Genomic DNA, 72089 nt, shown 5'->3' on the forward strand with positions numbered 1-72089 from the left:
GACCTCATCAAATAACAGACATAATGGCACTTGCCATAGAAGGAATTATACATTATACGTTCTATTACTGCCCATGTCCCACTTTTGAAAAGCCAATGCTGCAAAGAAATAAAAAGCAGCTATGGGAGGCCAGTCTCTGGAGTAGGTTCCTAACAGCTTTCCAGAAAGGGCACAGAGCTATGAACGTTGCAAATATTTTTCATGAGATTGATCAGGTGGAGCTGTTTCAGCTTGCTCAGTCTACTAGCAGCTCTGGGAATTCCTGGATTTTTCCTTCAGGCTTGTAGTTCATCCTCAATCAGCTTGGGAGAAGTTTTGATTGTGCAGGTGCATGGCCAGGTAGATACAAGCATGTGCTGCAACTGTTTGCACAACATACTGCTGGTCTGCAGGGTCTTCTTCGCAGGTGTGAACACCCTCCAGTCTGCAGGCAGAGCGGTCACATACAGCATCCTTATCAGGCAACATTCACATGTCTGGGCCTACAGCACGTAGTGCATGTAGTGACTTTGGCTGTTTTCAGCTTTGGACCACCCAGGCAGCTGGGACACAAGTTCAGGTTAAAGTTTCCTGTTTCTATTAACATCGGGCAACCTGGCAATAACTCAGTTGGTATCACCCCAGGAATTATCAGGACACTGTTATTTTGCTGTTTCTCAGCACTTTTGGCTTCTACAGCCACTGTCATTTTTTTCTGAGCACCAAATCCATATGAAACTCTGGCTTCTCTGACACAAGATTGACTGTTATGCTAAACTTTTGTGATCCTTTCTCATTTCATTATGAAATGGGATGGGTTGATTGTAAGGTGCAGGGGAATAGCATACAGCAACAATACGTTCTGCAGATTCACCTTCTCTTGTAAGCAGGATCTCAGGCGAGGATAACAAGATTCAGCCAGCTGGGGTGTTACATGATTTTCATTCTTCAATTATCCATTTAAAGAACAGCACAAAGTATCTCCAGACTCTGGAAGAGTACTGCTACAGGAGTGAGTCAATCTGCCTCTCTCCTTGGCTTGTTTTCAGGCCTGATGCTGGTGGGATGTTTGAATTTTGTATTTCAGCTTGTCTGGTCACGAGCAGTTTTGGCAGTAAATGGAGCTGGTGGGCAGAAACCCTGCAGCTTTAAGTGTTATTATGCACCTGGTTTTCTTCACAGAGCCAGTACATCTGCCAAAAGCATGTAGCCTTATTTGTGCTCAGTTCCCCACTTAGTGCTCAGTTACTAGTAGTGTTTTATCCAAGCTGGAAAGCTGAAAAGAGGAATGCACTGTTGCCCTTAGCAATAATTCATATTACGAAGATGGTTTAATATATGCCTTTACCCTCACTTCATGAAGTGCATTCTGTTCACAAGTGCAGGGTCCGTATGACAGTTCAACATGTGTATAGAATATCTTAAAAAGCATTATTAAGGCAGTTGTAAAAGACAGCAATGGACTGCAAGTGACCTGACAATGATGGAAAACGTCCTTCCTACTTAACAAATAAGAGCCACTGACTTTAATAGATGATACATCACATCCTATCCTCAGTAGGAAATAAATACTGCAGATGCTAAGAGCTCTTCAAGACCAGATGCTGTGAAATGTTTGCATTTCCCATCAGTGCCTCTTTTCTCATTCAATTCCCCAAGAGTTTGCTCAGGTTTCTGGCCGAGATTACACAATTTGAATTTTTTTTCTTTCTTTTTGTTTTCTTTTTTGAGTGGTTTTGTCCTCAAAGAAACCAGACAGGCTAGCCAAACCCAGCATGACAATCAGTGCTGAAAGGCATGTGATCACCATCCAAAAAGTGCCTTTAATGCATCACAATCTCCTTCACACTGGGTGAGGAGTTCAATGAAACCACACCACATGACAGTAAAACTGAGGTAAGAATGAAAGATTTCCACTAGATTGGCCGTACTTCCAGAAGAACAAGAAAAGGCATGCAGATTATAAGCAAGAATATTTGTGAAACCCAACTGCTTTTGGAAAAAATAATGAAATGGAAATAGATATTCCACACCCAGGAACAGACTGGACCAGAGATTTTAAGAAAACCGCGAGGGGTGTGTTTTCTGCATTAGATTCATGGAAGTTAAGATATTAATCTGGCCAGACTTCTGTATTGCCTAAAACATTCAACTTCACACAGTAGTGCCTGCAAGTGGAATAGATAATTTTAATGTGAATAAAAAATATCTTCCAGAGACATGATGGTGATGAAAAAAACTGATACTGACTTGGAAACAAGATACAGAGAATTTCTGTCAGGCTTTATTAATCTCACTCGCTCAGGGAGTGTACCTCAATTCTGTTTTTAATTTCTCCAGTTTCAGCTTTCAGATACAGGCTGTTGTTACGTCTTAGAATAAGGAGCTGTATCAAACATAACAGTATCATTTTGCTTTGTGTCTGCAGTGAAGGCAAGATGACTACGCTGTGTTCAGCTTCCTTCTCAGTCTTCGTTTCTATACACAACTCGAGGTATGTATGCCCCTCACTGAGAGACATTTTTTCATCCCTCAGAAAATTTGTGCAGATCTTCAACAAATCTTCTCTTGATGCTGTACAAGATGTGCAGCGGTTCTATATTCTGCATCCAGCATCCTTAAAACCATAAAGATACCCTACTCCTCTTAACACCCTCAAGAATCACGTTAGCCCTGTTTGTCACACTGTTAGACTGGTGTTAACACTTTGTGGTTTGGTCAAAAACCTCGACAAATTTACCATTTTCCAGTATCCCATTTTATATGCATACTGTAACATACTGGTTTTTACCAAGTCCAGTTCATGCTGCATTACCAGCCCTTAAGCTGTCGTAATTTAGCATTCTGCTGGTCTTTGTGTCATCCACAGGTTTTATTGGCAGGGATTTTATATCTATTACCATCTTTAATAAAGGTATTAGATTGAGCCAATGCTGACCTCTGCCCACCGGTTTTTCACAAAACCTATTAAGCTAATGATCTGCAGCACGAAACCCCAGGAGAGCATATGGGCATTTCTGAGTGTTGAATAATCACTCCCTGATTCTGCAAGACCAAAATCTGTTCAGGCAGGAGGTTTCATTTTAAGATAGTAATTTCTCTCTGTAGCCACTGGGAATAGAAATTCACTTCCAGGTGCATCCTGCAATGAAATATACACTGTTAATATGTGGCCTGGATCTGCCTCTCTCACTGCACCTTGTCTGTAGCTGGAGCTTAGTGGACTTAGCTTAGCTAAGTTGACTAATAAATTATCGAATGGCTGAAATTAAGTGATACGAACCCAAACCTGTATGTTTCTGTAGTTACAGCAGAACAGAAACACCATCCTAAGGAGCGAACTGAAATACCACTGTAATCTCAAGTAGAACTGTAGCATGAACAGGAGGCTCATGATTATCTTTGCATTTCCTCAGAGCATTGTGTCTGTGGATAGCAGGTCACTGAATCAGGTCCAGAAATGGGACAGGACAGAGTACATAATCAAGAGACAAGGAATGGAGGGGGAAATGGTGGTAGCAAGCCTATTCTCAGTGTCCAGTCCAGTGAGGGAGTGGCTCAGTGTGTGTCTTGACATGTTCCATCTTCTCTGCGTAGTCAGGTCACACACTGGGATCCACTAACGGGCAAGTTTGGGGTAAATTAACGGACTTTATGAAAATTACATGTACATTATGAACAACAGCTTCTGATTTATAGCCAAGACTAAAATAGCTGAAATAATCTTTACTGGAGCTGTTGCATATCCTTCCCTCTTGGGTGAAAAAAATTCAAAGGAAGCCACAAGCAGAGTATCAATCACATCAAGATCTGCAGTAGGAAGAGAGTACTTGAGTTGTCTGGAACAGACACTGCCTGGAAGTCTAGAAAAATCAGGGGTTTTGATGTGACTGCTTTCACCCTCTTCGACTGCCTGTACAGCTGACTGGGTGGCTGAGGGCTAGGATGCTGTCCTTGGTCAGTCATTAGGCACCAGGTTTCTTAAATACTGCAGCACTTGCCCAAAATTGTGGAGGTTATGTGCCATATTGTGGTGGGTTGACCTGGGCCGGACACCAGGTGCCCACCAAACTGCTCTGTCACTCCCTCTCTTCAACTGGACAGGGGAGAGAAAATATAACAAAAAGCTCATGGGTCAAGATAAAGACAGGGAGAGATCACTCACCAATTACCATCATGGGCAAAACAGACTTGACTCAGGGAAATTAATTTAATTTATTACCAATCAAATCAGAGTAGGGTAATGAGAAAATAAAACCAAATCTTGAAACACCTTCCCCCCACCCCTCCCTTCTTCCTGGGCTCAGTTTCACTCCCGATTTTCTCTACCTCCTCCTGCCAAGCAGTGCAGGTGGACAGGAATGGGGGTTGCAGACAGTTCATTACTCATTGTTTCTGCCACTCCTTCCTCCTCAGGGGGAGGACTCCTCACACTCTTCCCCTGCTCCAGCGTGGGGTCCCTCCCATGGGGTGCAGTCCTCCACAAACTTCTCCAACGTGGGTCCTTCCCACAGGCTGCAGTTCTTCATGAACTGCTCCAGCGTGGGTCCCTTCCACAAGGTACAATCCTTCAGGAACAGACTGGTCCAGCGTGGGTCCCCCACGGGGTCACAGGTCCTGCCAGGAGCCTGCTCCAGCGTGGGCTTCCCACAGGATCACAGCCTCCTTCAGGCATCCACCTGCTCCAGTGTGGGGTCCTCCCCGGGCTGCAGGTGGATATCTGCTCCACTGTGGACCTCCATGGGCTGCATGGGCACAACCTGCCTCACCATGGTCTTCACCACGGGCCGCTCCAGTGCCTGGAGTGCCTCCTCCCCCTAATTCTTCACTGACCTTGGTGTCTGCAGAGTTGTTGTTCTCACATAGTCTCACTCCTCTCTCCGCTGCTGTTGTTCTGCCACATTTCCCCCCGGCTTCTTAAATCTGTTCTCCCAGAGGCACTACCACCGTCGCTGATGGGCTCAGCCTTGGCCAGCAGTAGGTCCGTCTTGGAGCCGGCTGGCATTGGCTCTATCGACATAGGGGAAGTTTCTAGCAGCTTCTCACAGAAGCCACCCCTGTGGCCCCCCCACTACCAGAACCTTGCCTTGCAAACCCAATATGCATATTTAAGGTGCTGGTATGGGTACATGATACCTGCTCCGTGCTGTTAAGCTATGCAGAGAACTAAGATCTAATGGCACTGGACTGTAGACAGCCTGGAGTACTCTCTGCTCTCTTGAATCTGGACACCTTTGTAGCTGTCTACTCATATCCTCTTTGGGAGGCTAAGATTTCTCATCCTTCACAAAGGTCTGTGGAGAGCTGCTGACTGCACTTTCCATTTCTTCTTGGCACATTACTGATAACTAAAGAAATGCTCTGAATTCAGTGAACCTGGATGAGCTAATGGGCTCCGAAGTTGAAACAGCTGTGCAGAGCAACGTGTTTTAAATTGGAAGATCACAAAGGGAAAGTTGGTCCAAGTACATGTGACAAATGACAAATTTTTAGAATGAAAGCTGGTGGCAACACCCTGGGAAGTAAATAATGCTTTGTTCCTTTCTCCTTCCTTTTCCTGCTTTGCACTGTGATCCCATTGGATCTGGAAGTGTGACTGAAGATAAGGAGGTGCCTCAGACTGCTGACAAAACTTCCTTGTCTTGTTTTATTTTTTCTTCATGAACATTAATGGCTGGAGGGTAAGGAGAAATGAATTTTTAAAAAAAGAAGTAAAAAAAATCCCCAAATGTAACAAGGGATGAAAGGCACTTAAAACACATTTCACAGGAAATTAATTTAAGAAAACACTTAACATTTTTTCTGATTCAGGTATGTGAAATCAGATAACTAAAGATTAGGATTATATGTACAGAAATAATTTAGGACATGAGAGGAAAAAAGATTCTGCTACCTTGAATTTAGTTTCAGTCAGAAGAAGGCCTGGTAGTAGGACAGAAGCTTTCTTACCATCCCAGACAAGAGCCGTATTAACACTTCTTGCTGCAGAGGGACAAGGAGCACAACAAGAAGTCACAGGTAGTTATTTGAAGAAAGAAAATCTGACCAAGTCTTTCAGCTGAGTGAAACATCTAGTCTACCCTTTTTAGTTTGTTAACATAATGTGACAGATACATCATGAAATCAGTTGAGATTGGTAGATAAAAACAATTAGTGAGAAACTGAATTAATTTTGCACAGATCTGCCTATCAGGCAGGGAAAATAAATTGCTATTAAGCAAGGTCACTTTTTAATAGCATTTTATTATTTGCTGTCTGGAAAATTTAGCCAAGGATTTAGGCACTACAATGCTAGCCTTCGCATTATCAAGTATGCAGTCATCCAGATAAATTTACATGTGTTGGTCTGTGGCGGGTTGGCATCAGCCAGCAATGAAGCACCATACAGGCTGCTACAAAAATTAAATCCATCCCAGCCAGACCCAGCCAGACCCAGTACAACAGACCTCTATACATTTCATGGAAGGAGTTAGGTACTTAGGAAAAAAAATCCCAAATATTAAACCTCCTACTCTCACCAAAGGAAGCGGGCAGCATATTTTCTGCCAATTTGAAGGCTATTTTTCATCTCAGCAGAAGAACAGTATCAGTTATTGTTAAGAAATAAAATTAAGGCAGGAGAATTTTAAAAACAGTCTTCTATCTAGGGATATTTCTTCTTTCCCAAAATGATATAAAATTATTACAATCAGGATTTACAGTCTTTGCAGCATAGATTTTTTTTAAAAAGGAAGAGAGAATGTCAAATTGTTAATTAAAAAATTACGTTACTGAGATTATTTCATCTACTGTACTTTTTTAGCTCCCTAATCATTACAGGGATACAAAGCATCAGTTACTTAGGGCCAAGATGTCGCCTGGATATTAGAACTACAAAGACAAAGATTACTTTGAAGGTCAAGGAAATGGTGCATGGCTTTGTGTCTTAGACATGGAAGATTGAATGCTGACTGGTGTTTCAAGGCATGGTTGGAAAATTACACTTGATGGTCTACAAAACATCTAGATTCTAATTCAAGAGAAAAGCACTAATTACTAGAGACAGGGACAACCATAATTTTATAATTCCTCAACTGCTCAAGTTAATGCAAATGGATGAAAGCCTTGAGTGTGTACTACTCTCATCATTGTTGTCATCATGTAGAATGTATCTCATCTAAGTTTTGACATGAAGATGCAGAGCTTCATGTAGGAGCACTCTTGCTCATTTTTACAAGATATTAATACAATTTACAAAATTATTCTTCTAGCATAGGCAATGACCTTAAAATGAGAGCATTTGTACTCTGTAATCCACCATTGGACCTCTGTTGAGTATAAAGGGGAATCCAAGGTGACTTGCTTTGAGATAGATACCCATTTTCTAGACATCCACATTTATTCAGGACAGTCCAATCCAGGATATCAGCCAAGCCACAGTAGCCAGAAAATATGAAATGATTCAGCTTGCCTTAACCAACAGCTTGAGAGTTAAACCCTGTATTTCAAATAGGCTGGGGCCACAAGGACATAGTCCAAGTACAGATTGCTCTCTTGGTGGCCACAGAACAGCTGGTGAATTGCCCTTACTTCAGCTCAGCAAACTACAACCTTATGACTGAATTAAAGTTATCTGCCTTTAATTATCACAACTGAGGTTGAAGATCCAAGCCAACAACACCGTCTGGTTTACAGGTACACGCTACTACTCTGAGACCGGGACATGCAGAAATAGATGACTTACTGTGACATTTATTTCAGTGTTTCGAAAAATGGATTACTTAAAAAGTCCAGATGCTCTTAGGGATTGAGTTTGGAGTTTAATTTGTGATAATGACAATCTTTTATATATGCTGGTTTACTGCAGCAGTATCATAACACAGAGTTTCCAGTAAGAATGTTAAATACATGCAAATAGCTCACCTCTTCCAGATGCCAGAAACTAAACACTGCTTTGAAGTAAATCCCTAGATAATCCCTGAAAAATGTTGCATTATAAAATGTAAGGAGGAAGAAATTTCTTCCTTGTGCTTTAGGAATAGCTCTTTCAGGGAACAGAAAAAGGGATGGGCAATTTTCTTGGTCCCTATAGCTATAAACACTTACTTTCCACCACATACCTGCCCATCCGTTACTGTGCTGGACAAGTCTGGGACCTTCCTTTTACTCTCATGGCCCCAAAAACCTAACCTGATTTTCAGGTTTTCCTGAGAAGGGAAGTTGCTGCTTCCTCACTGATACTAAAAGAATGCTATATAAGTCAGGAAAAGGAATAAAGCTATTTGATTTTAAAGGAAATTTTATATCAAATTAGTAAAAGGCTTAACTTTACCATCATGTTAAGGAAAAAAAAATGTTCTTGAGCTTTTCCTTACCTTTTTCCACCTTTACGTGCTCACCAAAGTAAGTTCCTCATTTGGTAGGCATGTAGAGGGAGAAAAAAAGGACACAGTATTTGAAAGGGAGATTTGAAGAGCTGGGTCTCAGGAGGGGCAGCGAAGACAAAGGCTCCCAAAGTGCAAGGACTTGAGTTTGGAGAGTAGGAAGTATAAGCAACTTTATAGCATGAAGAGTTACTAATATACAGAGAGAGGAATAAATAGAGCAATGATTCTCCTCTGGCTTGCCTTTGCCTTTTCACAAACTTGAATGACAGAGGATTTAGCTCAGTTTTCAGCGGTCTCACTGAAGTGGCTATTTGGAGTCAGTGCCTGCCTTTCCATTCATCTTGACGGCAGTAACAAGCCCTCATTTAAGAGAGAGAGAGACACTTTCCTCCCCAAGCAACGGCACTCTGGTTCTTGACAGCGCTGGCCCTCTTGTTCACATGGTAAAGCAGGTTGCAGAAGGTCACAGAAAGACACATCTCAAGCTCACCGACTGCTTTTTTTTTCAAAAGTGAAAGGTTTTGTCTGTCTGCTTGGTGGGGAATGGGAAAGAAAAGGAGAAGAGAGATCATCTTGTGTATTTTCTTCTTTCCAAAGAGGTTCATTACTAGTGTAGGTTGACATGCAGCAGAAACTAAGCAAGTTTCAAAGTGTGAGGGACATGCTTTCTACAGAAGTTGTATTAGGTATTAATTTAGCCCAGGTTGCCTAAGCACAGACCACCTCTTGCCTAAAAGCAGATTGAGAATTTGGCCATCCATCCAATAAGCTAAAACCACAGAGATTGAAGTTATTGTGACTTTGGATAGTAGTAATCCAAATAATACAACTAACAAACAGATTTAGTTAAAGCATCAGAATTAATGATTTCTCTCAATGTGCAATACAGCTTTTCCTCTTCAGAGATGTTACTTTTAACAATACAAATTTGAAGATAAAAGGAAAGGTGAGGCAGGAGGCAGATCAGCTTGCCTCTGACATTCACAAGAGAGAAATCTGGGATTGAAGTATTCCAGTTGCACTTGACACTCTCCCAGCATTAGAGGGAAAGTTACCATTTCAGTATGAAGACTATATTATGTAATTGGTATTAGCTCTTGGTTGTTGTTATGCCAGAGCACTCAGTAAGGTGTTTCCACAGATTATTTGGGTCATTCAAGAAATACTCAATTTTCAGACTCCAGCTGGCTGACATCACTGCAGCCTCAAGCAACTAAAAGTCATTATTTCTCCTTACATGTAAAGCAGACCTTTAACCTCAGCTCCTGGAATTATCCTGGTGTGTGTGCTTGCAGACCTGAACTTCATTTATCTCCAAGATATGAAGTTAATTGACCTTTTTAGAATTAAATTGTTCTTTTAGTATGCAATGTTAATAATCTTGCATTTATCTTCATAATAGAAATATGAGTACAAGTAGAAACTAATCAGGATGTTGTTAATTATACAACTTTAAAATAATGCTCTGCTAACCTAAAGTATTGATATATTTAGCACACTGATTTTTTTCATGTACACCAGAAGGTGAGGGATCTTCCAAAATGCTATGTAAGTAGATGTGAATCCAAAGGCACACCACTTCTGACTTATTCAGATTGATTATGAATGTAGAAATTTTAATCTAGATTCCACACTAGCCCGAGTGTGTATGAAAGATACAGGTCCCCTTTGGACAAGACTTATCTTACAGCTTTTATACTCATCCCAATAACTTTGAGACACGATAGACACAACTTCCAAAAAATGCTGAATAGCAGTTTCATCAAGTGCCAGTGAGGATACTGGGTTAAGCCTGTTCTGCTTTGATCCTAGAACATGCTACATTATTGGCTACCAGACAGAAATATTTTTTTTAAAGAGCTACCATACTCAGGTTCTGTACCAGCAAATGTTCAAGAAACACATGGGTAATTTGCACTACCAGTTGAGAAAGCAGTCTCCAATATTTTCTGCTTCACAGAGCAGAAGATGCTATGCAGCTAGATTAGATCATATTAGGCACATAGTGTTTTGTGGCCCCAACAGACTCCATGAGTTGTTTGCTTATAGAGAGCCATGCTCACCCAAGAATGAGCCAATATGTTGTCCTGAACTAGTTTAGATTTAGTTGTAGCTAAGCACTTCCAAGCACTTGCCGGATGTGTCTTACTGCTTAACCTACGGAGTCAGAGAGATTGTAGGAGTTTTGCTAGTCGTGTCAGTATGCTCTGGGAGATCCAGTAGCTTCAGTACTGTCCCAGACTGCACAATTCTCTAGCAGCAGGTGGTGTAAATGCAATCATTATCCTACTAGAGTTACTTGCAGGAACTGGCAAATAAGCCTCTCTGCCCCAAAGAAAGCCTGATTCTCCAGCATTGTGTTTGCAGCCAAGTTCTTTTATGGCTAATGGGGACCAATGCTTAACACCGTGATGCATCTGAGAAGTTAGCTGCTAGGCAAGACAAGAAGGATGTCAGGTTGTTTCTACTTAAGAAAATGTCTATTTCTCTAGGGGATGAGATAGGAAAAATGATCTCTCAGCTTTTCCAAAGATAAAGAGAGTTCAGCCTAAGCAGACACCATGGTAATCAAGGAACCAAATTATATAGCTAATAGGTTTAATGCTACAAGTTAAGAGTCTCAGACTACCTCTATAGCTCCAGATAGTTCCTTTGGCAGCAAATTCAGCTGCCAAATTAATTGCTTTGTATGTTTGTAAGTTTTTGTAACTGTAACAACAGTGCAACACAAACAGTAAACTATTTTCTTCTACCAAGCCCATTTCTGTACAACAGAACTGCACTAGATGTTCATGAAACAACTGATATCCGTGGCTCAGGCTCTGTGACCCGGGGAGTCATTTTCAACAGTCAAAAGCAGCATTTCTGCCATTCACTTCTTCTGCTCTTGATGCTGATGATTGTATTTGTGCCACTTACATAGGCAGAGGAAGCTTTCACAGAAGCTTTATATACACCAAGGAGGGCACAGTCATGCCTTAATTGTGGTGAGCAGTTTGAAGGAGCAAAAAACCAGGCAGTAAATTACAAATGACAGAAGGGATTTTCAAATACTTCAATATAATTCCAGCAAGTTAATATTGGATTACCAGAAGTTCATGTTAACAAAACTAATGCAGAAAGTACTGTTGGAACAGGGATGTGTACAACCTAAAGCCATATCAGATCATAAAAGCAATTAAGTTATGTTCAGCTTAAATAATTTGGCAGCAAGACTAAAATGATATGAGAGAATGAGAAAGCCATACCCGCAGGGGCTGAGGAAAAAACGACGTCTGTTAAAAAAGAGCATGTGTCTAGCCTCATGCCATGCTTGCTGTCTGGTTCCTTCAGTTCTTGCCTGGGAAGATGTGCTGCGGTCCCCTTGCGTGCATGGCATTGGCGATTCCACCAGGCATTTCATGCTACCAAAAGCATGTACAAGGAGCCCCTGTTAAGGCAGCATAAACTGCTGTACTCTCATGACGGAGCAAACACCCCACCAAGTGTTTGCAACAACCCACACAAGGAGGAATGACAGGACTCAGCGTAGTTTAAAGAAACATCAGAAGCTCTGAAACAAATAAATGCGACCAAGATAGCGGGCCCTTGCTGTAGGGGAAAGGAGGCAGCAACACTTCTGCAAATGGCCTGGAGTGCTTCAGGCCTTCAGTCAGCAGCTCAGAGGGACGCTGCAGCTCTAACTCCTGCATGGTGCTTCCACGAAGCAATGCCACACCGACATTACAATAGCTAGCATGCAAGTACAAAAAGCTGACGTTAGTGTGGGACAAGGCTTTGATGTTAGTGTAGAACAAGGTCTGTTTCTTTCTTCATAATGTTCTAAAAGTTCAAAAACAGCAGTTTGAGCAGTTACAAGCTGAAGCAGCACTTTAGCCTTTAATACTTGGAGGAGTTTGGGAAGATGTTGAGATAAGTAGAAACCTCTTTTAAAGCACAAGGAAGGTAAGCCAATGAAATGGCTGCCAGTACTGAGAAGGACAGCTGAAGATGTTAATTTTTCCTGAAAGATCATGTCTCCACTAGAGATGCACAACTTCCCATGCCTGCCAGCTGTGATGAGATCCTCCAGAGGGGAAAAAGTAGAAAGCAGGTTTAGAAAGCAGCTTTTTGGGCTGCAGGGTCCATTTTAGTGTTCAACTAGGTGTCATTATTGTCACTAGCAGCTTTAGAGGCTCTGTGTATGCCAAAACTAAGGCTTGGCTGCGGTTAGGGATTTGGGCACCAAGAGCCATAGGGACATACCTTGCCCACGTCTGCTGAAGGTGCCTGCTGGGAGGGATGCAGCACATGTGATGGCAAACTCTGTCCTCCCTGTGCAAGCTGCCCTGTGCCTCCAGCCCCTCTGCAGCATCCTGAGCGAGGAGCTAGTTTACTACCTGACATTAAGCAATGCATTTTATAGACACTCCCTGATTGGAGATGTGAGTTTTTACATGCCGAACATAAGCAATGTTGACTTGTTTCTGGCAAGACAGCTCTCCAAACGCTTTGCATTTCTTTCCTCAGAGATCCTTTTGATTCCTAACCTACTTTATCTGGTACAAGACGAGATGAAGCGAGGTGGCTGTGACAGTGAAGTTCAGCGGTGATGCTGCAGAGGAGGCAGCTGTAAGAGGCCACTGGCCCAGGTAAGGTGCGTGGCTGGGCAGCGGCTGGTGGCCTCTGCAAACCGCTCCTTCTCCTTCCCTCCAGCTCCCAGCGCCCGGGGGCAGCAGTCAGCTGCAGAGCACTGCAGGGAGAGCTCTACCAGCTTTCACACCCACCGCTACTCGCCACACGTAGAGGGAGAGTGCTGTTTTCGGTAAGGCTTCGTCTCTGAACTCAGGGCATTTCATACCCAGGTTCTTTCTTTTCCTTTACGTGGAGCAATAGGTCTTTGGATGCGGTCCAAATGCATCTGTAATAACAGAGAGCTTTCTGGCAAGTACAAGAGGAGATCTCCGAAAGTTTCAGAGCAAGCTGTCAGATTAAAGCATCGCTAGCAATAAACTGCGACATGCAGACTGAAGCAATGCAGAAACAAGGCTGGAAAAAAGCATGTATATTTACTCAAAGTGCAGGTTCAGCAAAGCTTAAATGTTCTGCTGGGTCTTTTTAGTCTTGTTGAAATATTGCTCTTACACTTTGTTCTTTCTTTCACTTTCTTAGAAAGAGAAGTGAAATCCTGGGAATGTTCTCGCCTCACAAGAGGGTAACTATTAAGAGAAAGACAATCACTGGTAGGAATAGTTTAAACTTACAAGGTATTACATGTTACCAAAATGCACTAATCTGTCATCTTTATTTGAAATTTTTTTTCTCAGCTTGCTAAAAAGTATCTAGCAAGAAACAAACAAAAAGGAAAACAGTGGAAGGATTCTAAATGCAGATCCACGTGGAAATAAGATGCAAGTCTGGCTCTGTGCAGGCTGTATTGTATGAGCTGCAGTAATAAGGCAGAACTGGAAAGGAGTCCTGTGGGGCAGTCCCAAAGCAGATGTAACCAACCGTCTTATCGCTTTGATCAGATGGATGCTTCAAGAGATGGTTTCAGCTGGATGACCTGGGATAATTCAGAAGAGCATCTGGGGAAAGACTGCAAAGGGATTTTTCAGAATGTAATTAGAAAGTCTTCAAATTGCTAGAAGAAACCCAAAAGTGCTTCAGGAAACACTACTTTCTTCATTTGCAAGTCTTCTGCAATACTTAAATCTAGAGACAAGTTTAGGGATAAAAAAATAAGAAAAGAAAAACACCTTTTCTCTTTTTTGGGGGGAGGGAGGGAGGTGGGGGAGAAGAACAGGCAGGATTTATGTGCTCTGAGGCAAGTCCAGGGAAATGAAGTCCACAGATGAGACAAAATGGGACTCAGAAAAAGGCTGACTTTCATTGTACACTTTCAAGAGGAAGTGCCCTGATGTTAGGTGCAAGACTTGAAAAAAGTTGAACCAATTAGAGCAGCAGAAACTTCAGACATCTTTAAACTTATTCTTTAGACAAGGGAGGTTGGTGGGTAGTTAGAAACATGAAACATCTGCAGTGCCTATGTTTTAGCCAGCAAAACAAGATCTCTCATACAAACCTTAAGATAAAGGTTAAGTTAGATTAAGTTAAGTTAGATTTATCATTAATCTCGCTATGGCATTTGCTGAATACAGCGTATCTGAGGTAGAGCTCTGACATTCTGAATATTCTTATACAGAAATGCCCACATTATGTTCTGAAAGCCTATCACCTGCATGCCTGTAGGAGCTAGCATACCTGCATTTCTTCCCATTGCAATGAAAAGAAAACTGATTTGCAAATACTCCTCCTTCCGTACTTTTCTGATATTCCTTCTAACTCACTCCCTGCAATTCATAGTGTTGCTTGATGTGATTCACACTGTCAGCTGACTTGCTCCAGGAGTGAGGGAACACATACACGTTAGAGCAGTGTACGAGAAGTCAGTGTTTTCCTCAGGAATAGCAGTCACCTGGCATGAGCTACAAATGTTTGAGAGCATAGATTACTGCCATGCCATCTGCTGAGAAAAGTCAGAACCTCATCTGTCAACACTACTCTCACGAGAACCCAGCAACGGCAAGGGTCCAGAGGCTTGCCATTCACTCCAGCTTTACCTGCATTTTTTCTTCATCTTTAAAGCAAGTTCAGAAAATGTAATCATGTGTATTTTAATTGCAAGTTAATGGTGTCAACCACCAGGTTGTGTTTTGGGCTTGGTCTTACTACGCTTCGAAGTTACGAGATTTCATTTCTGTTCGTAGCGTTACCACAAACTTAGCTTAGTGTTTCAGAAACACCTTTTAGATGTTTCAATTTTCACAGTCCTGCTTTCAGATCCTGGAAACCTATTTAAGCATGTGGAGTATTCACTGGTTGGGCTAAAGTCCAGGAGGAAATGCAAGAACCCAGAATCACTAAAACTAAAAGTCAAGCGCTGGGGCCCACCAGCCTGAGGTCTCCAAATGTCACAGCCCAGCAATGTAACTGGGTAGAGTGGTGCCGGTAGCCACTCAAGGAAACAACAGATTTGTTGTTGCTGCTGGCAAAATTTGACTCCTTCAGCAAAGTGACCATTTGCAGTTGTACCCTCAGTCCTGAGCAAGGCCTAAAGCCACAGCAATGAGTGGGGGGAGCATCAGTTTGCTGCTGGGGACCGCTCTACTGAGCATAGGAAAACAGGACCTGCTCGTGTCTCCTGCTCACCTCTTTCCTCAGAAGAGAGAAAAAAAAACCACTGAAAACCAATTGGCCTCTTGAACTTTCAAACCAACTGAAGCCAGTATTTTGTAAAGTCAGTGCCTTACATCATGAATACTGAAGCTTTAGTTATAGCTTTTCCTGGCTAAGCAGAAGTCTAAGGCAATTCACCTGTCTCAAACGTTAATCAGAAATGACAGTAGCAAGCTGGTGAGCAGAGGTGGGCATCCTTTTACCCGTTCCTGGCTGCTCTCTGACATTAGCTCACCTTTCTTGAAGTTGCCCTGGGGCCTTAGAACAGATTCTCACTCTGGTATCTAGCCAGAGAAGTATTAAGAAAACTTATTGCTTGGTCTAGGTTGCAGCAGTACCAGACAGTGTGACATGGTCCCTCCTTCCTGGCACGAGAGCTGTTATAGCCCATCTTCTCGATAGGTATTACTGTGCCTGAACAGGAAGCTTGCAGCAAAGCCACAGTTCCTTCCCTGCTTAAGGGGAAATCACTGTTTTTAACAACTTTTTCAAGAAGACGTATTTTTTCTTACTATGCACATTGTGATCTGTGCCACCAATAACCCCACAGAGAGGCCACGTTCCTTCTAAGAAAGTTTTCAACAGAAATCATCGTCAACAGGCAAGAGTCTGCTATAGCATCAGGTGTGGAACTGAGCACAGATGTCTTTTCACCTTTTCATCCCAGTTTTTGATTCAAAGAGTAGCAGAACTATGGAGACAACTGTGTAAGCCTAATACACTGCTGCTCATTGGTAGTCACCAGTTCAATAGCTATAGCAGTCAAAGGAGTTGTACGCTGTTGCCCTTCTGGGACAAGGAGGAACTAGAGAAAGAAGCCTTTATTTAAGCAGAGTGTTGCTAGTAGTCATAACTGTGATTTGGTAATTCATGTTTTCACATTCGAGAGTAAGCTGTATTTTTATTTGACAAATCCATATATACCTACAGTACCAGGAAAGTTTTGGCACAGTCCTCAGTTAAAAAGTTGTCCTAAGTGACAGATCTCGACTATGGGAATAAGTATGCTCTTTCTCACATATTATAGTGGAAGCAGCATCATTCCTCCTGCATGCCCACAAGAGCCAAAGGCAGGTTACTACTGTGCTCATTTTTGTAAAAAGCTGTTTATCTCAAGTAGATCTCCACTGATGGTCTGACTCAGAGAGCAAGAGTTAACCCACCATCATCACCTTCCCATCCACTGGTCTCTCCTGCACAGCTGCTGCTTTGCTATTCCACTTCTGCACCTCCTGCATCAGGAACCATCCTGAATGGTCACAGCACCCCAAAACCCTGTTGTAGATGGTGTATCAGTGTTGTTCGCAGACTTCAGCCACGTCAGTTCATATCAGGATTAAGAGACAGGGTTTCCCTCTGTGACGAATTTACTTTGCCAGCATTTCCTCACTGTGATGGACCCTCACCAGCTTCCCTTCCTTGGTTTACCTCTTACCTGCTGTGGTTTCTTCAAAATTCCCTCTTATTTTGCAGGAGGTTTCTACACTTTTGAAGACGCCCTTGCTTTTGGTGGTATTACATCCCATCAGTGCTGATGACCACAGGGCTGTTTAGCCAGGTTGCCCAGCTCTTGCTGGCAAGACACTTCTGCAAGTGACACGAATCCCAGGTTTGCCTAAGCTTCCAGGCTGAGAAGCCCCACTGATTTCTTCATGACCATTAAGCACTTCAGTCTTTATCAGCAGGGGTGTATGACTTGAGGCCTTTGCCCCAGAGAGCAGGCAGGGTTTGTATTAGATGACATCAATGCCACAAGCTTATCTCTTGTCACTGGAAGTCTCTCCCAAAGGAAAGGAGACCATCAGTAGGATACTTCCCAAGTGAGAGCCATGAGGCTGCTCCCAGACAGCTGCTTGCTTTGAAGTAAACAAGCAAGTCAACCCACAAGCTGGCTTTCTTCTTGCATTTTTGAGTCATCGTGTTTGCAAGACATCTACAAATAGCTCAGATTCACTTTAAATAGGTGCAAGTGATTGACTGCCTAGGGAGGGTGAGCTTGTCTGCTCCAAAATGATTTGCATGGTACAGGTGCTTCACCTCTCTCCCAAAAAACTCTTCCAGCAGCACAAGCATTGCAGGCAGCTGTTAACACCAAAGGAAGGCCAATCCCCTCTCTCAGGCTATAGTTTTGAATATAAAAGCCCTATTTCCCCTCCAAAGAAATGAATGCTAATTGTAGTAAGCCACACACAGAACAGTTCCCAAAAGGCAAGAAAAGTAAGCGCAGGAACTGAGTTCAGCCAGATCTCATCCTTTCTATCCAGGGCACTGCAGCTATCCTCACCTGATACTTCCAAGTACTCATTATGAAATTACTGGATTTGAGTTTTCAGGTTCCTACAAACTGCTCACACATGGTGCAGTGTTTCTCAAGCCAATAATCCTAAGTGAAAAACCCCAAGATAATGACACAAGCTTCAGGGCCCCTCAGAGTTTCCTTTTAAAGAGAACCTGAGCATGTGATACTCTTGAGAAAACCTATCAGGAAAGGCATTGGCGACTTCAATAATTAGAATATTATTTTATTTATTTTGGGATTAGACCAAAGTTAGTAAATATGCAAAAACTCAAAAAAGGTTAGAGCAAACCTAAGATTAGCTATTCTAGGGGGAAAAAAAAAAAGGTAAAAAAGAATAATTTTTCCCACAGTCTGCAGTCTTAAAGGCACAAGACGGTAACTAACGATACATGTACAAACATATTCAGCCCTCACAGCAATGCAGGCTGGGGACAGACTGGCAAGGGAGAAGCTCTGCAGAAAAGGCCCGCAGGGTCCTGGTGGGCAGTGAGCTGAGCCCTGACAGCAGAAAGGCCAAAAACATCCTGGGCTGTGTGAACAGGAGCACAGCCAGTAGGTTGATGGCAGTGATTATTCCCCTTTCCTCAGCACCCATTACGCTGTATCCAGAGAACTGCACCCAGTTTTGGAGTGAGTTCAGCAGAGGGCCCCCAGGATGCTCAGGGGGCTGGAGCACTTGCCCTGTGAGGAGAGGCTGTCAGACTGGGGTGCTTCATCCTGGTTAAGAGATGGCTTTGGGAGTGCTTACAGCACCCGCAGACACCTATGTGGAAGTGACCGAGGAGTTGGAGCCAGGCTTTTCACAGCAGTGAATGGGGGGAGGATGAGAGACTATGAGTAAAAGCTGAAAGAAGAGGGGTTCAGGCAGGAGATAAGGAGACCCTTTCCCCTTGGGGGACAGCTGGGCAGGGGTGCAGGTTGCCCAGGGAGGCTGTGCTGGCTCCGTCCTTGGAGGTTTCCAAGCCCCAACAGGGCACAGTCTTGAGCAGCCCGGTCTGAGCTCAGAGGTGGCCTTGCCTGAGTGGGAGGCTGTGCTGGAGACCTCCTGACCTCCCTTCCCTTCCGAACTTCCCTATGATCTTACACTCCTATATAAATAATTTTTCTACAACGTTGTTACTTACAAAGTCAACAAGTACAAAGATCTGTGGACCAACATACTTGATGCCTAACAACCAGCAGAGTATTTCCTGGAAATCCACCTAAAGAGAATTGCAGGCGCTGGAGTCTGCACTTATTATCTGCTTTTTGCCATTGGAAGAGCATGTTACAGCCAAAAGGAAAGTCTAAGAAATTGATTGACTGCTTTCTGATACAGTTTTTTGTGATCTGAGCTATGACAGGGCTTAGGGGATCAGTCAAGGTGGACCTCATTATGGCAGGCCTGTACACATGTTGCCTCAAACAGATTACTACCTGAACAGAGCAAACAGAAAACAAATGAAGTGTCCAGGGACCTTTGGTGGGTCCATATCAGAGCCTAGCTTTATGCCATAACTACTCATAATGTAGTCATTGGGATATAAGTCTTCAGAAAGCACAGGAACAAAAGGGAGAAAAATCATCTGTTTTGTTACTTAGTTTTTCACAGAGCCCTATATCCCGTCTCCATCACATAAAAGCAGAATACAGACCTTGATTCAGGTGGTGCAATGATAAGGAGATCCCAATCAAGGAAGCCATTTTATTACCTTACCCTTCTACAGCCACGACCACTCTCTCTTTCTGCTCCAAATCCACTTCTTTGTGTAATTCGGTGCCTCTCTGGAGAAAATCTCTGACTGCAGGGGTTCAGAAAGCAAACTAAATTATCCCAACAAGCCTTTCAGATCTTACAGTGTAGGAATTTAGCTGCGCCCATTTGATATGGTGGACTGAAATGAAAGAAAAGAGTATGGAAGAGAACATAACCCTCTGTGGGTTGAGCCTACCTTTTTCTTCTGAAAGGCAATATGATTTAATTATTTGCCTCTAAGGTGGAGTGTTCTTGAATGACAAAAATAATTAAATAAAAACAAGACAGTGATCTTTGTGCTAGTAAGGGCATATGAATAATAACACTATGACCTACTGGCAAAGGAGGGGTAGGGGAGGAAGGAAAACACTGGGCACTGGGACTCCCTCTTCATTGGTCATCCTAGAGCATCATGTGGCCAAGGCTCCTTTTTAAAGATAACTCCTGATCTCCTGGAGCTCATACTATCCTCCTGTCCTGCATTTCTGCTTGATCCTGTGGAAGACTTCTCTCTAGCCTGACAAAATGTGTGACCAGTTTGTGGGCACCTGGAAGCTCCTTTCTAGTGAAAACTTTGAGGACTATATGAAAGAGCTGGGTGAGAATTGTTATTTGGAGTCGTTGTATCTGGGACAGGGAAGGAATGCTGATTTTGAACTTTATTCCTTACTTGCTTCTTCTGGCTATGCTGTTTACCAAGGGGGTTTTAGTTCAACTGTTTTGATCAGATGGTCTTAAACTGGAGAACTTGGCTGTTTGAATTAGTGGTGTCAAATTCCTATAACGTAGAAAAACCTTGATTGGGAGGAATGTTTCAGGTAAGCCAAGTCTATGTATGCCTACTTAGTAGTGTTAGCAAGTAAAACACGTCACTTCAATATTTTGTGTGGATTAGCTTTTATCCTTGGACATACAAAGTGGTGTAATGCTAGAATGCAACAAGCTTCTCTATGTCTAAAAGCAACACACCTGAACTTCTTTATATTGCTACTGGAGTAGGAGAACAATTAATTGTCATGGCTATTATAGTGAATGAAACTCTGTAGCTGCCTCCAGTGAATATTAACAAAGAAAATTGCATGGATTCATGCAGATACTTGCAAAAGATTTGAGGGATAACACTCTTCTCTAAAGGTGTAGACTTCTTGCTTAGAATTAAAACTGAGCTTTAAAAGGTTTCCACATTCTTTTAGTGTGGGGGAAGTATGGAGTAACTTGCACCGATTGGATCAGTACAGGAGTTATTCAGAGATTAGGGGTAAAATACTTACTGAGACTTATGCAGCATTCAGACAGCTTTCAGTGAGACTTCTGCACTCTTAATCTTTACCCCATATTTTACTCAGGACGTAACCATTGCCAGCTATTTCTTAATCATTTCCTTTTATTCAGCCTAGCCACTGATAAATATAAAAAGTGCTTCTTTTTTTTCTTTCTTGTTTGTTTGTTTGTTTTTGTGGCTTAGAAACTGTCATATATTTCTGCTTATTTACTTTTAGATACAGTTAGCATACAAGTTAGTGTACAAACCACTGCAGTTGTTTCAACCAAGTGTACGTACAAGTATCTGGCATTAAAATCTTGTCTCAGTCTTCAAAATATTGCTTTTACCATTCTGACAACAACAGAGCAGAGAATTTCCCTACATCATTCCACCTGGCTTAGTCTATAACCATACCAAGCTAGTGAGATGTTACAAAGGAACCTCTGCAACATAGAATTAATAACAAATTCAGAAAGTATCAGGGTAATCAGCACAGAAGTCTTTTCTTTCCCAATAATAAGAGAAAACATTGAATAAAGATAAAAATTTCATAGTGCCCCGTCTTATTTACAGGTGTGGGGTTTGCTACCAGGAAAATGGCTGGTGTGGCCAAGCCCAATGTAACTATTAGCATCAGTGGTGATGTGGTAACCATCAAAACAGAAAGTACCTTCAAAAATACAGAGGTGTCTTTCAAGCTGGGTGAAGAGTTTGATGAGACTACAGCAGATGACAGAAAAACAAAGGTGAGTCCAAAAACGACACTTTCCAAATACATCTCTCAGAAGGGATGTGGGAGCAGGAGGACAGAGTTGTGATTTTTGACATCCAGTGTAGAAATGCTGCCTTCAAAGGTAAGAGTGCTATGGATGCTTAGTGCTTCAGTGCTGTTTGGACATGGAGACAGTCTTCTCTTCAGCCCAGAGCACCCTGATGAAACAGCCACGCTTTGCTTTTTTTTCCTTTGGTAGAATGTCATAACCCTAGACAACGGCATACTGAACCAGGTGCAGAAGTGGGATGGAAAAGAGACTATCATAAAGAGAAAAGTGGTGGATGGGAACCTGGTGGTGGTGAGTTCATTTTTGTTACTTAATCACTGAATTCATTGTGCAGATATACTGGCAGATGTATTACACTGGATTCAAACACAGGGAGTGAAAGCATCTGAAAGGGCTCTGTGCACTTGGTGAGAAGTCTCTCTGGAGTATATATTAAAACTGAAATGCTGTTAAACTTATGGAATGGTATGGAGGTGCCTGTTCTCCATTCATAGCAAGACATGGTTAGGAAAGAGTAGGGAGAAAAAAACAACATCCCCGTGAGGGAAATTTTTACATACCAGAATTTTTAAGTCCTGGGCAGTATAGAGGAAGCATTAGCAAAGTCCATGTTAAGTGCGTCCACTCTGTGCTGCTGCAAAATACTCCTGTTCATCTCCAGTAGAGACTCAACAGCCATCTGTTGGAACCATACCATGGATCACCAACAACTGTGTCAATAATATGATGTTATAGCAAAAAAAAAGAAACATGTATCCGAGCTCTGTTAGTTGGTGTTATCTGGTCAGAGGGTATTGTGCTTGAGTTAGTGCCAGCGAGGCCCACCTGCAGTTCAGGACTTCCCAGCACTGCTCTCCAGTTTTGGGAAAGACACTTTGAGGAATCTGGGAGGGGACTAAAACAGTGTTCATAAGAGGCATCTGGGATTCCTACATGCTACAAAACAATATGCATACACGAAATTCCTGTAGAGTTCTGCTCTCCCCTAGAGAAAAATAGTATGTCCATAAATTTAATATGCAAATTTTTTTGGACAGAGACTAGAGGAGAACAAATAGAAATAATTTTTAATAACAACGTCATTAAGAAAGATCGAACAAAACAGAGTTTGATCTAACAGAAAAATAGATGAGGACAGAGCCTAACATGCAGAGGCTGACACCAGCAGCTGCCAAGTCTGAAAGCTGTGTAGGACTCTCTGTGTGTATGTGTGGGTATGTGTTGTGCACATGTGTGTGAAGAAGACAAGCCACAGCTGCAAAAGGTGAAAGGAAAAAAGATTAATGCCCAGCTCCAGAGGCCAACCACCCTCCATAGAAGTCCTAGGAGCCTTCTTTAGGGGTTTTTAAGACGAGATTGGAAATCTCCTGGGGGTCACTGGAGCAGTTCTTCCAGTCCTGTGCTTGTATTTCAGACTTCTGTTTCTGAAGCTCTCAAACTTGACTTTCACTGTTTTGGCAATTGGTTTTAGAGGAGGAGAAATGCAAATTTTTTGTTATACTGGCTCCAAATGGATAAGTAATTCTTTACCTTCTGACCAACAAACATTTAGTGAGAGTTAAAACCTGATTAAATTTGCCTTTCTTTCCAGGAATGCACCATGAATAATGTTACCTGCAAAAGAGTTTATGAAAAAGCATGAAGAAGCTGCCTTCACACAGGACTAATGCTTAAAGCTGGAGACAAACAACTTAACCAAAGGAGAAAAACTCCACAAATCCATTTTAAAGAGAACTGTACTTTTTACAGATATATCCCAAAACAGTTACGTGCAGCTAGTCTAACTTGTTGTGGCTATTCAATAAAATGTTCAGCTTTCTACAACCTGTGCTTGTGCTGGAGTTTGTCAGAAAGGGGTTTTGGGGGATGCAACACTGGAAGGGGTGCCATGAGGGAAAGCATCAAGTGAGAGCTAGTACCACACTTGGTACTGTGACCCATCTCACTGCAGAATGAGGATTGGAGACTATCCAGTGAGTGGCACTTGTTGTGTGACAGTGATAGATGTAGACCTGGACACAAAAACATCCTCCGGTGAGCACTGCATGTGGGCTGCCCACTGCAAGGAATCTGTGCACAGCAAGGGGAATAATAGGGCTGCTTTTCTTGGCTTCGAGTGAAGGGTGTTGTTTCTGGGGCAGGGAAGAGGGTGATTACTGTGGATGCCCAGCATTGGCTTCCAATGTGAGCAGGGAGCCAGGCACCTCCTCCTTGCACAAATGCTGACAATTTTAAACCCAGGGATCATCTGAAGTGCCTTGGTCTTGTCCCCTTCCACCTGAAGTGTGAAATTATAGTTGCTGTAGCTCTCAGCTGTGATTATTTTGTTAACGTCCCTTTCCTTAACATCTTTTTTTGTCCTAGATTAGACAAAAAACCCTGAATTAAGAATCATAGCTTAAAAAGTACTCTCAGGCTTACTAAAAGCCTGTAAAAGTTTGCTAGCTATACAAACTCCTTTATTTCCTATATGCATTTTCTACTAGCTCATTAGGTTAGATCAGTCTTGGGAACACAAGGCTCTCTAGATGCAAAGCCCTTTGGACACCATGTTTTTCAACTCTTCTTACTCTTGAACTACCTTCTTCTACTGCCCTTAGGCCTGGCCTCCTATTTCAAAACTTCATGTCCAGAGAAGACCTGATTTCTCCACCTGGGAGGACTCAAACTGAGGACAAAAAAAAGAGAAGTTTAGGGAAAGCCTTGACAAGAAGAGTCTGAAAATGTGTGCAGTAACCAAAAAATGGGGAAATGAGCATATCTCAAGCTTTGCGATTAAGATCTGTGAACCAAATTCCATATGTTCCTGACATTCCTGAGGTCAGCTCTCAGAAGCGATGGTGCTGAGTCCCTACTGCCAGCAGCAGAGACCTCATAAACTTGAACTTTCCTCTGCATGACTCAGACCGTTCCCAAGTTTCTGCACTATTAATACAACTGGAGAGGGGAAAAGAAAAAGAAGGACTTCTACACTCTGGAGGAGCTAAGGAGTCATTTAAGAGCAGTTCCAAAATACTGTCAGTAAATTCTGGAGAAGATGTTTAAAAAACCATAAACAAACAGCTCCCCTGTTTTTACCTTGGCTTCATCGGTTGTAAAATCTCGTCAGCTTAAAGAACAGCAGTTGCATAGGGGAAGGAAGTATTCTTCAGAGTACCCCATACACATAATACTAAATCTACTTAGCACTTAACAAGAACCAAAATTATTTACAAAACCCAGGATAAAACTACAGTTTAGTGGCAGAAAACCTACGTGGAAGAGATGATCATAAGAAGCAGCAACATTGACTTTAAGCTATATACGGACATTAAAGATCAGCCCATAGTTAAATATACCCCACAGATATGGAAATACTGTATTTTAGAGGTCAAATTTCCGATATTCCAATATTCATATAGCAGCCTTTCTTTTCCAGAAATCTTACATTCTTAATAAAGCCTGCAGTTACAATTGTGACACTCGCAGCCTGATTTTTCAGAGGCAGGTAATCTCTTCTGAAAGCATCACCATTTATTTTAGTACCTCATGAATGGATTCAGATTTTGTGAATGAACCAAGCCACTTAAAACTTCAACTTTTGGAAATTTCAATAAAGTGACGTTCTGGGACAGCACCATAGGAAGTATTAGTGATGCTTTTCTTAGAATATGAACATGTCTGAAATTTATTCTCTGAAGAAGGCCAAAATTTATTCTCTGAAAAAGGCAGCAGCCTAGTGACTTCTTGAATAAATGGAGATAATTCCTCTCTGGCAAACAAAGGTGTGTGCTCTCAGACCTCGATGGAGGTGACAGCATACATTTCTAAGGGGTAAAGGCAGATCAGTGTCTTGTCCTTGCCTGCAGAGCAGCACAGGTCCCCCTCTCTTTTCTGTCATGCTGAACTATTCTCCAAAAATCAGAAACCATCCCATAGCGTTCCTCTCTGAAAAAGGAGGATCTCACCAAACCCCTACAAACCCCATGGGTGACGCGCTTATCAGAGCAGGCACCCTCAAATGTTGAGAGGAGGACATCTTTGCCTGCTAGCATATTCGCTTACTACTCTTTTACAGGTTTCTTGGAAAACAGGAGGGAAAGGGGACTCACACCCACAGATTTTTAGCAGCTCAGGAGAAAGATGAAGCAAGGCTTATTCTGAGTGTTGACCTTTCTGTTATTTTTCTGTTTTTCTTTTAACTCTTTGTTTCCACTGGAAGGAACTCAGAGTACTTTTGCATCCTGGCCAGTCAAGCTCCATGTGTGCCCAGCTCTGCAGCCTGCCCCAAGCTGCCACCCGATCCCTTGGCCCCAGCAGTCTTGGTATGGTCTCATGGGATGCCCCGGCTAAGGAGAGAAGTGGCTATTTGCACCCTCCGATGTAGCTATTGGGAAGAGGCAAACTGCTGGCCTCGTGTTCAGGGTCGATCCCTCAGCTCCATAGAGTCAGTGTTAAAACATCCTTGGTGTCCTCACAGTGAGGCAGGCATTTGGCCTCTGTTCTCCGCTTTATTTCTGTTTTCTTCATTACTCTCCTAGGAATTTAATTTAGACTTTTTTTGGCACTGAATTTGCCAAGATCGTATTTCCTTTAAAGAAATGGACATAAATTTACTTTCCATATTTCTTTAAATAGTCTTTTCACATTTTTAGCTCACTATTTTTATAAATTTTTAGTTATCTCTAGTGCTGCTTCACAATCTTCAAGTGTATTGATTTAAAATCCTGTTCTACTCCAACCATAAGCAAAAAAAGGAATCAAAGCTTCATCTTATCATGTGTACTCACAATCCTTAACACTTTTTTTTCCTTTAAACTTGAAGAAAAGATTGGTTTCCACAAATATTATTTCTACTGAGACATAATTCCCTGCTCTTCTTCTTTCTAGACTGTAAGTCCTTTAAATGAAAGTGCTGATTTTTCTTTGTGACAAAGAGATAGATGGTAGCAATGTCAACATTGTTTGAGACTGCTTAAGACTGGGGTTTTGTCTGTATAAATAAATCTCTGTCACTTTTGTTCTTAAGGTTACTGGTACTGCAGTATAGCTGTTCTATTCCGACTAATTTGCTCCTCTTGAATTTCTTTGGGCCTGATTTTACAACATCCCAATCATCTTTTATTTCCCAAAGGCACCAGCCTTGTCTTGTTAAAGTGCCTTTATGTGGATAAGACAATTAAATGAAAGAACAAAGAATGCCTGAGGAGCAACGGTAGAATATTTTCATATTATTCCTTGAGAAATAATGGATAGTTCATTTAGGAGGAGCTTTCTCATTCCCAGAGATTGGATAAAAGAGCTAGCTATTCTTTACACAAAATGTGACATAATGCATCTCTGCTTTAGAAGAGCTTTGTGTGGAAAATACCTTAAAAGGCTGACATTTATTTACATATTAGAGATATAGCATCTGCTTCCTACTGTGGGGGAGAAAGAGTTCTTGTTTACTTTGTTTTTATTTTCAATCACTCTAGACTTTCCCTCCCTACACTGCACTGTAATTAGACCTGAGCAGCAATGGGAATTTCTGCTCGACTTACCCTTGTTGATGTTAGGACTGATGAGATAAAAATATTTTGCATATACAACCAAAATTTGTGACTTAAGACCTTGTTATTTCCCCAGCACCACAGTATAATCCAAAGAATACAATATTTTCACTGCTCAGGATGTATTGTTTTCCTGTTTAAGCATGTTCCCCTTCTTGCATACGACAGCTTTCAAGATGAGACCCAAACCTCACCCTCCTTAGCCCAGCATCAGCTCCGTCTCACTCTTTCTACCCTAAACACAAGAAATGTGGTCCCACAACCTATAATCCCAGTGTCCCTCCATCCTTACAATGTAGACCTGAAAAGTCCCTATAAGTGGTCGTAACCCAGAAACTGTAATCATGCAAAAAAGATAAACAGGCAACTACTGTTCATGCAAGTAAGAAAGAAGCCGTCTAATCCTTTCATGTAGCAAATAATAGGGTTTTTTCTCCAGGAAGATGGTTTAGGAAGGGGAAGGACAGAACTACAGTTGATGTGGTCTTACACTAAATAGTTTCAGGCAGTTTGAGGTGTCTTGAATTACAATGCTTTAAATTTCTGCCTGTCAAATATATATGAGGTTTATGGACTTGTTCTTTGTGTCTGTTTTTCACTAATCACAAGACAATAGTTCTAAATGTACATTTTTAAAAAGTTTTTGAATGTTCAAACTCAAACTTTTCAAACTTTCAAACTCAGCTTTGCAGAAGAGGCCCTGGGGGTCCTGGTGGACACCAAGCTGAACATGAGCCAGCAGTGTGCCCTTCTGGCAAAGAAGGCGAGTGACGTCCTGGGCTGCATTAGGAGGAGTGTTGCAGGTTGAGGGAGACAATCCTTCCCCTCCACTCAGCACTGGCGAGGTCACACCTGGAATGCTGGGTCCAGTTCTGGGCTCCCCAGTACAAGGGAGACGTCGACCCAGGGAGGTTGTGGAGTCTCTTCATGGGAGCAGGAATACTTGAAGAAATCTGACAACAGTAGGACACATTTGAATGCAATGCCTTATATGACTGCGCTGGCCTAAATCTGCCTTTAACTCTATGACAGACCAACTGTCCAGGTGCAGAAAGGCAAAAAGAGAGCAGTATATGCCCTCTTTCCAATCCAGTAAAACTGCTCACCTCTCACCGAGTTACTCTGAACTCAGAATAAGCACTTTAATGACACAGCCTCTGTTCATGCCATCCACCTGCCAAGCACGAGAGCTGATCTCCACTGATGCACTGATTTTCTGAACATGCCCTGTTGTGGAAGAAAGGAAGCTGCGAAGTTTGGCTGCTTCTTCTCTTTGTGGTGCTGTCTGGGCTATGTGCAGGAAAGAACCCACAGCTTGGGATCATTGCTCTGATGCAAAGGGAGAAAACAGAACAGTATAAATCAGTTCTGCCTTTAAATGATAAAACGCACATGCCCTTTCCAGGATGGATCATGAAAGTAAAAAAAAAAAACCAAACCCATTATGTACAGCAGCTTCTTGACAGCTCCTCCCCAAAATCCACATGGCTTTGATTTACCTGACTAGCACACAGGAGACAATATTGGTAATGCTCTCTACAGCTTCCTAAGGAGGGGAAGTGGAGGAGGATGGCTTCTTCCTGGTATCCACTGACAGGACATGTGGGAACGGTTCAAAGCTGTGCCAGAGGAAGTTTAGACTGGACATTAGGAAGCATTTCTTTACCAAGAGGGTGGTCAAACACTGGAACAGGCTTCCTAGAGAGGTGGTCGATGCCCCAAGCCTGTCAGTGTTTAAGACGTATTTGGACAATGCCCTTAATATGCTTTAACTTTTGGTCAGCTCTGAAGTGGTCAGGCAGTTGGACTAGATGATCACTGTAGGTCCCTTCCCACTGAAATATTCTATTCTACTCTACTCTACTCTGCTCTACTCTACTCTACTCTATTCTATTCTATTCTATATGGTGATAGCAGGAGAATGGCATTGGGAGGACAGTCAGAACTGGGTTTCATATGATGCAGTGCTAATGTGCTGCGTGTCTCTGTGTTGCTGAGACCCCACCGCAGTGTCCCCTGACTGCTCTGCGGATGCAGTTGTAACTTCATGTCCCCATCCCCACGCACGCCTCAGTGTCCTGATCTCTTCAGTGGAGGAAGCTGAGGCAGGCGTTACCCGGAGCCTTGGTACTGACACGGCTGCCTTGGACAAGGTGCACATTGTCTCGCCCTGGCACTGCCTCTCCCATTGGCCCGTCCTGACCGCTACAGGGACTGGGCATCTTTAAAAGGAGGCCAGCGAGGTCTGAGTCGGGCACACAATCTCTCTGACTCCCACCAAGAGCTGCTGTGGCCACTGCCTCTCTCTGCAGGACCACTGCCTTGCAAAACCTATACGATGTGTAACCGATTTGTGGGAACCTGGAAACTCATCTCCAGTGAAAATTTTGACGACTATATGAAAGAATTGGGTGAGAAATGTTCTTTCTTTTTTTTTAATAAGTTTTCTTTGGGAATGTCTCTTCTTCATCTTATGCTTTGCTCATGGATGGTGCCTTCTTCCTGACCACCAAAGCACTTTAATTACTTTTCTAGCATAATTTAATTTCTTTCCTTTAGCATCTAAAATGGAAAAACAGAAAGGTAGGTGCTGAATTACTATAATAAATTTATTTCTGTCTAAATGAACAGGCCTGATCTAATTTGTTTTTCTGTAACAAGAAGAATCTATGGAGATGCAACATTTTTTCATGTTTCTCTTGTTTGCACCATTAAACTTGTGACTTGTGATAATTTACAATATATAATGGAGCTGGTGTCTCGTGACACTTTGGTTTCAGAGGTCTAAATCCTATGAATGAATCTATCTGTTACTGAAGAATGCCAGGAATGTAATAAATTAGGCTCTGTTTTTCATTTTAATGATGGCTTCATTCCTATATAGCAAGTGCACAGACAGTCAGCTACAGCATTGCTTTTGCTATATAAATGATTCACTGAGACACTGATTCCTTTTATTTGAAATGTTAAACTGAATAACAAAAGAATTTCAGTCAATTAGTTAACCAGAGCAAATGGGGGATGAAAGTCCAGCTACAGATATTTTTCTGAACATCTGAACAGAGTTGTTTAGTATTGAATAATTACTGCAAGTAATAGTGTTATACTTTACAGATAGCTTTATACCCTGTTATATGGATCTTTTCATCTGAGCATAGGCATAGCATTAATGAAGGCAATAATTATAGCTATCCCCTTTCTGCTTTTATAAAACAGCAATACATCATCAGTGGCCTTCATTCTAACTTGCCCCAGACCTCACAACTTGTAGACAATGAACTGGACTGAAAAGCACTAGGCAATATAAAAGGCTTTTGACATGGGATTTTCCCTGAAGCGCTCTGCAGCTCTTCACTCTTATACATCAATTTTTTTTATATTTCATACTTGTACTTTTCACTGAGGTTTAGATGTAAGGATCCTTAAGGGATGTTAGTAGCAACCTAGGAACTGCCCAATCTCCAGTATGTTTTAATGAACAAGCACCAGCATATTGGCAGTTCAGTATCCAGTTTCTTCCATGCAGCTGGTTAACAAAAGTGCAGATTCTCAGATTTGTCAAGAATTTTTTTAAAAAAGATTTTTGTAAGCTTTTATGAGAAATAATAGACCTTTTCTCTGAATTTTTCTACCCATTCTATCTCTACACAAATTCATGCAGATTTGTAACCATCTATGTTTCTTCTTAGCTAAATGTGCACAAGTATATACTCATGTATATCTTTATTTCTTGCTGAAGGTGCACTCTATCAGCTGGGGCTTCCTCAGCATCTGAATGCAGTGCTTCCACATTCACAGATTAGTGTCTCATCTGAATCAGGCATTAGAGCATTCAAGAAGAAACTGTTCCTTATTCTTCCACTGAAGATTTATGAAAGGATACTGAGTTTCTTACTTGCTAGAATGTAATGATAGTTTTGTTTCTGATTTCTAGGAGTGGGCTTAGCTACCCGGAAACTAGGTGGGCTGGCAAAGCCTGATGTGATCATCAGTATGAAAGGGGACATAGTAACCATCAGAACTGAAAGCACCTTCAAAAATACAACGATCTCTTTCAAACTGGGCCAGCAGTTTGATGAAACAACAGCAGATGACCGGAAAGTCAAGGTAAGGGGGCTGGTGATCTCTGAGTGGTCTTGACGTCCTAGAAGAGCACCAGAAGGAATTTTTCCTACCCCCTTAGTGCACTATGAGTTTTCCAAACTATTCAAAGAAAGCACTAAAAGAAGAAATAGTGTGGTGCTGAAACTGATGTTACTAAGCGTGTCATAAGCCAAGAATGCAGATCTTGCTGAACATAAAGCAAATTGCTACTCTAATATGCAAAGCTCAGACTGCAGTTTGAAACTCTTCTCTTGGCCTTTGCAGAGTGTCATAACCTTGGAGAAAGGAGCATTGGTGCAAGTGCAGAAGTGGAATGGCAAAGAGACCACGATAAAGAGAAGACTGGTTGATGGGAAAATGGTGGTGGTAAGTTCACACTCCTTGTACACTGATAAAGGTCAGAAGGATGCAGCCTTCAGTTTGCTTCTGTCTAAATAGACTGTAAATTTTGGCTTTCTCTCTGGCTTATGAGATAAATTAAGAGGGAGAAAAAGGGAACCAAGCTTAGGAAATAAGCTGGAAGGAAATAAATATTATTCTATACAGCAAAATGCCTTTAAAGTGACTATAGTGACTGAGCTGCCATAAATTGACAGCATACTTACTGCTCTCAAGATTATTATTCTTATAAGAAATTAGGATTTCAAATAGCAGAAACCTGTGAAATACAAATAAAAGTTTGCAAGTTGGGTACTGCTGTCCCTGGACTGGCTCTTTCCTTTTTCCTATCTTTGGAATAAAGCCTGTCCACCTTAGAAAACTGTTTTTACACCTTTTCACACATCTATTTCCACTAAAGGCCACTTCTGTTTGCTTTTCCCGCGTGAGAATTCTGAGCACACTAAGCAGGTGCTTGAGGTTTATTGCGTGAAAGCCAGCACCTCTATGCCCATGCCAGCCTGCGTGGTGACCTGCAGCAGGGACTGGCAGATCCTGATGGCTCCTCCGAAACACCCGCCACGGTGTGGGAACTGTGTCTTTCCCAGGGGCGGGGGAACGGTGGCTTTCCCTCACCCCCCCTTCAACCCGCCTTTCTCTAGCAGCCATGTGAAAGCCATGGGCTGGCCAAGCCAGAGCGATAACACAGTTTAGGGACCCTAGTTGTAAGGCTCACTATTAAAGTTAAGATTTCACTTTCAAATGAAGGAAAATACTTTGTTCATTAAAGTTTTTCAAGAGTGGAGCCAGACTAATTTGGGCGACTTGTTTGAAATCGGCAGCGTTACTCCTTTACATGCTGGCTTGTTCTCACTGCATTTTGTTTTAAGCTCTCTTACATTTGGAAGGGTGATTTGTTTTTGCTTCTCATTGCGGCTGCATTTCTGTGTAAGTTTTTGGTAATTACTAAACCATCTTTGAAACTCAGAGAGGTATGGTCCTTCTTACATCATCGTGCTGCTGTCTGCCCCTTCCCTAAAAATGGTCTGGGGAAGAAACCTTGTCTTCTGCAGACAGCAGGAGCCACTGAAGGCCGCTGAGGCGAGAGGGTCAGGAGAAATATTTTATGACTTATAAATGCAAAGTGGTTTAGGCCAGAAGCCTGACCTCTGAACTACACAGGCTACTTCTGCTTCCACAAAAAAAAAATCTTTGCAAAATTGAAAGTGTTCGTGGGCCATGCTATAATAAACTAGCTAGTGCTGATATTTCTGTCAAGCCAGCAATAATATCAAGGAAGGTAAATTTGTTTCTGGAAGCTGAACCTATTTTTGCAATCTATTTGTTATTTTATGCCACTTAATTAAGTCCGAAGATGTTAAAATAAAAATTACTCCCATTGCAATACAAAAATAGCTTTGGCCTTTGCTTTAAAAAGTGTGTAAATATGCAAAACATGACATCTGGATTTTCACTGACTTCAGTGGTTACTGCAGCAGACACACCTGCTGTCAACGAAAGGTTTATATTAATCTTTTCCTTTATGCCTTAGGAATGTGCCATGAAAGGAGTTGTCTGCACTAGAGTCTATGAAAGAGTGTGAAGAAATTACCTCTCTGCACCAGACTGGGACTGGCTCTTAAAACTCAGCTTAGTTCAGCGACCAAAGCGTCATGCAGTGTGCTTTGTTTTCTTATTTCCTTTTATTGGGAAAATGACTACACTATAATTTGATATTTCAGAGCCATAGTGTAACTAATCCAAAGTATTGTGATGATCCAATAAAAGCTTCTCACTACATAAAATTGAGTTTTTGTCTCCACATGAATGATTTATGTTTTCTTTCTTGGATGGTGCCATCTTTTCTGTTGTTCCTGTCTGTAAAAATGGTCAGACTATTTCTGAGTAAAATGGTGAAACACAACTGATCTGCCTCTAGGAGTGGGTTAACACTGCTTCCTTGATATGTGTAAAAAATCTCATCTCATGGATTCGATATTCCTTTCCTGTAAACGATTTTGTTGCTGAAGAGTTCCTGTAGGGAAAATCATCTTTACCACCGGAATTTTTTACTTTCAGTATGATTTATTGTTTCAGCCTTACAGTTTTACCACATATTTATTTCATTCTCATCCCAGAATGTTTATACTTCTTTCAGTAGCACTTTTTACATCCTGGCATTTATTTGGAGGAGAACAGCTACTGGAGGAAAAAATTCTCAGAATATATTCCACTTTTTTTTGCCAAACAGCTCTTGAACTGTGAAACGAAGTGTGAAGCAGGTGTGAATGAAATGCAGAAATCTTAAGGCTAGAGAGCTTCATTTTGGAAAGTGCTCAGCAATCCACTCCATTCCCAGCACAATGTTTAACCCTGTGCTTAGTGTTAAGCACACAATTTCATTGGGTAGAGTTTGCTACCAATCCTGGCTGAGTAGCTAAGCTCTTCATTCCTCCCATTGCACTTAACTCTGTGCTTTTAACTAAGGAAAAAACAAATGAACCAAGCCTAGGCTTCTGGAAATCTATTTAATCAAAAAGCACTGTAGCAGCTGATTAATTTTTGCCTACATCATTAACTGGTTTTCTGTAACACCACAGTATTCATCTCAACCACACAAAGTGGAGTACTTCATCCCTTGTCATTGCCTCCATGCCATCAAGCAGGGCTCTCCCTGCCTTCTCTGTGGGATTAGAACAACTGTGAGAGGCGTGTGTGTTTATTTTGGCTTGTTAGGAGCTGCAGTACTGATGTGAACCTTTACCTACTGGTTTTACAGTCAAGAACAGAAATTCTCAAGGCTAGGAAAGATCCTGAACGTCAGAATCTAAATTGGTGTGGCCGAGCAGATAGTTAAGAGATGGATATCGTATGTAAATGCAAAATGTAAAGGTCACCTTTCTTCGCTACCCATCATTGGAAAAGCTAGAGACTGGGTCCAGCTTTGGACACACTTTTATGTAGATGCGGACTAACTGGAGGCAGCTGCCAGAAGGCAAACAGGATGAATCTAGAAAATATAAGTTGTGAGAGAAGGCTGTGAGATTTATGGACTGCAGTTTTAAGGAAGAGTTTATCCTGGTCTCTAACCTAGATGGAGGGACAAATTCCCCATCTTTAGCCTTGCCATTAAAATTCACCTCTGTTGGTGTCAAGAGTTTCTGTAACAAGGAATGGAGGCAGCATGATAGACTTGTATCATCTTTTGCAAACAGCTTGTAATCACATATTTTAAGTGAAGACCATCCACCAGGATTCCATAAGAACAGTCATACAGTGTGAGCTGTCATTGTACGTGAGCTTCCAGTTTATTCTCCTACACTCTTAAGAGAGAGATGAAAACACATTTCTTACAACTCAGAAACCGCGATGGCCTGAAACCAACTTATGAATCTGGATTTTTTTCACTGTAGATGCTTCATTCCCTCCCCTTGCAGTGCAACATAGTCCCAGCAAGGCTGCCGGAGCTGCCCGCCCCGGCCCAGCTCTCGGATGGAGGAAGCCATCCGGAGGCTTTCAAGCAGAGCTTGTCTAGGAGTAGTTACTGCTGCAACCAAGCTCTGTATTTCCTTTGCTTTTCCTGCTGCAACCTGTAAATGCTTCCCTGAGGTTAAACGGAAAATTTTAATCAAAAAAAACCCCAGTTTTCAGCTTTTTATTTCCTTAAGAAAAGGAAAGAAACATTCGCTTTGGTACAAACTGTGTTTTTTCCAGATCTGGAAACAGTAACAAAAGAAAAGACAAAGCACTGCTCACCTAGTCCTCAGCTATTTATTTACTATCTTCTCCTTTTCTCTGACATAACACATCTCTCTCCTCTTATCCGTATGGAACTTTTAATTGCATTTATTTTTCCAGAGATTTGGGATTAAAGTAATGGTAGCTTTTGGGTTTTAAATTCCTAACTAAGTGCAGCTATACTATCAGGAACCTAGTATTTGGCACTTTCACTCTATGCAAAGGTCACTTAAAAATGTCATGAGAGCTGGAGACTTTCCAAAACAGGAAAAGTGCAACAGAACTGATAGTGTTGAAGGCAAAAACAGTAAGGCAGGTGGTACAAATCAGCACAGAAATGGAGCGCTTTGGGAAACTGGTGTCTGTAAAGCAATCCTCGGGGTCTCCAGGAGAATTTAGGGGGAATATGAATTGTGGAGTCCCAAGGTCTTTTTTATGTTTTACTGTAAATTAGTTTTTCTTCTTTACTAAACTTTTTACATGGGCCAGATACTTACAGAACAAACACCTAGACTGAGGTACAATGCCTGTGTCTTGAACTGTGCTTTCACACTGGCAAACAAGTGCGTTTGCCATTTCCCTCATTTGTGTATGCACTTAATCTAAAAATATCGGTAGCCTGATGCTGGCATATAAACAGCACTATTTAAAGCAATCAGCTTGATCTAGTGCCCGCCCCAGGTAATGAAAACCTGGCTGATTTTAGAGGGCCACAGTCACACTCTTCTCCTGTCGGTCACTCTTTCTGCAAGTGCTGCAAGGCTCTGTCACACCTTGTTTCACCCGCATCTCCTGAGGCGGTGGGAAATGCCTGCATGGGGTATTCATCCTCCTGTCGCTACAAACCTGCCAGCATGCCTGCTTCTGCCCCGCCTGATGTCTCCTGGGGTGGGAGAAGCAAGCCTCAGCCCTGGTGCTCCCACTGGGACCACCGAAATCAAATAAAAGCTGCATCTGGACTCCGGGTACCATAGCTGTTGCCTTGAACTGGGCAGAATTTGGCAATTTGTGATAGAAAGCATTTCCCGGTGATGTATAGCTAAACCTGGGATACTGTACCCCACAACCCGGTCTTTTCCATGTGGAGCGGAGCAGAGAGGGGAGGCAAAGCCACTGACTCCCTTGCAAGGGAATCTTTGCTCCTGCTGGTACCTTAGGTATTATCTTTAAACTTTTCTTAGCTGTTTTAGGTAAGTTCATTTTGGGGGCAACTGTATTCTTGCAAAGTGAATTCACACCCATCCAGGGGCTCATCACGGGGCCTTTGCTGCTATTTCAGTCGCACAGAAACCTTGTCACCTATAGGGACAGTTTCACTAGACAGCAAACCTACGGCTGAGCAGTTCTAGAAATGGCAAAGATTTGGGGAGGAGGATTAGGCTGTGTAAGGAAGCTCAGTTGTGCTTCAGAAGAAGTCCTCACAACTTCCCACATTTTTTTCATAGAGAAACAATTTGTTATACTGATAAACACTGTACTGTATAGAAATTACTCAGCTGTGTCTTTTAAGACTTTGTTACCTTCCCTAATTCTCATTTTGGATTAAAGATGTTCTGTTGATGTCTGGGATACAAAGGAGTGAAAGGTTAGCAGCGCTGAAGGGGTAATCAGTCAGAAACAAATAGGCTGATGCCATGAAAAAATCACCTTCAGAAATCCTGGAATTTAGATGTAATCAAGGTCTTTGTTAGGGAGGCAATTAGAGCATATCCTTGCCATTTCAATGCAAGACGTTGTGATTGGCTATTGGCCATCATGCTGCAGATGGGAAAACACAAGAAAATTATGTTATTTGGACTAAAGGGCACAACAACATTGGGAATAATGCAGTCCCTGAGACACTACAGAGAGAGAAAGCTGTGTTAGAGACCATTCATTCAGTATTTTCAAAGGACACTGTGGTCTTTTAACCTTTCGAGTAGCAAATCAGTATTTAAATATACTTTCCTCAAATGTTATGAAAATTTTTAGAACTAAAATCAGGAGGAATGCAGTGATTCAGGGATTAGGAAGGGTGGGGTGAATGGATTACAGCTGGATCTATTTTCAGGTCCTCAGTGGAGTATTAATTGAAAGTATTTAAAGTATTTTGCATATTATTTGCTATAATGTGATCACCAATATTGATCATATTATTTTTGAGAAGTGTAAGGGAGGGAAAAAGGTTTTCTGTGTACTTCCAAATGAACACATCTACTTCCTGGCACACTCCCTTGTAGATAAGACTTCCTAGAGGCACCGCTGTCAGCAATGGGGTCAAAAACACTGCGGGAATTGATCTTTTCCTTCAAGCTTATAAACACTCTCACTGTCAGCTATAGCTACAGGAGGAGACATCTGTAATGGAGCTGTAGGACATGCCACCTAAAGCACAGCCTGTATCAAGCTTGACATACTTTTAGGGTTTCTTTGGGAAATCTGTAGACATAATTACCAGAAAGGAGAGTTATTTAATGTATCTAGCTACTGTACAATACTTATACATGCCAACAATAATCTCATTTCTCTCTCAGATCCTAGCATGAACTTCCAGAGCTGAAATCTAAAATGCATACGCATGTTTCACCTGAAAACACTGCACATTTGATATTAAAAACGGTGAGACAGTGAAGGTGGAGCCCTCAGTCACCTTGTATAGAGAATCTCCTAGCAGAGGGTCACAGCTTTGTATGGCGTTGAGCCACTTTCTTGTATTTTGTACCCTATAGTGTTCAGAGTTTTACAGCTTACTGACTCTTCTAAATTTGTATAGGCAAACTCCTTTACAAGGAATATTAATTCCTTCACAAACCTCCTCTCTTTATGAACACTGGAAAAATAAGACTACAAAGTAATTTAGCACTATAAGACATAACATTCAAGGCCCCTAATTACCCAGTTAACGCAAATGTTTTCATTTAAGTTAACAAGAGATAGAGCAGCCAGATTATGAAAGGTTAGGTGTACAAATGTCTCCACTTTCCAGATAGGATCTGAGCCCTCTGGCCAGGAGCACAGGAACCAACATTAAGGCTCTCCCTGGTGCTTCCTCTTTCTGGGGAATTTGGTCTAATCAAGAAGCATCATCACGGTTTATACTGGCTCTGTCTCCAGTTGGGCAGAGAGTGTGTTGTGAAATAAAAAGGCAATCATTATAGTCTAAGCTAATGACTTTGGAAAGCTTGGGTCAAGAAAGAGGAATAACTTTAAGATTGCATTCCCTCCCTTTTTTTTAATAATGGGGGCCTATCTGGATAAATCATTTCAAACCAACCTCATTTTCTTCTCCACGGAATGACAAGTCTTGTGGATGGAAGAAGAGCAGTAGCAGTCACCTCTGTTGACTTCAGTAAGGTTTTGACAGTAATCCATAAGACACGTTCACAGACATGTTATAAATCTAGGCTAGATTAAGCTGCTGCGACTGAGAAGGGGTACAAACTGATGCAAAAAACGTACTTGGACTGCCAGTGTTTCACTGTCAAAGTGGAAGGATGTATCAAGTGGACTTGTGCTGGTCCAGTCCTATTCAGTCTCCTCAGTAATAATCAGGATGTTATTTATAGACTATACAGAGATGAGAGGAAATGCAAGCATACCGGAGGGCAGGGTTCAAATTCAAATGATCTCAACATTTTGAGGAAATAGTTTGAAACAACCAGGGAGAGATTTAGGAGGGAGAAATGCACCAGGCAATATCGGCAGCAGCACAAATACCGGATGGGGAACAAGCAAGAACTAGTGCAAACACTGGGAGTTCATAGTGGATCACAGACTGAATACGAGTGGCAAATGTGGCATTACCAAAAAAAGGCAAACCTCATACTGGGATGCACAGTCAGGAGGATAGCCAGCGAGCTGGGGTCAACCGCATGCTCTGCTCGTCACCAGTAAATCCTCCAGGACACACGCTATCCTGCCTAGTTCTGAGTAATGCAGTGCAAAATTAATGGATCAATGGAGAGAGTTCAGAGAAAAGCAATGAGGCCTAAAAAACATGCTCTAAATGGAAGTGTGAAATTACTAGGGAGAAGGGATTCAGGGAAGGGAGACTGGCCAAGGGCACAGAAGACTGTGGTGACATGCCAAATTCCTTGAATAGGTAAGATGTGCAACATATGTAGGTCTACACAGACAACGTACATGCACAGAGAATTATCTGTTAATACACATGGTTTTAGTCAGAGCCAGTGACACAGGACCAAGCTCCTGTGACTGCTGTTCTCCACCACTGAAATTGTCCAGGAGTCGATGCAGCTGAGACTAACCTCACCTCTGTTGTACCTGCTATGAGAGTCACCATTCAGTGGATCTCTCCTCAGCTATCCAAGTACATGTGCTAATAGGTCGAAAGCTTGGCACATAAAGAAAAAGAGGCAATTTGAACAAGAACTATAGCAAAAGAGTAGGTTACTCAGAGCAGAAGAAATGCTCCTGATTTCCTTCTACTACTCATGTTTTCTAACTAATCTGTCATATGAAATAGGAGACTGAAGTTGCTTGCACCTGAAATGAAAAAACAAAAGATTTAGACTAGCTATAAAGAAGAAATATTTTACAATGGGGGTGGTGAAACACTGGAACAAATTGCCCAGAGAGGTGGTAGATTCCCCATCCCTGGAAACATTCAAGGTCAGGTTGGACGGGGCTCTGGACAACCTGATCTAGTTGAAGATGTCCCTGCTCATTGCAGGGGGGTTGGACTAGATGACCTTTAAAGGTCCCCTCCAACACAAACTATTCTATGATTCTATGATTCTGTGAAATATATTGGCACAAGGTGCTCCTTTGCTCAAGGTAGATAAGCAGCTGGATGCTAAAGAGTTCGAGAGAAAAAAAAAGACAGAAAGAGACAAAGACAAAATCTGAAATAAGTAAAAAAATCTGAAATCTGTAATCATTTCAGAAATGCTGAAATGCTTGTAAAGCAGAAGACGCTGTATCTCCTGAGAAAGTTATACACGTCACCCTGCCACTGTTATGGAGGGAATGACCAGATGGTGATTAAGTGTCATCTTCCCAAAGCTTTTCTAGGATCAGTGAAGAATTGCTGTATTGTTCTTTGATACAAGTTTCAGATTATTCCCCGGGGCCTGTGAAAACAGTTGAAGAATGTGCTTTTTGACTTAATTTTGACTGTATTCAAGCTAGAGTTCTTCCCTGAAATCCATATAATAGCACCAGCTCTGGATTCCCAAAGCAAGCATTGCCTGTGTGATACCTGTGAGCCCTTTGAGGATTGGCGGTCATAGGTTGAAGACATATGTTGGTCTAAAGATATTCTCAATCTCTGCATCAGCAACAGCTCTTCCATCTGAAACCAGCTTGGAAACCCCCCTAGACAGCTCTTGTTGGTCAGCATAGGGGTGTCAATATAATTTATGTTTTTGACGTAAGGCTGTGCTATCAGAATGAGTATCTTAAAAAATAGTTAAGGTGATAAGTTTATATATTAAAAATACATAAAGTATATATATTTATATATATATAAATATGAGTGACTCAATAAACGCTGTCCTTGCTGTGCACCACTACAGGCGGTGGTCACAATCACATTGCTTCCTCTGTGCAAGATCCTACCCAGTGCACCCACAGTACTTCGCCTCTTATGAGCAGAGGTCTGGGATGTGCCCCAACTGGGGTGCCTCATCCAGGAAGGCTGGGGACGGTGGGATTTGGCAGGGGTTCCCCCAGCAGCCTGAGGCATCCTGATCTGACAGAAACAATGGCTTTGAATCAAAGCAATCTATTTTGCCAAAAAAACCACTCAAAAACCTAAAACCACCGAACAAAAAACCCCTACACAACATTTAGATGAGTGATCTCAAAACTCAAGGGCATTAAAGCACATCTTTTCTCCTTTCTGCCTATAGCTCAAGCTTGTTCCTTCTGGCAACCCACACTGCTCACAACACACTCTCCCCCTGTCTGTTTTTACCAGATGGACAGTCCACACTGGCTCTTCTCTGCGACAGTCCACACTAGCTCTTCTCTGCTTTTTCTCTTAACTTCTCATTTTCCATAGCTATTTAAATGACTGGTTTAACTTAATCTCCCACTAATGCACCTTCATCCCAATCAGCAGGGAAGGAAACAGAACAGGTCCTGTCCGTGTTTGTGTGAAAGCTGAGTGTTCCAGTCTGTGCTGGTCTGCGTGGCTGGCCATGCGTATAGGTGTATGCATAGCGTGCGTGTGCGTGTGTGCGGGTATGCGCGCCTTTTGGGAAGACAAACTCAGCCTTGCTGCTGGCTGTACCTGGGGCATGGAGCTGAGGCAGCCTCACCTCTGTGGGGCTACAGAATTCAGCAACCCCAAAGAGATGTCCCTGCTCTGCCTTCCGTAACTCAGCCATGCCTTTCCCTCTGTTTCCATTTCTCAGTCAGGCTGTGGTTTAACAATGAGTTTTAACATGTATGTTACTTGATCTGAGTCCACGTAAGTGAATTGCTGAATTAGGTTTATTCTCCTTTTGAATCCTCACCTCAGATCTTCTTCTCAATGCGGTGTAGACATCTCCACCTCGCCCACCATAGACATCTCCATCTGAAATACCTCCCTATAATAATCTGTGGAGAGTGATAAGCATGTTCAGTAAACAGTTTAACTGACCTATTTCAAATGTCTTTAGGAGATGAATAACAGCTTAGAAATACCTGCTTTTCTTCACTGGCTATTAAGGGTTATATGTTGTTGTCAGATACTTGATGTAACAGCTCACTGAGCTGAAGGTTTAGTAGCTCTCACCACTGTTTTGGCTAACAGGTTTGCGGCTGACCTTTCTTTGGTGACAGACCTCCAAGGAGCACCCAGCTGGAGAGTGGTGGTGTGCTGGTGATGCAATGAAAACCCTCCTACATTTCTGACTGTGTGCCAGTGATACCCATCTGGAAAATTTGATCCACGTTTTCTAAACAGGATCAACTCTGTTAACATGACCGAAGATCATCTGCCGAGATGAGCAGAGAAGGTGACCTGTTTCCTTCCACTCGGATGTGAAAGCGTGGTCCTGATCACATACAGGCATATGTCGTTAAGTGTGGTGGTGTCGGTTCGTTTGCCCCTGCATGCATGCTGCTGCCTTGCTTCCTGCTCTTTCTGTGGATTTGACAGCCTGCCCCACTTCTTGGGCTAAGCAGTTGGGCAGTACTGATGGCTGCTTTCCCGTTGGTTTCCTATCCTAACTCGAAAGTAGCTTCCACTTGTTTGCAATTGTAGTGTTAGGAAAACATGTGGGAATCTGGATGGCTAAAAGGTCCTTCTTGGCTAAACAAAACAATATGCTGTTGTATTGTCATAACCTAGTTTGGACTCCCAGGAGACTCTCATGAATCTGACAAACACTCAAAATGCTGGAAGCAAAGATAATTTTGAATCCTTGTTCCTCATTTGTTTCTAATAATATTGCAGTTTTTCTACTCGCAAAATAGTAACACAAAATAGCAACAAGACTCTCAAGCTTTATTTATTAAATCAGGAAATTACTCAGTACTCTCCCGAGCAGTCTTTGCTTTTCCTTCCCCTTCTCTTGGTAAAAGTCTGCAGAGAGTACTTTCAGCAGATGAGGAAAGGGTGAAACATGGAAAGGATGTTAGAGTTCAACAACAGCATGCTGCTTATGTCCCAGAGAAAAGGGGGACATCACCTCAGGGACTTGAGCTGAGCATCCACATTATGATAACACGGTGGAACATTCAGATCCAAAGCCAGGCGATGGGAATGTGACCAGCGTCACTCCCAGGTGTGGTGCAAGGATGTACCACAGCCAAGAGGAAGGGAACTCTTTTTTCAGTAGCAGAAAATTCGCCAAGCACCATCTGGATTTGAATAGAAGTACTCGTTAAAGGAAATAACTTATAAACGATGACACTATCCTTTGTAATTTACATGCCTTTCCACACATATCCTTTTCATAACACACACACACACACACAGAGTTGATGTACTCCTACTGCTTACAAACGCATTTATAGACTATAACTTTCTTTAATCTTGCAATTGTATGAGAAGTCTCTCAAGCTGTGAGGAAGAGACAACATGAGCAAAAGACAGAAAAACTGAGGTATTCCCTTTAGCATCTAAATGTGAGGTAGGAAGAGAGAATAAGTTTGCTTTCCTTAGTTAACCCCAGCAATCCATTAGCTTAAAAAGCAATAATTAGTGTGATTGACTCCTCTGCTGTAACTTATGGGGAAGAGGTGAATCTGAAGGCTGTTCTGTCATCTGCTTGAGTGGATCTGATCTGAGTTTGTGCATCCACAGCAAGGCAAACTACTTTTTACTGTGCCATTTTCACAATCAAAGACTCCCCAAACACAGTTTAGTCACATTCATACAGGTGGAAACTAGAACAGGACAATGTGGTCACCACAAGTGAATGGTAGCTGTGGCAGACAGGTGAAAGGAGGTTTAGAGGGGAAAATAATTTTGTATCTCTCATTTTGTAAAGAACCCATGGTCAGAGTATCTTGCACTGATTTGTTTGCAGTTTGAACATGCAGAAAGCTCATTGCTTTTCTTTTTCACCTCAGCATGACAATCTGTCTCTCAAGACACTTAAGGAATTAGCTCTTAATCACACAAAAAAGTTGACATTGATTTCAAAGCGAAGGAAGAAAAGTCTTTCCATGAAAAGAAAAAAGTATTTTCTATTTTTCTATTATTAACCCAAACAGAAGGATGTGCTCTGAAGTCTGGCTCTGTAGGTACTGGGCCAAAAACCACCTCGGACAACATTGGTCTTCAGCATGGTCAGTAAGCGTACATAGTCACCTGTAACAAACAATCACAGGAAAAACAGCCCTCAGGGAACAGAAAGTTCAAACATATGAAATCCAACACATGTATTATTTATTTATATATTAAGCATGATACTCAAGATGGATGAATGGTAGAACAGTAACTCTGTGTAATGTTTATAGCCAGGAAATAAAAGCTAATTATAAAAGCTAAATAAAAACACTTGGTTTTGTCCAACACTAAAAGTTTCTGTATAGAGTTGTGAAATACATCATACTCTTTTTGTCCTGTGTGTGTTTTCCAGTCAGAAAAAACACAATAATAATGACTAGTATCGCCCCATTTGTTAGAAAGTACTACTGTTTAAACTGAAAACACTCAGAAGAAAAAATAATTTTAAAATGTTCTCACTGAACAAGAAAAGCCAGAAAAGAATTCTTACAAAAATCCCACTTATGTTCAGCACTGGTTTTACACTTTCCAATATACTTCACTTTAGAGTTTTCTGCCAGTTTCTCTGTCCAGGTAAGGTAACTAAGCCCATTTCCTTGCTTGTGCACTGTGTTATTGGCTGTAGGTTATTCCTTGTCTCAGGTTTCCATCTCACAGGCTCTACAGGTGACAAGTTTGGGCATCTCATGCTAAGGAAATCCTTGGGCTAAGGATTTAAAAGATTTTACTTGAATAAGACCCAGTGTTTCATGTTCTAAGGTTTTGTGAATTTTCCAACATTACTCTCAGGTAGCTGTTAAAAATATGATCCAATAGCTGTGATGGCTTCCTATGTGTGTAGATCTGCCTTTGTTTTTGTGCAGGGCTTTTTGAGAGTGTCAGTTTTCTAATGGTTTAGCTGATACACATGGATATATAATAATGCCCTGTGAACTTACGACGGACTAGAGCAAAGAAGGTGATTCTGTATTACCAAGTTTTCCTGGAAGAAAGCATTAAATTGAATTAAATTGGAGAGGCCACAAACTCCAGACTATGGCAGGCTTGAAGATACAGTTCAGCAGGAGGGTAAAAAAACCGCTATGATTCTAAAAAGGTCAAAATGCTCTCATGAAAATAAAAATGACACTTGTAAGAAGTCCATTTTCTGTTCCAAGACACTATCACCTAAGTCTACTGACAGCAAAGATCACTGCAGGAATATATATTTTAATATGTAGGGATGCTTATGTGAGGCTGAACAGCTAATGACAGAGTTAATAAGCCATATTAGATTACTGTGTTATGAAGAATAACTAGGGACTTTAAAGTTTTTCTTAAAAATGTATTTGTTCTTGCAAAGGTTAGGGGGATATTTAGAATCATACAATCATAGAATCATAGAGTCATGGAATGGTTTGGGTTGGAAGGGGCCTTCAAAGATCATCTAGTCCAACCCCCCTGCCATGGACCGGGACATCTTTCACTAGATCAGGTTGCTCAAAGCTCCGTCCAACCTGGCCTTGAACACTTCCAGGGATGGGGCATCCACAGCTTCTCTGGGCAGCCTGTTCAATGTCTCACCACCCTCGTCGTAAAAAATTTCTTACTTATGTACCATCTAAATCTACTGTCTTTCAGTTTAAAACCATTGTCCCTTGCCCTGTCAATACAGGCCCTGGTGAAAAGACTCTCTCTGTCTTATAAGCCCCCTATAGAATTGAAAGGCTGCAATAAAGTCTCCCCAGAGCCTTCTCTTCTCCAAGCTAAACAACCCCAACTCTCTCAGCCTTTCTTCACAGGAGAGGTGTTCCAGCCCTCTGATCATTTTTGTGGACCTCCTCTGGATGCACTCTGACAGGTCCATGTCTTTCCTGTATTGAGGACCCCAGAGCTGGATGCAGTACTCCAAGTGCGGTCTCATGAGAGCAGAGTAGAGGAGGAGAATCACCTCCCTTGACCTACTGACCGCGCTTCTTTTCATGCAGCCCAGGATATGGTTGGCTTTCTAGGCTGCAAGCACACATTGCTGGCTCATGTCCCATATTTCATACACCAGTATCCCCATGTGCTTCTCTGCAGGGCTGCTGATTAATTAATTCCTCAGTCTGTATTGATATTGGGGATTGCCCAGACCTGGGTGCAGGACCTTGCAGTTGGGCTTGTTGAACTTCATGAGGTTTGCATGGGTCCACTCCTCAAGCCTGTCAAGGTCCCTCTGTATGGCACCCCTTTCCTCCAGCATATCCAGTATAAAATCCAGGCTCTGTTGCAATGAGTCCCAGGAAAGATCTCCCACCTGTGTTATTTACTAGTCTCTTGACTATGATGATCCGCTGTTGAAATATCTCTGAATGCTGCAACCTCAGAACAGGAGAAACAGGAGTACTTCATACAAATTTATCAACAGACAGAGACCATCAAAATGTATGTTGGAGGTGGTGAGTCTAAACTTAATCTGTTATAACAGAAGTTAATCACCCATTAGTTTTCTGGCAAACATTTACTATCACTTGTAGAAGAAATGAGGACAAGGCGCATGACACATCAGTTGGCGGACATGGAGCTGCCACTTGCTGTTACTAGTAGCAGGCAACACTAGCAGTAACTTGACAAAGTCCCTGCAGAGCTCCACCTTATACAACTACTGAATATTTTCCTCCTCTTCACATGAAAAAAAGCTAGTGCATAGACAGTCTTAATTCATACCTAGCTTTTTTCCAACAGCTTCATTTCCTAGTTTGCTTTTGATGATTTTCTTAAGTTATCACCTTATTGTTTTGCTGTGTCTACTGGAATTTTTATAAACTATTTTAAAAGACTTCTGAGACGACATGTTGTTGGAGGAAACTGGAATATTGTTCTCCACCCGGATGTTTTAACACAGCTAGCTGCCTTTTATGTAGTACAGAGACAGAAAAGGTTAACTACAGACATGATGCCACCACAGAGGAAGGGAGATTTCCTAAAGTGAAGATCTGGCACGTGTTCCATGCCATTGCACAGGAATCCTGTCTCTCAGAAATGCTTAACTAGGCCTCACCATTTCAATGTTTCTTAAAGATATGTGTGCTTTTATTGTCATCGGCCCCAAACACATGGAACCCCGATATTGTCCAAAACCACAGTACCTCGGACCCTTTTCATTTTGCCTTCTGGTCCTTACATTGCCGGTGATCACACTTTCAAGCTTCCTCTGATAATAGTTTACTGGTTGTTTTGTTCTTGGGTTTTTTGTAATGAAACTGAGGCTTTTGGATGTTAACACTACTCCAGGAAAGGCAGTTCTAAGAACAAAGGAGCAAAGTAATAAACATAGTTAAATGAAATTCAAAAAACATGTGCAAAGAACTGACTGAATCCACAAACACAAAACAAAAAAAACTTTTCTATATATTTAACTGGAGAATAACGTGACAGTCTTACTGAACTGGAAGCTTTATAAAAATGGACATATTATCTATTATCTAAGTTAATGTTTTGTGTATTATTCTAGCCAAGTCTTCCTCAGGCTCCTGAATCCCCAGTGTGTTTTTAAAGATCAAATATGCCAACCAAATACAACAAATCTAAGGGAATTGTCTTTTCTCTGTTTACTGTGTGTGTTTGTGCATTTTGAAACAGTATCCATTGAGAGAGCATCTGAAAGGTCCAGCAATATGTGATTTGGATTCACAAACTCTCACTGAAACATAACAGTCTGGGAAAGGAACTGAAAGAATTAGATTAATTCATAGAAATCAATAATAGGTTTTGGCTGTAGAAGCAGCACATTAAAAAAGCCATGAATGAGGTCAGCCCGCATGTTTTTGAACAGACTGCATACATAGTGCTTGTTCCCAAAACTTCCTGGGGTACTGGGACTGAACACTGCTGAGGTAGCTTGCCGCAAGACAAGATTTTGCAAAATGAGGTGTCCCATAGACTTGGCTCTATCACTGTTCCTCATAATGCCTGGTTGGGATAAAAAACTCCTCAGGTCAGTCCCTGGTGAGAAGTGGCACAGACACCCTGACCCTAAAAGCAGGCTTTCCTGGCCACATGAACCTTATCTGCCAGCATAGGAATTTGGTCTGTATTGCAAGACGACTCCTGCATTTACGGATTTTTTGTTTGTTATGAAATTCCCTTTTTCCATCTGGTGCCCAGGGAGATGGCGCCTGCAGCTAGCAAGGCTGGCTATCCCATGGAAGGTGGCCAGGTGCCACCCTCCAGGACCTCCTGGGTGTATAGTGTCACTGTCCTTTCACTGTGTGGGAGCCATTGGCACCTCCCTTAGTCTTCACTGCTACCCTTTCAAGTACTTGGGTCTGTGAACAGAAGGTCACAAGACATGTAAAAAAGCCTCAACTTGATTAATGTGCTAATGCAAACCATCAAATTAAATATTCTGTCTTCATATGCCCATTATTTTATAGCTGGTTCCCTAGGAAAGCGCTGAGCTAGTTTGCACTCTCCAGGTTAACATGTGCTTGAAGGATAGGTTGGGCAAAATCAGAAAAAAACATTTTGGCAGAAAATAAATCACAGATTATACAATTCATTTCCTATCCAACAGAGAACAGTGTCCCAGAAGAACAGGCAAAGAGGCTGCATGTATAAAATGCTGTTTTTTCATTTGTACGTGAGAGAGGAAAATAGGAAATCAGTGATCTTACCAAGTCATGTACTTTTCTTGGTATTTTAAATATGTATTAAATAATCATGTGAATGCTTCGGTGCCCAGGATTAAGGTTTATGTTAAAAAGTCACATGCATCCTAAGCCAGGGACCTCTGTTGATCGTATTTATTCTTTTATTTTAAAGCTGTTTTGGGGAAGATGCAGTTAACTGAACATAACTTACAAAGCCTTTGAAGTCAGTACACTGTATTACAGTAGATTCCTGTTGAATTTTTTTTGGTGGCTGATTAGTGAAACTTATATTCATTAAGAATTAGTGTTTTCCAACACTAATGACATGGCTCATTACCATGCAGAAATCCTGGCATGGTGCTGAGGAATGGGAGAATTTTTAGTATGCTGAGAAAGTTTATAGCTCAGCATCGCACAGTTACTACCTGTAATCAGACAAGCAGACACTCCAAGACCCTGACAATCAAATGACAACATCTAACTAAAACATTTGCTCTTCAGCCTCTGCTCAGAAGGTATCTGAGACTTGTAACAATCTTTGCTGTCTTGTGATGTACTGTCCATTTTGCACCCTGCCAGTTGCAATAGGGGCATACAGAAAACCTGTAACGTGAAACAGATAGTTTGATGGGGGAAGAGGGAGTAGTATTTTGTTTATATTTTCCTAAAAGTTTGAAACTATGTGAGTGTCCTAAAAACCAAATGCTAATACGTAGCTTTATTTTCTTCTTCCACGTCTTTTGTCACCGAGTGGTTGTCAAGGGCAGGAGGGCACTGAACTTGCTTCTTAATAAAATTGCGTGGTGGATAAGCATGAAGAAATATGTGGGTTGACAAATATTAAAAGAACAAAAACCAAAAGGCCAAATTTTAATGGTACCTTCCTCATGCATCTATAATCCTCAGTGAAAACTCCAAGAGTTTTTTTCAGCTTAAAAAATGTTTTCTGAGTCATCACTCTCACTAACTGTGTGCCACTGCTATTTTTAGTCATCCGTGCAACAGCCTGACTTACTCAGGGTGGATAAAGTGCAGAGTGGGACAAATTTCCCCATATAGTTTTTCTTCAAGCATCAGTCATCCCTAGCCTATTATTAGGATGCATATGCCTAATGCCTAATGAGCCATCTAATCCCTATGGCCACCCCTGGAAAGACACAGCAGATAATGCAAAGCCTGGCACTGGAGTAAGTGGTATAGGAACTAGAAAATGGCCCTCAGCTCACTCTGCTTCTGCTTCCGAGAGCTGCTGATGAGAACAAGTCTCTGGGTTGGATTCCAGCTGGCAGGCTAGAAGTGCAAAGTCTACAGCTTACTTTCTGTGCCTTGAGTTATCTAGGCTTTATTAAGAGAGGAATGTATAGGTTATCCATACAGTGTTTTAAAATGTTAAAAAGAATGGTGCTAGCTGCCAAGTCAAGCCCTCAGAACCTAAGAAATGTCATTGTAGAAATAGTTCCTCCACTTAGTCCATAGAGACTGTCAGTGACCATATTTTTCTTTTTTTTGTGTGTGGGTGGTTTCCTGACACAGTCTATAATCAATATCTGCAAGAGCAATGGCACAGACAACTTCCAACTGTGCTCAATGTGCACCTGAGAGCAGGTAAGGGGTTTTCTTTTCTGTGAATCTAAAGGGAGGGCACAACACAAGCATCTCTTTTCACATATTATAAGAGGAAGAAAGCTATGTGGGGCAGCGAGATCTTCAAGCTGTAAGAAGGCGCTGTGATCTGCTGATTAAAACTACAACCACAAGTACAGAGCTACACGCACAGGCTCAGCACAGCTTCTCTGAATATTTCTGTGGCTGAAGTTGGGATGGGTGCCCTAGAACCAGGTCTCACCAGACTGACCTTGAAAAGCCATTTTCTTGGTCTGCCTGTGTCAGGGCATGAGACCATGGTCAGAGAAAACTGTTGTGAACTTCCCCAAAACAGTGACACCAAACTATCAATGGGAGAAAGGTGGTTAGAGTGCCTGCTTTCCTGATGGAGACACTTTCCCTAGGCCAAGCAGTACTATGCAAAAAAGGATCCTTTTCATTCTTTCTCTCTCAGATATTGCCTCTTCCAAAATATGTTAATAGATATCCTGTAACATATCTGAGGTATGTGGTACTAACAGGTCTGAAATTTGTGCACACATGCATCCTTTCAGTACATTTCCTCTGCAGAGTTGACGTCTTCAGCTAATAAACCAGTGGCAACATGGGAAAAGTGAAATAACCACTTTGTTTCGTCAGGGCTGCCAAATGACTGGTAGTCAGGACATCTCCTTTTAAAACTAGAGCGCCTTGAATCATCACTTTGTGCTTCATTCAAACATCCAGAAGGTCAGAGCCTCCCCTTTTCTCTTGTCCCTGGGAAGCTCTGTGCTCCTGTGTGCTCAAATGGTCCCAAAGATGCCACTAAGGAAGCTATGGCTTCACAGGGGCAATGAGGTGTCACTAGAGTTAGCAGACGGTGGCACTGGCTTCGTTGGGTAAATGCCAACATCCAAACCATCTTCCCCAAAAGACCTGTAAATCTGCTCTTCCTTCCTAAAGTGAGGTGGCAAAACTGCTGTGCATGCAGATAGGAGATACCCAGTAATGTTTCGTATCTGTGGTCGTGGCTATTAAATACCCATCCTGTTTAAACCTGGGTTAATAAATCTTCATGGACAGAAATTTGTCTCTATTTGTGATACACATTTATGGTCTTCCATAAAGACTGGTCAGAATAAGTAAAAATTACTCCAAATCTTATACTGATGGCAGTGTACTTGTACAGACTTGTGTTATCGCTTTTGAGTCGCAAAGCAATAACTACTGCTATCACCAAAGATGCCACGTCTTTGTTAAGAAACTCAGACAATTACAGTGTTTTACTTAAGCTCAAGTGATATTTCAGTTTGAAAAAGGTACTCCTCATCTCCCATCCCAACCTCGCCTGGAGTGTTATGGCACAATTTCGCATTTCAGAGCACAGGGAGCTCCTTCAAGTCTCTGCACCTCTCTGCGAGCCACCTGGGAGCACTTCACAGAGGTACCTCACCTCGCACCGCTACCCGGTCCTGCCACGGGCCCCATGCTGGTCCTCACCCATCTGCTGGAGCGCCTCTGGAGCCAGCACCATCCCGTGCTCCCTGCGCCCCGCATGATGACCACGGGCTCCCAAAGACTGCAGCCAGCCCAGGCCTATTCCACAAGGTATTGCAAGCCCCTGTGCCTGGCGCAAACCCAGAGCACTGCTGATTGCTACGGCACCCCGGCCGGGGAAAGGCAAGGAAACCTGAAGCAAGGACGCCAGGATATTAATGAACCCATTTTCCTTCTCCAGGCTGTATTTTGCACAGGGTGGGGTGGAAGCAACAGCTCTGGAAAGTGAAGGAAGTCAGCGAGCCTGCCGCCCGCTCTCTCAGGACTGCTCTCTAGGCTGGACATTAAAGCTGGACATCCTCATAGAAACCCTCGGTAAGTGGGGCCAGGACCAAAAGCCATTTCCTGAGTGGTTTGACGGCTTGTCCTAGCAGGGCAGGACCCCTCCTTTCACAGGCATTTGGACCTGCCAGAGTGAGCCTGGCACCTTGCTCCGGGGAAGCTGCCATCAGCACCAAGCACAGGCTTCCTGCCCCAAGCTGCGCTATCAGCGTTTCGCTCTCTTGGTAAATGCTCCCCATTATACCCCTATGTGGTTAATTAGCAGCTGTTCAGCTATTGTAAAATTACAGCAAAATACAAAAAAAATCACCTAGAAATAGATAACAGCAAACAGCCTGGTTGGAAGCCCATTGAAGTCAATGGGAAGACTCCTGCTGTCCTCAGTGGGCTTTGGATCAGACCCAAAGACTGTCTGGCCTTAGATAAAGAAAGGTTTGTGTCAGGATTATACCTACCCTGTGTAGTAGCCAGGATTAATTATACAATTAATTTTTCATGAATTATCCCAGATTATCTTCCTTATTCAATGTCATGTCTTACCATCTTAAGCTCTGAAAACAGTGAAGCATTTCAGCTTGTGCCTAATCTTGAATCTTGAACATCCAATTAGTGTCCTGGACTTTGTGCCCTCATTGTCTTTTTAAGAGTACAGGAAGGGTTTATAATGCTCTTGCCTCTGTGAACAATGTTTTTCACTGATACAATGTTAATTAAAACATATAACCTGTCACTATCATGTAAACTCATGGTAGATGCCATATTTTCAGTGACCGTGTACTCATATTGGTCCTACTACTTGAAAGATAACCTGAATAAATATATTGGTTTTGAGGACAAAAATGGTGCAGGGGAAGGAAGGAGGAAGAAAACATTAAATAAGCAAACATAACATTTAAAGCAGTGGCTGCTGTTTCATTAACAGTCAGTAAAAATGTTATAAAGTTCCTATTGAGAACATTTCTATTCTCTGACATCAAGTTTGTCTGTTCATAAGGATATCTCTGTTTTTACTGACTCTGATAGTACTAGAAAGAGAACAGAGCTTAAGGGACTGGGTACAAAATGGGAAGTTCTCTAACTAACAAAGGAGGGAACCAATTTTCTGGGCTACCAATACCCACTGGGCTAAGAATGTAGTCCGTGGTGTAATATTCTTTGGGCAGCTTCCAAACAATGCTGTGTTGTGGGAAGGAAGTTATAATGCAGTTGTGTCTCTGTCTTATATTGACTGCTAGGTCAAACAAAGCCCAGAGTGATTTGGAATTCACTTGCTGTGCCACTGCCTACTGCAGCTAGTTTGTGAAGCAGGCTATTGTGGGCAAAAAGGGGAAACAAAAAGCATTTGATCTTCGCAGCCCTCATGAGACAGCTTTGAATTTATTGAAACTTCTTTTTTTTTCAGGCAGCAAAGGAACAGATTAGTATCTGATTATAGATCAGCACTTTCACAAATGCTGAACAGCAAATGCTCCCTGGCATCACTTACTAGGGATGTGAAAAGAAATTATTCAAATTAGTTAGAAATTGCTTGACAGGGCTTTTGACATAAAGATGCATTAAAATAAATCTGTGCCTAAGCATTGCTTACCTAGAGATACGAACATGAGCACTGCTGCACTGGATCAGACTGAAAATGGATTTAGGACCTAATCTCCAGCAGTGGCCATCTCTGGATGCAGAGGAAAGCACACAAGAGTAAGCAGGGCATGTACCAAGTGGTCCTTTCCCTCATACATCCTCCCAGCCCCCAGATATCCACAGATGAGGCATTGCTGGAGCTGGAGCTCACATGCAGATTATTAAATTGAAGAACCTGGATGCTTCCCTCCCCAAAATAATCTAGCTGCTTTTTATTTCTTTTATACATTGGGCCTTCTCACCATTCTGGGATCTCAATTTCCACCATATAGCAAATTTTAGTGATTGCATGAAAATCATAGCCATTTGCCTCTGTTTCACTGCTTGCCTGTTAGCTTCCTGAAGTTCCTGAATTCTGCAAAAGGTGGAGGGAGGAAAACTACCATTCTCGCTTCATCTGCCCCAGACTACAGATGACTTTGTAAGTCTGCATCATATCTGAGCCTGGTTATTTTTTACAAGCTAAAGATAGACAATAGCTTGAAAGATCAAATTATTAGTCAATCTTTCTATGCCTTATTTTATCCATCTGTAAAATGGGGGTTCTGACGTTAGGCTCATATTTAACATTTTGTCCTCCCTTCCACTCTAATGTCCAGGAAAGCTCACCTAACAGAACTGTTTCAGCTCTTCCTGATATTTTAGTAAACTTCCTGATATTGCAAAGTTAATGGAGACTGCAGGATTCTCAACTGCACTGAACACAGCAGTGTTGTACAGCAAACGCCACTGTTAACTCAGCTTTCATGCAACAAGCTTGATAAATACGGTTAGGGAGAAATAAAAATTCGTTTTGAAGAAAGAGGTCACCTTTTGCAGTTCACTAAAGTGATGGGAAAAACTGCACATAGATTACTCATTTATGTTTTTAACTTGTATATCTGCAAAGCAGAAAGCACAACAGGCCAGAAATGCCCATGGTAGATATAAACATACCGGCCACGTGCAATGAAGGAATGAGAATAGCCTGGGCTGAGCTTAGTGAGCTAATTACAGGAAATGTGGTCCTGTCTTCTTGAATCAGAGACAAAATTCCCAGTTAAATTCCCAGGATAGTGTATGAACCTTAATGGGAAAACCATCTTTAAAAAAGGGGGGTGGAGGCAGCTTTTTGAATGTCACATTTCAAATTCCCTGTGGACTTTAGCAAAATCATTTTCATTTCTGAAATTCTACTTCCACACAAGCACCTTCTTTAATAGGCTACCAGCCCACCCAGCCAGGCTGGCTAAAAGAAGCTTCCTCCTCTCCCTGTCCAGATCAAAGAGAAATCCAATCAGGAAAATTTGCATTTGCTTTTTAATGAAAAGGGCACAAGTATCTTAGAAAACAATTTTGAAAGGTGTCTTGCTGTCATCTTTCAATGAACTTCTATCTAATACGACTTGTTTGTTACATTTCTTTAAACTCATAAAAATGCACCAAACAGCCCTGTCCCTTAACTTCAGTGAAATGAAAGCTGGCTGTAATTATTAGAAAATGACATGATTACCTATTCAGGCCTGAAGCATATCCAGCAACAAAGGAAATCCCTGCCCAAAGCGACAGGGAGGTACTTGACTTCTGCCAGAAGAAGACAGGGCCATCAAGCCTGCTCACGTTTCCCACTGCCAAGGTCAGGCTGCCGGAGAGACTGTTCAGGTCACGACAATGGTGGGCACGCTTGGATCTGAAACCAGCCGTTTCAGCATCTCTGACTTATTTCAAATTCCCTTGTAAAGTCTGTGACTAATTCTACCTGATTTATTTGTTGCTCGGATTGAAATTTTGGCATATCTCTTGAAATAACTTTGTTTAGGCATTAAATATGGGTCCCTATGCTCTTGCTTTCTAAAAAATTGCTTAAGAGCAAAAAAAGGATGATTTTACAGAAGTCTCATTTCCCATCAGACATATTGCTCTGCCTTTAGCATTTCCTAAAGAATGCTGGAAGAAAAGCACTGGTAATGTTCCTCGACCTGGGTCCAACAACCTCACAAACCAGAAGCATCCTTTGAGAGCATTTAGACCCTCCCTACTCCTCTGGCATCATATATGAGAAAAGATTGTGTGTTGGTCTAACAAAACATGGCAATGTCTTTATTCCTAACACATGAACCAAACCTGTCTGATACACATTACAGTCATTTAAAGCAATCTTTGTTGTATTTATGCATCTTATCAGTCAAATGTTTCATTGCTTAGTTAGCTTTTTAAGCAGTCATGGCTGTTAGTGGTTTGGACACAATTTTTCACAATAAAAACTGCTCTAGATATCAGTCCACTAATTACTCACTTAAGTATGAACACTAGCTTTGTGAGACATGTACTCTTTATGCACTGAAAAATACCAGAGATTTTTTTCTGTTTTTTTTTTCTTATGTGGTGGTTCCTTCTGCTGATGAATGAAGCCAAGCCAAATCTCAGTGAACAGGAGCACTGTAGCACTGTTTCAATAAGTCTCAAGGGTTACATCTGTACTAATAGATAAAAGGGGCCCGTGAATGCTCTCTGGCAGTGAGGCAACTGATACGGGGCTAGCATGTACAGACTTCAGCACCCCTATTCCCCCAGACTAGGAGACTACATCCAATCTGCCAAGTAGGGATTGCTCCAGGCCCATGCTACCCCCACAAACCACAATGTGAAAAGTGCCAGCTAGCCTAGGACAACACTGTGACTCTTTGACAGCATGGACAACCCTATATGAGGGTGTGCGCCTGTGCTCTGGTCCTATTTCATTTACTGGGACAGATATTACTTATTGCATAAACACAGATTATCAAGAAGATGGGATTCGAATGCACAACACTTCTGTAAAAAAAATAGACTTTTTTTCCTCTTTTTTCCGTGTCAGCAAGAACAAAAAAATAGGTGTATGTTGAATGTTGCAATAAGTGTAGCACTGCTGTGCACCGCTCTTTTGCTTGCTCACAGCCGCAGCAGCATTACTGGACTCCCAGAGATAATATATGCCAGGAGTGTAAGGATCCTGTGGGAGCGTCTATGGCCAGATGGAGCGAAGTATTCGCCAAGGTGCATGGACTGTGCTCCCTGACATGCCGAGGTTGCTCCCCAGGCACTTCCTGCCGGGGCGCTGCAGACCTGCCACTCCTTGAGCGCGCACAGGAGGTAAAGCTGCCAGCAGTTCTGCTTTGAAGTTTTCTTCTGGCCACAGCATTTGAGGATTTAACTCTTAAGGAGATTGGGGTTATAATAATCTGGTTGTGAAGCCTAGATTGCTTTGAAGGATTCAATTACATAGGCTGCACAATAAAAACGCAGGCATAAGAGGTTATTTGAGTTTGGCACCATGCATGGGACTAGAGTCTAATTAGGTCTTTATTGCTAACAACATCTGATTATAACACTGTCTTCATTTCATGAAGGCTGTTTCGTGAGCTTTCTTTGTATTAGCTAACACACGGAAGTCTACACCACAAAATGGAGTTTGATGCAGAAATCATCAAAGCAGTGCTGACCAAAAACTGAATTTATGGGCAGGCATTCAAAAGGCAGATTCTGATTCAAAGGACACCGATGAGCACAGAGAGCTGTGATTCACTTATGTCCGCTGATGTTAACAGGCTGTGAAGTCTAATAATCAAAGAAGCTTTGATTGTTCAATCAGGTTGAAGGCACCAATACTGTGTCCAAGGAGAGTACTGTGCCCAGTCTTGCAGTCAGATGAACTAATTGACTGCTCAACTTTCACAGGGAATAACAACATTTGGATCTTAGGTCACCTGGCATTGTCTGGCTTCTGGGTGAAAATGACTTAAAATAATTCAAAATGTTTTAAAAGTGAGGCAGGAGAATACATACACTCACAATACTTGCACAGGGCCAGGTAGGCATGAATGAACTGGGAATTTTCTTTCAAGGCAAATATTTTCTGCACACTTGATCACCTCAGATAAATTTCATTTTTCCAACATTATGGAAATTAATGTACAGATTTCAGTCACACATAACAAAATATTCTTGAAGGTTTATTTGTGTCATTCCAAATAATCTGATTTTCCAGAAAGCAGCAAATACAGCAGTGCACGCTTGACAGTCAAATCCTGCTGGGCACAGATTTGTATTCAGCCCTGGACTTTTGGCTTCTTACTGATAACTGGAAGATTGGTAGTGTTTGCCAAACACACCTTGAACTTAGGTTGCTATTGAAACTGAGTAAGAATAGAGATATAGAGTCAGAGCAAGATAAAGTTTTGTGATCCATAAAAAAGAAGCAGATGTCTATTTTCACTTATTTATTTCTGAAATAATACTGAATGCCAAAAGAATAAAGACTGTTTTCAAGCAAAAGGATTATAACTTAGGAACTCTTTCTGAAATGTGTCACCTGTGATTTTGTGTTAGTGCTGCTTTTTTTGCTTTTCAGCTGGCACCTGCTAGATGAGTTTTTAGTATCTACCATTTGGCCACTGTATTTTAACAAGATCTAAAAAATCAATTTAATCTTTTATTTCAAAATGATTCAACTTTTGATAACAGCTTTAGTTTCATATGACAAGGTGGTTGTGATTTCTTGATGGAAGAAGTTAATGGTCAAGCTTTTCAGATGGTATCAATCAACACTGAATTTATTTAATCTAGCCCCAAGCATTTACCAGAGCTTTGAGAACATCTACAAGAAGTTAGGCTGCATAAATACTGCAAGAAAGGACTAAATATTTGTTCTGGGAATCCATTTATTTGGAAAAGGTGGCTTTCTAGGAATGCTTTCCTAGTTTTTGTAAAACTACATAGCTTGAACTGCCTTACTGTGCACAGATTGGACTCTGATTTTTTTTAGTTTTTAGGTTTTTTTAAAAATGTATGGGACAAACTCTTCTGATCAGCTCTACTGTTGAAATACAAAAGTCAAAGGGGGGTGAGGCCATATAATGAGAGTGTTTGGAAAATATTTCAAACATTTCTATTAGGGCTTTATTTGTGATTCATATATTAAAGCAGCATAGACTTACACAAATATTGTGAATGCTCCCCAGAGACCAATTTATTCCTGGTTTCTTTTAATCTATTGTATTCTTAATCTTCAGGCAGCGTAAAGATCATGAGGAATGTGCTTTACTTTCATGTGCTTATAATTTTCTCCATGTGAATACAAACATTGTAGTTACACGGGTATTTCGCAGTGCAAAATGTTCTTTGTAGACCAGTGAAAAAGAGCCAGAGGGCTTGCAACGGAAAATATGGTTAAGTTAGCTGAACCTACATGTTATAAAATGATATCCTACACAAAATGTTGGCCAGTTTGCAAGCTTTATGTGTGCTTTCTAAACAGTGAAGACTGTCATAAATATTTAAGCTAGTGGGAAAATGAAAAACAAAAACCATTAACTTTTTCATTTATAATGATCTGCCTCATTTTGCAATAAAAAGTCCAGTGCAACAAAACAAAACTCACATGAAAAATTTAAGTCATTTTCTTTGAGAATGACTTAATTTGTTTCCTGTGGACTCAAACCCTCAGATTCCTTAAACAACACTTCATGAAAGACTAGTTTTAACCACACTGGAATTCCTGCTGTCAGAGCTGGGCACATGGATACCTCTGGGTACCAAAGTGCAGGAGCCTTCAATTTGTGCCTTAAGATGTGACTAGGATCTGCTGTGTGAGATGTACTTTCTCACAAACCCTACCCAAGGAATTAATTTATGTGTGTAATAGATACAGAAATGTGTGTTTGTTTTGGGAAAGGCAAGGTCAAAGTCTGTGCTGTCATTGGAGTAGAAGTTTGATCTTTGCAAGTGTCTTCTGTTTCAAAGGGAATCCATCTCACAGTTTGGAAACAGAGTATGAGAATGACTCTTATTGTCTAAATTGACAAAGGGCTAAAGTCTTGTCTCGAGGGCAAATGATAAATTGTAACTGTTTTCTTCATTTCATTTGAGAGCTGGGTGGGGTTTTTTTGGTTTTTTTACTTATTTATTGTATTTACCAGTTATTTTCTTGGCTTTAAAATTAGCCAGGATCATACTTCTAAAGATCTTGAGGGATTTCCTTTTAAATCAGAAAGCTTAATTTTTACTGCATTCATTTTTAAACATATATTTCCGGTTTTGTTCTGCTTGGTAGTGTTCCTCTCCAGCCCTTCTACAAATGGGTTTTGCTACTACAAAGTTATTGAGCTCCTGCTAGTGAGTTCCTTCCTTAATCAGTATTGTTGCTGAGTTTATTTTCACTGAGAAAACGTATACTAAGATTATACCAAATAGTTAACTGCAAGAAACCCAGATTGTATGTTTAGATATCCTTTTTAGAATTTAGCTACATAATTGATCTGGTCTAATATCAGTGACCTCTGTTTTTCTGAGTCCTCGAAAAACTGCCTCAGAATTTGCAGACCAGGGAGCCAAAATTTCCTTGTCTGTGACATGTTTTTGCACAGGCTGAGTAGAAGCTTACCTCTGAAGTACCCTTAAAAGCACTACAAAGCATCAAAACCACCAGATGTGAGCTGGGGCAGAGAACCCAGCCCAGGGTGAGTATACAGTAGCTGGATCAGCAGGCAGGCTCTTTGAATATAGCTCTCATTAGTTTTAAATCCATCTTCTAATTGATGACATCTGCTTCTGCTACAACATGGCAGCAGCCAAATCAAGCAATGCAAGAAGAGGCAAGTATGAGGAGTATAGGGAAAAGGAAATCAGAGATTGTATCTGTTGATTTTTCTCTAAATATGGAAATTCTTATACAATAGACCATCAAATGTAATTTCCTATGTCTTAGAGGACAAGCTGTACATTTTTTAAAATAGTTCAAAAGGTTTACAAACTTGAGCTCAGGGTGTGGAAGTGGAAGGAGGGGGCCAGAGGTGCTGTAGAGAAAAAGAATGGAGTACAGGATATCCCCCTCCCAACCGTTTAAAAAAAATCCCTCAGTTTAAGAGATTTCTGTCTATCAGTACGAGACAATCTGTTAACTTGATTGGGCCCATTGTGGATTGATGACAGGGACATCTTTATATGGCAAAAGTAAAGGAGAGCTGCAATTTTGTGCATGGACAACAGAGAGATCGCTTGCCAGCCCCACACGCAGGAGCAGACATTTGACATCAGAGCTGCAGCACTTTCCTTGTGTCAGTCTGCATTACATGCTGCGAACAGGAGGAGCCAGCAGTATCACAATAGTGCTCTGCCCTTTGTTGTTCTTTTTCTTCTCTGCTTGAAACTCCAGATGTGCCTTGGTCTGCCCCGTCGTAACCTCGCCTGTCCCACAGAGCCGTGCTCCAAGCTCACCTTCCCACTGAGGGCCACAGCTTTGACCCTTTATTTAGCAGGAGTGAATAGAGCTAGTGCTGGTTCATTCCTTTTGTTATCTTGTTTCCAAATACTTTTATCACCAAGTGAATTCAGAAAGCTGCTCTTACTCATTCCGCACTTGAAATTCTGCCAGACTCTGCCTCACAGTTACAAAACCTTGAAGAAAACACTGGGCAGTTTTAGGTCTCTGCTAGGTCAAAGAAGAAAGATTTCCAAAGAACTAGGACAACCTTTCTCCCAGTACTTGAAGGGTTGTTCTTTTTTCTTGTTTGGTAATACTCATTGAGTATGTGGTAATAGACTTGTGCAGGCTATTCTTGCCTAATGTCACTAGGACATTACATTACTGAGAAAATGAATGCAACTTCACAGCGAATAATGTCAGTTAATAAGTAAAGGGCTATCAGTGGCAGGCATATAGATTCCTTCAAAAAACAGTCTTGGGAGACTTTACTGTGTCACATGCATACCAGTGCTCAGCTTTGGAAATGAGTTTGTCTCAAACAACTTTTCTGGGCGAACCTGAGATCCCTGAATGAGGAGCAATCTAACAGGTAGAGGTTATTTTATGCAGAGACTCACAGTCCTTCCCAGGAGATGTGTGATCAAAGCTGACAACTTGAATGATCAGCAGCAGTGATTTTTTTTATTTTCCTCCCAAATTTCAGGCTCATACAGCCTTGTCCATCAGTAAGAGGACTAGAGTTATAAAAAACAAACAAACAAAAATCATATATATCTGTAAAGTGAAACACAGTCATTTCGGCTGAACTGAAGAAGGGATTCTGAGCCTGAAATGTCGCCCGATTTTTCCATCTGTTTCAGCTACTTTAATAAAGGCGTAAAGCTTTCCCTGCAGACCCTACTTCCTTATATCAATACAACACAACAGCTATGGAAACACCCTCACTGTTCAGTGGACCTCTTCTTGTGAAATAACAGAAAGTTTTAGTCAGGGACCAGTAGGAACAGGAAACCTTCCCTATTTATTATGGTAGCTAAAGCTGCCTGTTTTGATTGTAAATTTTAGACAAATTACAAGCTGTCTTGAAAGGCAGGAAGCTGGGAAAGAGAAGATGATCAGGCATTCTTTTGAATTTTAATAAGCTATTTTTCTGTATTTATAGGAAGGTGGGATTGAGGAAGTATACAAGAAGATAAATAAAGCACAGGCTCTGAGAGTCACTCTTATGTCTTTCTCTATGACAAGTTGCCCTCAGGAACAAGAACTCACCTGGATTTGAGCAGACCATTTCTCCGGCCTCAGCAGCCTTGTGCTGATTTGCAGAAGGTGCAAATCCACTACCTGATGTAAAGGGAAAGGGAACAAAGAGTGAGATTTCCCTAACAGCAGGCTCCTCTGGCTTACTGTTAACTTTGAAGTTACAACAAGCACTCTGAAGGTGGCTGGGAAGGTTTCTCAGGCAGGAGGAAGCTCTGAGTAACACCAATGCACAGTGAGATTAGTATATTTGAATTCAACAGCAATGGTGCAGCATACCTGCAGATAAGGAGAAAAGCGTATCAAAGCAGGAACGCTGGAATGCAGATAAGGTTCAATTTATGCACAAGGACTTCCACCATAGACACTTACGTCCTATGGAGTTTTCTGGAGTGGCTTCATAGCGCTCACCAGTCTACAGGAAATAATAGAGCAAACACCTAATGATGCACTCTTGAGACAGTTATTCTGGTAATGGTCTACTCTGAGTTCTTTGAGACTCACAGAAAACACTTTCACTCTCAGCTTACACAGTGATATTGTAGACAAGTAGAAATAGTAATGAGCACATAGCCCATCCTTTCCTGTGAGACCTTCCATGATCTGTTCTTAAAAATCTCTAAGGAGGAGGGGTCCACACTCTAAATTCCTATCTCCATGAGAATAATCAGGATCACGCAATTTCATAGCTGGAAGAGTAAATATTTATCATGAGAAATGATTTGGCAGAAACACTTCAGAGCTATAACCTCATCCTTAAATGTCGAACAAGAGAAGTTCATTGTTGGAGACAGCTCAGTTACAACCGATGGATGATAGGCCTTGGAAAAACTCATGAAAAAGAAAGGAAAGATGATGAAGCAATTTTACGTGAAAGGGGATGGAGTCCTTAAAGAGATAGTTTTCTTTCTACGATACTGTCTTTCAAACTCTTTTTTAATAAATTTTTTTGAGCTATTAATTGGAAACAGCTCACCCTATCAACAGATCAGCAACTCATCAGTGCAATACAAGACAGTTGCATTTCATGGACATTTGAGTGATTCCTGGAGGGAGGTAAAATGTTATTGTAAGAGAATTTCTGCAGATTGGATGCTGGACTATATTGCAGTCCTGTTCACTAGGCAAAATGATTGGCCAGGGTGGGAAACATATATCTGGGTTTTAAGAGAACAGCCTGGACAGAAACGAAGAGAAGAGACCAGGATCAGGCCTAGGGGGTGGAGAGTACACTTTAGGATCCTCTTTTAAGAAAGAAACTAAGGAAAAGCCAAAAAGACATAGGCAAGGAACAGAGATACAGAAAAGTCTTACAATGAGCCTTGACAAAGAGTAGTCATGGGGCCTAGACAGACCAAATCTCCTCTGTGAGATGCTATGAACCGCAAGAGCAAGAAAGAAAATTTCAGACCAAGTAAAAAAGTCCCAGAGATGGGACAACGTAGAAAGTAGTCTAGAGGGACAGCGAGGAGCCTGGTGGAGCTCATTTTAGCTGCTTACTTCAGATTCTTCAGGCCCACAGTAGAACCAATGATCACATTCTCCAGAAGGGCATGAAAGAAGGAGAAAACTCATGGATGGAGGGTAAGGAGCAAATCAGGTCATGAGACAGGGAGTGGAAGAACCAGTGAGTAACTGAGGTGAGCTCAACGCACAGTTGCCTGTGGGACTTTTTTATCTTGGTAATGATGGGAGAGCTGAGTGTGACATGCCTGAAGCACTGATTCACAGGCGTCACCACTGAAAAGTAAGAGCAATGGTCAGCAGGAAAGTTGCAGAAGATACAACCCGATATGCCATGCCCATCAGGAAGCATGCGGCCAGATTCTTCAGGCTGAGAGCACTTGCAAAAGCATCTGAAAAAATCCCTAGCTGAGGAAAATGCCAGGGTCCTCAATTCCTACTAAAATCTTCTATGAACCTCTTCTGTGCAAAAAAAAGAAAATCCGGATGTTAAATATAGAAGACAAATTATCTCTTTTGATGTATTGTGCAAGATCAGGAGTGAACCTAAAAATCAACGTCTGTCGTTATGTAGGAAATTAATAGTTCCATATTTTAATTTATTATGAAGACAAAGAATGATACATTCTGGTCACCATGGTATATTATATAATTTCTCTCTGAACAAAGTTTCTCCTCCCTTGTTTGTATCCAAAACCAGTAATGCCTTCAGCAAGGTGTTGCCAAAGGCCCCAAAAATATTTCATTCAGCTGACACTCTTGCAAGCAAACTGGGATATTTCCTTCTCAGTGATTCATTGATGTAAGCCTTCTCACATGTCCTGCAAACATGAAATTAAAATTGCTTCTCCTCAATGAACAGATCAGATGGCAACAATGCAAACATGCTTGGAAAGATTTTATATGTACTGGTAAGAGAGGAAATAATCAGGAAACGGATAGTTCCTCATGCTAATGAATGTGTCCCAACAAAAATGCATCTATTCTATTCACTGTTCTTCCATGAGAGTGTTTTTAGAACTTTCATTCTGAGCAGATCAAGAATATTTAGAAAAACATGCATTGTATTTGTTCATTTTTCTCCCAGGCTTTCACTTAACAATGGGCGACATGAAGGTTTTCCTGATTTCAACATTTGCTTTCCAGATTTGCGAGATTCAGATAGCTTGGAGTCATGATGTAATCTTAACGATTTCCCCCTATTCTCCGTTAGGCCATTCCAGTGCTGTACGAGTATTGTGCCATATTGATAATCCCCTTGAGAAGACTTCAGTGAAAGCCCAGTGGGTGTGGTGGTATGAAACGTGGAGAGATGCAATGCTCCTCATCATGAGGTCATCCCCAAGGATTAAATGCTCCTGACTTGCAGCAAGAGAGCAGTAAGAAGCTTGGCAGGTGTCCTGGCACAGGGACCAGGACTGCATGGGCATGCTGGGGAAATGCAGCAGGAATTGATCACCTCTCAGTTCCTGAAAACCAAGCATGTTAGCTCTTTCAAGAAAAACAAAATTGAAAGCCAGGCCATCCCTTTATCAGACAGGTGAAGAGTGCTATACATTTACAAAAAAAAAAAAAAGTACAACAAAATGTACGTGGAAAAAATACTAGGCCTCATATCCAATTACCACCTTCATTCAAGTGTCTACTTGACTACTAACCTGGTTACTAAAGTGCAGCATGATTTAGTTACCTTCCTTTGGGGTATGGCCTCCTGTCAAAGGGTTGTCCAAGACTGAGCTATATCTGCTTCAAGTTCTTGTCTTCTCCTCGGTTTCACTTTTATTTGATTTGGCTCAGTTTTAGGCTACTTTTCATCAGTGAGGGATTTTGACAGGCCGTTTTAAGTAGCACTGCTCGGTACTCCCAACAGAGATAGCATGCTGTTAGACCTCGGTTTACCTTCATTCTTTACCTAGTGGAACTAATTTGCCCTAACCTTGTTAGTCTTGGTGGAAGTTCTCTAGGTATAATCTGGTCTTTTGTGCTCTGTCTATAATAGACAGAGAAAAACAGAAGTCGCTAGGGAACGACTGATCTCATTTGCAAACAGCTGCTTAGTGTCGGTGGGGTTCTTGCCCATTGCCCATAGAGGGAGCCTCGGTGACTGTGCTGGACTCACACTGAGGCAATTTCTGTACCTGCAGTTAGACGAAATACATTTCCACCTTGAATATCATTTTGATCCACCCTCCTGAATCCCAGCTGGGGCATGAAACTGCTTATTAAAGGCTCATTAAAATATCCAGTCGTCTTTGCTGATGAAACAAAACAGAAAAGGTCATCTGATATTTGCTTTAAATAGGCCAAGGGTCACAAGAGATAGGATAAAATATAATCATCAACTTATAACAGCATTCTCATGCACAGCCTACTATTTCCAAGTGCATTGCAAAAGTCTAGCATTTTCATAATCAGGTCACAGATGACTAAAATCAGTTACAAAGGTTAATGCCTATGACAGCTCCTATTGGTAGTGGGTCTCAATTCATAGAGTATTTTCTCTGCGGCTGCAGTAACAAAACATTATTGTAAAGTAAACCCTATTACTATGGGACTCTATTATTGTTAGGTTTCTTACCAACTGTAGCAATGCTCAACTTGGGAACAAAGACTCTTTTTCGTTAACAAAATACAGCAACCATTGCTGACTCTTCATGCCTTTTCCTGCAAGAAAACCTTGCCATATTTTAACCTCATTTTGCAAAGTAGCCCTGACATATAATTTTCATAATTATTATTATGTTTTAGTAGGGACCTCCTCCTTGGTGTTAGCCTTTCAGAGATGCATCCACCCACCCTTTGACTCTGCTGAGGTAGTTGGTGAAGAAATTTGTCTTTGGTGCAATTCTCTGAGGATTTGTTAGCTAATGGGGCAAGGCAAGAGCGGGAAGAACGTAACATAGCTGGAACTATTTTACAGAAGCACCATTAACTTTCGAGTTGTACCTTGTTTGTTGACTTATAGGAGAGAAAGTTTTGCCTGGTCAGTATTTGGACATCGATTTCTGTAATCCACAGGGACCCCAAAATAGGCAGTAGCTGCTCTGATTACATGCTTCCTATGACAGGCAAAATGTAGGCAAATGAACTTCTTTAATGTTTCTACCACAAACAGAGGCTATTTACTTGCATGATAGCTTGATGAGGAGATCATAAGCTTCATAACTGTATCTCCACAGAACTTAATTTTTTGCTTTACAACTGATGGACCAATGGTTCCAAAGTACCACACACGGGTGCCGCTACAGATAGTACATACCTGTAGCAGCTCCACATACTCCATGAAGCAACAGAATTGCTCAGAGAGATGGTTACCTTCTGCTGTCCCATCAGGGCTGATGGGACACTGCCCCAGCTTGCTTGAGGCTCCTCAGTCACACAGCCAGAGTCAAGCCTCAGCATTGCTCTCAGCACACCTGGAGTGCCAAATTAGGTTTTGTGGTTGTGGCAGAGAAGGTTTTAGATAAGGTGGGCATGGGGAGGAGTCAATAAGGGAGCTTCAGAAAGACGGGCAAATGGGAAGGGGTAACACTATTTTAGAAGTCTCTAGAAGTAAAATAGAATTTGGGGCAAGAAGAAGATTCTCTCCTGCTTTCCCAGGCTTTCCCAAGCTTACTTCCTTCATCCTCCATCCATGGACACCTACGCCTCCTTCCATCATAGCACGCAACATCCCCATCCATTAGCTATCAAACCTGCCTTCTCCCTAGGGCAGTGAATCTCTGTTCCTCCAATTACCTCAATGCACCGTGCTTTGTTGGCACGACCAGAGGAATGATGATAGAGAGGAAAAAGGCCAGATCATGACCCAGAGTGCACCTTATTGCAAGGTGAAGAGAGGAAAGCTGAAGGAGCAGGAAGGGCAGAGGGTGCAGAGGAATGGTGAACAGGTTTTCTGCTTCTGCTCCCGTTGCGAGTGAGGACTAGGTTTTTGCTTCCCCCTCCAGGAGCAGTTATCTCTTACTGACCCTACATAGGGTATCCCTTTGCAGTAGAAGCACAAGGGGCATTTGAAATATTTCAGCACAACAGATACAAAATGGGGATACTAGAAAACGTTGCAGAACACTGAAGGACTTGCAAAGTTACAAAGTTTGTTGGACTCTGGGGATGTTAGCAAAGGCTCTCACATTTCAAAAACATAGAAATGTACGAGATTACAGCAGCCCATTATATTTACATTAATCCATACGCACGGACTTGAAGCTCCTAGGGTGTGTCTCTGCCAATTCATTTAAAGGCTCAGCACATGGTGTGGCACAGTTTGCTGTGAATGTCAAAGAAAGAAATTGGTCACAGAAGAACGTCTAGAAGCAAAGGATACAAAGCAGCAAGCAAAAACTACATCAATCTAAATTTATTTTAACCTATATATACCGTAAAAAGAATTTTACATTAAAAAAAGGCACTACGTTCTTTAGCACAGAGTTGAATCATACATAGAGGCATTGCTCTTTTTCCCACAAAGATTTTCATATCTTCCTTTTCTGAGCTATATTCTGTTACCTGAGAGTCCTTTGTTCATATATATTGAAAGCGTACATAATTATACAAGAGAATTGAGGAGGCAGGCCTGGCCTGTTAACAGGCAGAGGAAGCAGGCTGCCATCCTTCGCTCTTTTTTTGCTTCAGTGCCATGCTGCTCTGTTCACCAGATGAGGTTGTAAGAGCAGTCCTTCCTGCAGAATGTCCAAAAGGGCATCTCCATCTGGATGTGCTATAGCTCTTCGAAAGCAAGTAAGGCAACTAATAACGTTATAGTAAGTATTCCTACATTAATTTCCTGTCCTGAGAAAAACACAACTTCTTGTCTTTCTTTATAAAAAAGAACATGGCAAATCTCCTTCAGAAACAATTCTACATTTAATTGTAAGTAAGATTTTTTTAGTTCCTAGTGACATTCTTTCTTATCAAAATGGAGACAGTCTACAGTCCTCCCTCCCCAAATGTTCCCTCAGGAACACTTTGTACTTTCCCTTAACTGTTCACTACATTCATTGGAGCCCAGCTGCAAAAAATGGCTCAACTTTGCATCTGGATTTCCAGTCAGTCACAAATTCATGGCTGGTTTCCCAGACAGAGAGCAATTAAATGAAACCTGTAAAACCCATTACCAAAACCTCTGGAAACATCAGTTCACCCAAAAAAAATTCTGTTCTCAGCCTAAGCTTTCAGGATTAAACTGGGATTCTATAAACATTTAGGGAGAAATCACTCCCAAGTTCACCTGCTGCCTCTCTCCCTCTCCCCTCTAACTCACCAGTATTATGTTCCATTTTTTAAATTTTGCTTTGTTTATGTCTTACTTCCACTTGGTCCACTAACTGAACTGACTTTGGAAGATACTTTAGGTATCAGGCAACACAGCAGGGGCAACTGTTAGTCTCACAGAATCACAGAATCACAGAATCACAGTCTCCGTCCTTCACAGACCAGTAAAACTCAAAAGCTGCTGCTTTGCATCAGCTCCCTCACTGGAAATGACAGTGAGTTTTGTCTTTCATGCTTGTTAACAGGCTCAGCACAGAAATGCATAGTTTGACTTACACAACCCTGTAAAGTAGTCAAAATAATAGTTTTCTAGAATTACATCTTCATATTATGCTGACCTGTTCTTAAAAAACACTTGAAGAACCATTTCACGTTCTTTTTGTGCATTCTTCTTTAAGTAGGTACGCACTTGCCTAATACCTTTTGAGTTTTTTACTAAGGATCTGCTATACTCCAGACAACCAAGCATACTAGTGGACTTGACACCCCTGTAGGGTGCAGAACTAAGATAACAGTTGAACTCTGGAGAAAATAGCTGCCTTCATTGTTTTTCAATGCAGGTTCTGCAAAGAATGTAATAGTGCTTTACCTTTCTATTCACAGGTCAAATCCTGTTAAATAATCTGCAGGAAAAGCCACATTCAAGTGACACTCTTCTGAACACATTCTAGAGAAGAGAAGAAACTTATTCCTCTCTAAAAATATCCCAAATAGAAGAAGGTGGCATCTGTATGATGCCATGTGCCAGTTCTGTCCATTAAACCATCTCTGTGGAGCTATTGTTAAGGTTTCAAAATCCTAAGTAATCTCAAAAGCCCTGACAATCAACCAGCTGCAAAACAAAATGGTTCACTAAACATTACCAAGACAAGACTTTCTTCTTTGTCTTTATACTCTGCGGCCTGGAATGACAGTGTCTCTTTTTGCATCAGGGTTCTCCACCTTGCAAGCCTACAGCTGCAAATTGAGTCTAGGTAAAGGGACTGAGACACATAGTCACATCTTCTTGAGCACCATCAGTTTTGTCACAAGAGGCAATAAGCAACTTTCTCAAGTTCTGCCCAAACAGTACTTTTTCCCAGGGCTTGCAACAGCAGTTTTCTTAAATTCCTAAATTTCCCAAGCCAAAAAGCAGCTGATTTCTGATCTAACTTGCACAACACATATTATGTGTCACTCCTACTGTAACTTCAACATCAAGCCCATAAGTCCTGCTGTAATTGAAGCAGTGGTACTAGTGAATAAAAAACTCTATAAAAACCTACCTTCTATCCATAGCACTGCAACCAGTTTTCTGGGAATGTAATTTTAACTAACATTGCCTATACCACTTCCCTACCTATAAAAGAGTGACAGTGATGAAAATCTAATACAGCATTAAAGACCTAAAGAAGAACTATACAAAACAGCAAGGTATCATTACAGAGTGATATAGATAACATGAAGAAAGCTATCCAGACTTCCAGCTATGTAGTGTGGCTTAAATTTTTTCTTTCAGCCAGAGAATTGTAAAAAATGAGGACAATTTTAGTGGGATTGATTGTGATAAGGGTCACAAAGACAGGATAAGGATTGGGCTAAATTTTTTGGTGCTGATATTTTACCATAAACTCAAAAATATGCATCAATTAAGCATCAGCATATCATGAAACATCTCCATCTACAGTGTTCCTAAGATCATTTAGCTCCTAAATATGCCCTAAAGTGGGTATAATATTAATTTACTTAGTATAGAGGTGTCAGACCTCAAACCAATCAACTAGATCTGGCTTGACAAGCTGGTTAGTCTGGACCAGCTCTTCCTGTTCTCTTTCCCAAAGCTCCCACAGTGACAGGAGAGGACTGCTCCGTAGTGCCAAACAAACTGGTCTGGCAGAATCAGCCAGCCTTGACCACCAGCCTTCCACCACCAGGACCCACGTCCCACCGATCATAGGGTGACATCTGGGAATGGGCTGAACCCATTGCTCAGAAAATGGCAGCCTTCTCCTGGCTCTTTTCCTAGGGGCTTCTCAAAGGTGGTCAAAAAGCCAGCAGAAAAAAGAAATATTCACATGTTTTAAGAGTTACATTCGCATAAATTCAAGTTTTCAGGACATTGCAATTCCAGGAGGAGATGAGGTGAACAACCATGTGCTTGTGTGGCCTGCCGTATGAAGATTAGGTGCTAGGGACCTAGGCTATCATCTATTTTATTACTGTGGTTTGCATTGCGTTTGTCTGTAATTAAAAAGACAGAGCATCCGTTAGAAGCAATAAGACACAATTTCAGCACTTAGTACAGAAATGGTACAAATTATACCACTAACATATGCAAACCAATAACAGAAAATCTGCAGGCCTTTGAATGCGGAGAGGAGGCAAAGGAGACTTAGCACATAAAAATAGGGTGGACGTAACCACTTAAAGCATGTCCTAACCATTCAAGCAGTTTAAAAAAAAAAAAAATTTGTATTAACATTTCTAGTTTAAATGGTATTTGTTCCCCTCAATATATATTTTCCACTGATGTGGGAGAAATATGCAGAAAATGAACAGTTGCAGGCTTTGTGGTTTTAAGGAATCATTTGAGCCATAATGCTCAGTGTGATGACATCTCCCCATGTAGGCAGTGCTGAGATATATAGCTAGAGTCAGCTTTTGTACCCATCTGGTCCCTTCTCAGCTTTTCTATTGGTTCACAAAGCATCTTTCATGCCACTATTGAAGACTGCATTCTGTAGGTTGGTGACATTGTGGCTGGACTCCTCCATTCACAATCCTGCGCTGTCATCACCCCATTTTGCTATCTCACATGGTCAGAAGCCTGGGCTATTGCAGCACATCTAGCAAAATCAGTAAAAGGCTGAACAAAAGAAGTGTTCAATAACTCGTTACTAGTCTGAACAGCTGCTCGGATTTCTGAAGAAATGAAATTTCTAAAAGGGTTGAATTTTCATGCACATTCATTTATATAAGTCACACTAAAAGGGCTTGTCCCTCTCCTGTGGGGTAGAAGGAGAGAAAGAAAAAAAAAAGTGCTCTGAGGGGGTATTATGTCTTTTCTAAGAGGGTAGCATTCAGAATTCTTGACTTCGGTGCCTTTTGAAAGGCTGAGATCCCCAGATGCACATTCTTCCTTCGTAGATTGCATTCCCCT

At 41.6% G+C, this 72089-nt stretch overlaps 2 protein-coding genes across 3 annotated transcripts; both read left to right on the top strand.

Annotated features, from left to right (window-relative positions):
• The first annotated feature begins 20100 nt into the window (after positions 1–20100).
• Positions 20101–23285, top strand: LOC104263787 (fatty acid-binding protein, adipocyte). Its single transcript, XM_009820618.2, has 4 exons — positions 20101–20195; positions 21435–21607; positions 21833–21934; positions 23235–23285. Exons 1-4 carry the CDS (start codon positions 20123–20125, stop codon positions 23283–23285), a joined length of 399 nt encoding a protein of 132 aa, XP_009818920.1. The 5' UTR covers positions 20101–20122.
• A 6227-nt stretch (positions 23286–29512) lies between these two features.
• On the top strand, positions 29513–33259 carry LOC104263788 (myelin P2 protein). Of its 2 annotated transcripts, XM_009820619.2 has the most exons (4): positions 29513–29585; positions 31109–31281; positions 31543–31644; positions 33209–33259. In XM_009820619.2, exons 1-4 carry the CDS (start codon positions 29513–29515, stop codon positions 33257–33259), a joined length of 399 nt encoding a protein of 132 aa, XP_009818921.2. The 2 variants fall into 2 exon arrangements, with proteins under 2 accessions (XP_009818921.2, XP_059692347.1); XM_059836364.1 differs by lacking the exons at positions 31109–31281; positions 33209–33259 and having other exon boundaries at positions 31543–31628.
• Positions 33260–72089: the final 38830 nt, after the last annotated feature.

The sequence above is a fragment of the Gavia stellata genome, chromosome 3 (assembly GCF_030936135.1).
Source record: "Gavia stellata isolate bGavSte3 chromosome 3, bGavSte3.hap2, whole genome shotgun sequence".
NCBI classification, from domain to species: domain Eukaryota; kingdom Metazoa; phylum Chordata; class Aves; order Gaviiformes; family Gaviidae; genus Gavia; species Gavia stellata.

Bases quoted from the DNA above. Each gene is read 5' to 3' on its own strand.
- LOC104263787 (XM_009820618.2), top strand. From the start codon at position 20,123: ATGTGTGACCAGTTTGTGGGCACCTGGAAGCTCCTTTCTAGTGAAAAC. The intron at 21,608-21,832 runs GTGAGTCCAAAA...TTCCTTTGGTAG, and splicing joins CAGATGACAGAAAAACAAAG to AATGTCATAACCCTAGACAA. The intron at 21,935-23,234 runs GTGAGTTCATTT...CTTTCTTTCCAG, and splicing joins TGGATGGGAACCTGGTGGTG to GAATGCACCATGAATAATGT.
- LOC104263788 (XM_009820619.2), top strand. From the start codon at position 29,513: ATGTGTAACCGATTTGTGGGAACCTGGAAACTCATCTCCAGTGAAAAT. The intron at 31,282-31,542 runs GTAAGGGGGCTG...TGGCCTTTGCAG, and splicing joins CAGATGACCGGAAAGTCAAG to AGTGTCATAACCTTGGAGAA. The intron at 31,645-33,208 runs GTAAGTTCACAC...TTTATGCCTTAG, and splicing joins TTGATGGGAAAATGGTGGTG to GAATGTGCCATGAAAGGAGT.